The sequence below is a fragment of the Chaetodon trifascialis genome, chromosome 1 (assembly GCF_039877785.1).
Source record: "Chaetodon trifascialis isolate fChaTrf1 chromosome 1, fChaTrf1.hap1, whole genome shotgun sequence".
In the NCBI taxonomy this organism is placed as follows: Eukaryota; Metazoa; Chordata; class Actinopteri; order Chaetodontiformes; family Chaetodontidae; genus Chaetodon; species Chaetodon trifascialis.
Window position 1 is genome coordinate 19238718 of NC_092056.1, and position 72089 is coordinate 19310806.

The 72089-nt window shown below is 42.1% G+C and overlaps 1 protein-coding gene across 1 annotated transcript; it reads right to left on the reverse strand.

Moving 5' to 3' along the window:
* Positions 1-20974: 20974 nt before the first annotated feature.
* spata17 (spermatogenesis associated 17) lies at positions 20975-40803 on the reverse strand. Its single transcript, XM_070962832.1, has 8 exons — positions 40736-40803; positions 40355-40444; positions 39016-39097; positions 37488-37538; positions 34665-34768; positions 28843-28966; positions 23815-24057; positions 20975-21127 (listed from the first exon to the last, which is right to left on the reverse strand). Exons 1-8 carry the CDS (start codon positions 40801-40803, stop codon positions 20975-20977), a joined length of 915 nt encoding a protein of 304 aa, XP_070818933.1.
* Positions 40804-72089: the final 31286 nt, after the last annotated feature.

Genomic DNA, 72089 nt, shown 5'->3' on the forward strand with positions numbered 1-72089 from the left:
GAGAAAAACCACCCAATTACAGTTTTAACATGCTGTCCCTGTGCTTCAGGACAGTTTAATGTACATCTATGAACATTCAGCACCATTTAGTAGCCTTTACCCTCACACCTCCCATCTGCAGCCGTATCCCTGCAGCCATTTCCAGTCCCACATAGGCAGCTTTCACTTTAATTTGGCTATAATATCATGAAAAATTGCCATGGGGGGAGAAGAAGAGTCATAAATATTTTGTTAAAAATAATGGATGCAGTGAATATGTAAATTGTCACCTGTTATTGAGCATTTTGTACAGACTGCAAACTGACACTGCAACAGAGGAAAAACAGAAGCAAGGGGATCAAAGTGACATGAAAACAGAAGGAACAGAAAGGAGAAGTGTGTGTGTGTGTGTGTGTGTGTGTGTGTGTGTGTGTGTGTGTGTGCGTGTGTGTGTGTGTGTATGCAGGCATGTCCAGGGCCTTGCTTTTTGCTCCCATGATTCACAGTGTGCTGCTAGATTTATAAAAAATTAAATCCTCTCTAAATTCCATCACAGTTACTGACAGGATTATAGAGAGTGTGTTTGTGTGTGTGTGTGTGTGTGTGTGTGTGTGTGTGTGTGTGTGTGTGTGTGTGTGTGTGTGTGTGTGTGGTGTGTGTGTGTGTGTGTGTGAGGTGACAGGTGATGAGAGAGTCCTGCACTGTGGTCACTGCTGATACACAATAGGATTATGACCAACACCTACCTGTGTGTGTGTGTGTGTGTGTGTGTGTGTGTGTGTGTGTGTGTGTATAATCAGAGCAGTAACCAACAGAAGAGGCTCCTGAATGATAAACATTGACTACATCTGTCTTTGTTCCCTCTGCCTTTGTCTCTATCTATCACTCCATCTATCTCTGCAACCATCTGCACCCTTCGTCCAGCCGGGGTGGATGGTGGGTGTACAAGGTGCAGGACTTGACACTGCAGAACAGGGTTCACATCCTCAGTTGTGCATGTTATTAGACATAAGCAAACCCCCTCCCCTCCCACCTTGGTTAAGGTTAGGAGAAGATGTTCAGTAAATGTCAGTTAACACTTTATATGTCACGTTTCAAATCACGTGATTTTTTTAGTATTTAGCTAAGGCCACATTCTTTCCCTAATGTTAACCAAGCAATTTGATTGTCTAAATTAAATACAATTTTAATCACACTTTAGTTGCTGTGAGTGTTTTGTGACATGAAAGCAGCAGCAAGAGTGTGCATTAGAAGTTGGACAAAGTGCAACTGTACAATGGTGCACATGTAAAAGTCTTTCCTGACTACTCTCCCCCCTCATTTCCTGACGACTCTATACTGCATACTATGCAACGAAGGAAAAAATACCACTCCCCCGCCCAGTAATGAATGAATAAAGCCATGTATGTGTTACACTATGTTTAGTATGAGCATGCACTCCTTATAAGATAACGTCTACACATGTGTGAAAGTGTAGCAATGTGTGTGCATGTGCGTGGTGGGTGTGTGTCTGTGGCCCCCCAGGCTCACTCCATCAACCTCCCCTCACCACCAGCTGTCTCCCCTCATTTACATACTGTCTCCTCCCACTAATGGAATTAGCCACAAGTTTCCTGAGGTGAGGCAACACACACACACACACACACACACACACACACACACACACACACACACACACACACACACACACGCACACACACACGCACACACACACACACACACACACACACACACACACACACACACACACACAGACCTATAGACACAAGTGTGAGTACTGTATGTGTCTGTACAAGATAGTTGATGGTAGTGATGTGTGTGTGTATGTGTTGGGGATGTGCTGCGAAGGTCAATCAGAAGACATGCAAAGATAGCGGCTCAGTCCAAAACTACGCCGCCCAAACAAAGAGAAACTAAAAAAAAAAAAAAAAAATGTATTGCGAATTTTGTATGTGCACATTTAATATGTACTGTATAGACTCACAAATGACTAGTTTCACTGTCCTGACCCCACTACGGTGGAGAAACCCTGAACTGAAGTCAGGGCAGCAGAAGCCACTGTTCATCTTCGGTGCCATGCTGGCTCTTGTTTCTGCTGCTCAGTGGTATTGATGACTTTATCAGTGCACCGACGAGTTTAAGTGAATATTTAGGATTAGATCTTCTGTGTCTTTCTCCTTTTTTGCTCAGTGAGTTCTCCTGCACTGATATCCAGCTCCAGTGTCTCTGCCACCACACCACCCAGCCTCTTGCTCCCACCTGCCTCAAGCTCTCAACCATCACCTTGCTTCACCTTGCCTCCCCCATCATGTACCTTCAACACAAGTACTCACACCACCTGAGCTCAGTGCGCTCCAGCATATCTCTGAGCCGCTCTCTACCTCAGTGCCTCACCTGCTGTTCTGAGGACTTCCCAGATACGAGTTTCCTTTGTACCTGGAGTCTCCACTCATTGCTCATTCAATAAATTCCTATTTTACCCTGACTCCCTGTTGTAACCTAACCCTGCTGTAACGTAACAATGTGTCTCCTTCTCATGAGAAATGTTCACCTTTCTTTTGTGCTTGTATCTCTATCCAGCCTTGCAAACTGTTGGAGAAGTTAGTGAATGTGTCTCAATATAACCTGATTAAAACTACAAAAACATCAAACTTTCATGTTGTGTTTTCGTTATTTTGACTGAGGGACCCATAGTGGCAGAAATTACATACTGTGTGTTGAGTTGGAGGTTGAATGCACTTTTTGTGTTTACACATACGCAACAGACAGGGGAGAGACAGGTGACAGAGGGAGAGGGAAACACAAAGATACAATAGAAAAAGGAGGGGAAACGTGTAGATCCCTGCATGAACAGAAAGGAGCCATTGTTAATATCATGACGACTGTACTTTTCCTACAATGAGTCAAAATGTCTGCTGTGAAAAAGGCCTGTTGTTAAGTCACTTTGAATGAATGCAGTGTAGTGAAAATAAACCCAACAAGTATTGTGAGTGGTGGAAACATGGTTTCCATGTCTCTGATTCAGTGAAAAAACAAGCATTCAACAGTGAAACTAGTATTCCAGTGGTGTTGGTCTAAATATATGCCATTATGGTAGGTTCACCTAAATCTGATTCAAATGGCATACCCAGTAATTTATTCATCATAGAGCATCATCGTCACAGTCACATTGGTGTCCACAGATTGGGTAAGTGAATTCTTGGAAGATTGTTGGACTTGAACAAAACTTGGACTTCTGAAGAAAATGCGCCCTCTTGATGGAGCTGAATGTGAACGGATACAAACCCAGGTTAGAAACTCTGCTTACCGTGACCTTGGGAAAGTTTCACAGGTCCCAGTCAGCGTCCTCCCCCAGCCTTTTCTTCTCCTTCCCTTTGCTGTCTCCTCTGCCCCTCTCTGCCAAAGGTGCTCTGTTTCCTTTTGTTTTGTCCTCCATTTCTCCGTCAGCAGGTCCCGTCCATCAATACACAACTGTCAGTCATTTGAGTAACAATTGGCAGCTGTCGATACAGCGTAGAAGGCCACCAGTCTGTATATAGGCCTCAGCTCCTAAAATGCTATCAGCTGCCAATACATAAACACACGCACACAAGCACATGCACAGCTTGACATGCACAGGAGCACAAAAACACACACGCACACACTCACCTTACTCTCTTTGCATCCTCATCACACTTGATCATCGCTGACACAGGAAAATTTGGTTTGGTAGCAACGAGATCAGATCAGATGAGGAAACAAAGAACCACCTTCTGACTACTCAGTCTTTGGCAACACACACACACACGCGCGCACGCACGCACGCACGCACGCACGCACACACACACACACACACACACAATCTTACTGATGAAGGTCTTTGACACAGATGAGTCACTGGCACATGGCTCCCCCTACTGGAGACCTATAAGACCTTTGGCAATGACATTAATCCCTGGTTACACTGGAGCACATTAACATTCATTAATTGATTCAATCATCCATCTATTCATTTAATCACTCCTCCCTCTCTCACTTTTCTCCTCACTTTTTCAAACTCATCCTTCCTGAAATCTTCTCCTTTTCCACTGATTTGCTTAACTTGTTGTCTTTGTTTGTCTTTGTTTCCTATATACATATGCGTACAACTTCTAACAGATATTGAATCAGAGAAAAATTCCAAATTAAATGTTAACACATGACGATGCTGGAGGGGAGATGGAGGGCGCTACATTTCTGAAAGCAGGCTGGAAGGATGCAGATCTCAGCTTTGCTGTATGCAGACCAAATGAGTGTTGAACATTTATGGACCACCCTCTGAGAGTGAGGTTGTGGACACACACGATTGGATGATGGAACATGCGACTATAAATGACGTCTGTGTCTGGCTGAACTCCAGAGAGGGCGCCTGTGTTTTCCCTTTGAAACAAGTCTAACCTGAGTGTTTGTTTAAAACCTGTAGGATCCTCAGACTGCCTTTGTTTCTTGCTCTGTCTAATTTCAGTGTTATTGCCAGATTTTCAGATCTCACCAAATAAAGTGGTGAATACAAAGTAAGATGTTCCTTTAAAGAACCAGTGTGTAGGATCTCAGGGCAGCTAGCAGTGAGGTCGCACATTGCAACCAAATGAACGTGGTGAAACCAAACAGCACAGCAAAATTAAGCTAAAACAGAAGTGCCAAAAAGTGCAGTTCCTCGAATGACCACATCAGTCTCCAAAAGCAAATCAGTCCCCACAGACACAAATATTACAATTTTCTCTCTGGCTAACTTCCCCATTCATGGCAACTGTAAGGGGGGTGAAGTTTTATATAACTCACTCATTTAAATTATGTTAAGTTTTAAAGTTATGCATAATTGTGGACATGGCCGCTTTGGGTAACAGCTAGCCGCTAGGTTTCAGCAACCAGGATTCATTTGGCCAGCCTCAGCTCCACCCACACTCCATCTCTTTGCCTATTCTTGGATTAGCTGGGAGTTAGGCAGCAACAGGTACTGCCAAGATGTCGACGTGTGAAGCCACTGTCACTGAGCTTCACAATGGCCCTTCAGAAACCTATGGGTGATGGGGTGCAACATGGCCGACCGCATGGAAGAGGACCCGTTCCCTCTGTAGATACAAACAGATCATTATATGGTCACAAAAACACTTATTTTCAGGCGATTATCCACTAATGAAAACATAATAATCAATATTATATTCCATTTCTGCCATAAAGCCCCCTAAATCCTGCACACTGAAGCTTTAAATTGGATTCAAAGACTGCTGATGACAGTTTATTTACATCTTTTCATACGTCGTCCTGTAAAAAAGATGAAAAGTACTCTGATCCTACCTAAGACCATGAATTACAAGAACTGAGTGCAGCAGAGGCAGATAGACTCAAAAAGCACAGAGCAGACTGAAAGAAGGAACTGGGAGGGGACATGCCTGCCTGTCTGCATTCTGTCTTTTACGCACATGGCGTCCATCCGTATGAGAAATGTGATTACAAATGAGAGTGTGAGTGAGAGTGCGGAGTGCCACAGCTGGCATGGCATCTGGCTTGGCATATCGTTGCCCGGCCTCGCCCGCTGCCTGCGCGCTCTAATGTGGCTGTCGACAAGCCCATTAAGAAGCCATTACTAAATGCTCTGTCTCTGCTCCTCTTCCACGCCTTACAGCACAGGCCCGGGGGAATGCCAGCAACGTGGAGGAGAGGGAGAGGAGAAGGATGAAGAGACAGACAGGAGAGAAAGGAAAAACAGGTGGAGGAAAGAATGGGGAAGTTTGTCTTGGAGAATTAACAAGTACATTTAATGATGAAACTTTTCATCTGTGACTGTTCCACAGACAGAAAGTGATGGAGAGGAGAGACTCTGAACTCACTTTATACTTCACCATCAAAACAGAAGGACGCTCTGCCTCAGGGCCTCGTAGGAGGAGGTGTCAGGTTCAGTCTTCACTTCCAGGCAAAGTTCAGTAGTCTTAATAATTTAGACTCAAAATTTAAATAAGCTACAAAAGTTTTTCAAAAGGTGTCAAAATATAGAAAGATGATACATTTGTGGAAGACATAGTGATGGTATTTACCAGAGCTGAAACAATTAGTTCATTAACTGAAAACTTGTCAACAACAACTTGACCTGATGAACCCGATAAATAACTTTTTTTAGTAAAATTGCAAAAATTCACTGGTGTCAGCTTATTAAATGTCAACATCCAGGGTGCCAGGGTGTGACCTCAAATCCATGTGATATCACAAAACCTGGCATCAGGACCATATCATAAAAACTCCTCATTCAGACAGGATCAGGAGCCAAATCAATGTAAAATTCAAAACTGTTTATGAAAGTTTTTGCTAACTGTGTTGACAAACCACTGATGGTTGTGAAATCGTCAAATGTACATGTTAAGTGCCGGTGCTGCTGCTGCTTTTTCAATGCTCATCTGGCCTTTATTGCTGGAAATGATATTGGACTTGTGCTACTGAAAATGAAATCCAATCCAACTCTCTCCCATCCATTGCAAAGCAGTGTGACACGTTTATGTTAACACACAGCGCAGAGCTGGTGGTGAACGGCATGGGAGAACTGCTGTGTATCTTTTCCATTGCTGACACTATCACTGCCTATAGGCACACACGCAGTCTCTCAGAATGGGTCACCAGATTAGACTTGCTTGTGTTGCACATTCCCACTCTGACTCCGATTCACACAAATTCTGGACAATACAACTGACATATTAAGCAGCAATACACTGTGAAGTGTGTTAGGGTACCTGAGGTGAACTGTAAGTTGAATGGCAATGCTGAACTGAAAGACTCAAAGGAAGGAAAGGTTCAGATGAACACATCAGGTACTGGAATAAATGCACTATAACAAAAATACAATAAGCAGTCTTTCTTTATTTGCTCTTCTCTTCACCAGGAGGTGTGTCACACAATGATGCCTGCCGTGGAGTGCAGATGAGGAAACTTATCAAAGACGTTGCAGGTGGTGAACAAGGTCTTGAACGGCTGGAGGGGAGGAGAGCAGAGGCAGAGAGGGTGGAGGGAATTTTTTGAAAATGAGAGGGAAAAGGAGGGACAAAAATGCAGGGGTATTAAATATGTTTTGCCTTGATTAACCAAAAATATCAGAGGACAAACATGTGGCAAAAAGACTGTTGAAACCAAAAATGGGACCAAGAGTCCTTTTTTGAGATGAATTTAAAAAAATCTCTTGTGCAAACCAATCAGAGAGACAGGACAATGAGGGGATGACTTGTGCAACAGGGAAAGTGGACAGTGTCTTTCATCTACGAGATTTCTTGTGTTCTGTGGCTGCTGGGTTTGCATCTGAAAATGGTGTGATGTAATGGCATTTAATTACTCTCTTCATATACTTTTGAAGAAAAGTATCGTTGTCCCATGAAGATGGCCGAAGAACACAGAGGCTGCCATGCTGGTTTTGATGACTCTCATAAATGAGGATGGAGGTGTACATCCATCCATTATGATTCACAAATACACTCATCAAGATCATGTGGACTTCCTGTGTGTGTGTGTGTGTGTGTGTGTGTGTGTGTGTGTGTGTGTGTGTGTGTGTGTGTGTGTGTGTGTGTGTAGCAGTGAATTGCTCTTTTCATGAGTGACTGTGACAGGTTTCTCATCAAGCCCTGAAGCCTCCTCACAGTTAGAGACCATGTACAGCACAGCCCCTGAACAACAAACACGCTAACACTCACATGAACGCATGCTGAACTGGATGATAGTGTAAAACAGAGAGTTTTCTGTCAAACTACAGAATACCAGGGACGTAGTTGGTACCACACATGTGCGTGTGTGTTCGTGCGTCTGCACCGGCTGCTGGAACTAAGCGGGGCTCTTAATCATGGTTGTAACGGGCAACATTACCGGCAGCGGCAGCAGGCTAATGATGAATGCCCGAGTCTCCGTGCAAACCCTGACCTCCTTTTCTGCTGCGATGCACAAAAAGCTCTCTCACCAAAATATACATAGACGTGCACTCCTGTGCAAACTCACAAACAGGAGTAAGTTTGCATCAACACATACACTAAAATAATATTAATAAAAAAACATTGCTGAGGCAAAAGAATATGGATTAAAATGCTTGCACACACACACACACACACACACACACACACACACACACACACACACACACACACACACACACACACACACACACACACACACACACACACACTTTGCTGTTCCATAGGTGGTCCTGAGCCCATTTTTATAACCACTGTATGTGTAAATGTGTGCATGTGTAGGTCTGAACTGATACAATCAGTTCAATTTACCCTCTTAACCAATCACTTAGATTTCCTAGAAAGCAGTGTGATATCCGAAAAAAACAAAACAAAACCCAAACATATCTTAAGCTTGGAACTGGAAGAAGACAGAGAGAAAAACTGAGACGAGGGCACGAGGAGAGAGAGAGACAAGTGGAGATATACAGTTGTAAGAGTATTAAATGAAATGTAAATGAGAGGGAAAGAGCCAGAGAAGTAGAAATAAAAGAGAGAAGGAGAGATCAGGACATGAGAGGGACAGATGGTTAAAAAAAGAAGTAAACGGGCGAGATTTTGCAACAGAGGGAGTGAGTAGTTATAAACGAGCGCAAAGTTTTGATGAAGGACAAACTAATGTCAGGGACTCGGGCGGTTCGGGCTTCCTGCTCCCCGGCTACCACATGTGATCCCGCCTGTCACTCACACTCCATCGCCATGACAATCATCGTAATGCTGACGCCTGGGGGCGGGGACAAGCCTGTCCTTGTAACAAACAGAAGCCCTCCGCGATCTGACGCCAACAACTGCCGAGAAGATCTCTCTCTCTCTCACACACACACACACACACACACACACACACACACACACACACACACACACACATACACACAGCGACCATTGTACGGTGATGCTACACAAATAGAAACTTTTGCGCACAAAACTTGAAGCAAAATTCCAGAGTGAATTCTGCTGCATTTTTCAGTAACAATGATGTGATGTGATGTGCTGCTGTCACAGTGTGCAGAGCATGCTGCATCTTTTGTCAAACACATTCATTGTGTATAATTTAGCATGTGGTTGTTTGTGCATATGTGTGTGTTTGCGTGTGTATGTGTGTGCATGTTCTTATACATTTATTCATTGTAGGCATTCATACAGTGCATGTGAGCTTGTGATCGGTGAGTTCACATATCATACGCGTGTGTGAGAGAAGAGTGAGAGAGATAAAGAGACGGTGTGTGTGCATGCGCGTGTGTGTGTTTGTTAGCCATGGGGTAGGGAGCAGGGACTTGTCAAGCTGAGGAAGAGATGGCAAACTGGATGGTGATGCCAGCACTGTGTGACAGCTCCTTCACACACATACGCACACACTCACATGCACCCACATACACACATGTTGTAACCCCCCAAACCTACCCTAGCCCACACTCCAGAGCTGTGAAAGCTGGGACGCAGAAAGAAAACGAGACTGGTGGAACCTCCTTTAGACTGGAGGCTGCTTCGTGTGTGTGTGTGTGTGTGTGTGTGTGTGTGTGTGTGTGTGTGTGTGTGTGTGTGTGTGTGTGTGTGGGAGGTGGTGGGCTGGTGGGAAGGGAGGGAGTGAGGGGGTTCAAAGTGTCACATCAATTTGTGGCTGCGCTGTTTCTGAAAGAGGCTAACCCCACTGCCACTTAAGCTTAGCACAACAGTTAACAGCATACTGGCAGACAGGACGCATACATACAGTGTACACATGCACGTGTGCACACATGCACACACACAGCAGCCAAAGTCCAAATCCGTAGTGTTTGTGAACTTTTGTCATTTTAAATTGTTATCAATTATAATCTTATTTCAGATAAAAGGGACGTGTTCATTCAGCACATACGACAGATCACATACTGACAATATTTATGGTCATTTTACATACAGGATGACATCAGTCCAGCAAGGCTTGAAAAAAGCAATACCATGCAAACAATCGCTAAACAGGCCGTGATGCATTTGATGACTTCATCTCCACACACCTGCACACACACACACACACACACACACAAACACACACACACAGTTGAGTTGAATGTCATTTTGTGCAAATCTATCAAAGCCTGAAATTGTATTTTGGTGGGATGCTCCATTGTGCCTCTGAGCCCAGAGCACAAGCAGCCTCCGAAGGTGAGGTTGCTGGTTAAAAACCCCCAGGGGAGACCTGGCCAGGGCCCCAGACCACTTTAACCACTCGTCTCCATTAACAGGCTCCCAGATATCATTATGCTCCCTGGGGACCAGACGTGCTCTAACCAACCATTTACCCTCTCTCCTCTATTTCTCTCTCTCATCCCTCCCTCTCTCTGCCATGATGTTACTCAATGAAAAAAGACAGCAGGGAGAAAAAATATGAGATTGATTTATTTGCTTCAGTGTTCTTTGGGATGGAGTCCTCTCCCTCTCTTTCTTGCCTGTTTCTCTCTCTCTCTTTCTCTGCAAACTGAAACCAATTAGCGAGTAGAGCACTTGTAGCGGGGAATGTAGGGCAAGCGAGGAGTAATAAAAAAGTATTGACTTTTCTGTGACTGTACGCAGCGTGAAAGGGGTGCCGCGGCCTTGTCCGACATGAAAGGAGCTCCATTAATTTCACTTATTTCACCCAGGCCCCTGTCAGGAGGCCCTAATGCGTCCCAGGCGCACTTCTCACATGCAGGCACTCAGACAGCGCTACGCAGCTCCAGCCTGGTTACCAAATGAGTTTACATTATATATCAGGGTGAGGGAGAGAGGGGAGGCAAGAGAAAGGAGTAATTTCTAATTCCCTGGTTGAGACACAAAGCGAGGCCTTTCATACGTAGCTAATTTTGCCCCAGCCTCACCTCCTCATCCTCCTCCCATCTCGCTTTCCCCCTCTCTCCCGTTCTGCATCATGTTAAAGCCACAGTTCCAACAAAATGTGCGACAGTGATCAAAAAAGGACTAGAACATACCAACCTGAGAAAAGATAGTGAGACAATTTCCAAATTTCCACCAAAAAAAGGGAAAGCAAAACTAGATCAAATAAATTTCAGCTGCAAAGATGTAAAAGGCCTGTTGTAACAACACTTCTCCTTTTAAGAAACAAGCTTATTTACAACAATAAATAATACAACAGAATTGTCTTGAGTTTTCAGTTTGAGCTCTAATGCAGAAATCTCAGTTAACAGTTCTCGTCACACTGCTTGGCTTACACGTGGCTGTAATTTGTACCATTCAGAACCCAAATCCACCTCTGATGTACAATATTTGGAGGAAGTGTTCTGTGAATTTGCCATTTTTTTTACCGCTATTATCTGGAAGACTATCTCCTGATTAAATAAAACCAGTTAGCAATGAGAGACTTTTCTCATCTAGGTCTTGGGGTTGGGCTACTGTACCTGGAATTTTAGCAGATTTGTGTGTGTATGAGCCTGTGTTTGCATGTGCATGCATGTGTATGGCAGAGACAGATGCACCCCATGAGTGCTTTTGTGTGTGTGTGTGTGTGTGTGTGTGTGTGTGTGTGTGTGTGTGTGTGTGTATGTGTGTGTGTGTGTGTGTGTGTGTGAGAGAGAGAGAGAGAGAGAAAAAAGTAAAGAGTGAGAGGCTATCTGCAGACAGAAACTAATCAGTGTGTGTGAGATAAGAAAGCAGCCTTTATGGTGTATGGTAATCAGCCCCCCCTCGGCCTGCCACCGCCATGCATAATCACCACGACTTATTCACATGATTGATGAAATATGCGTCTGTGAAATCCGAGCTGCTTTTGTTATCATCCTGTTTTTTCCCCTCTCCCCCCTCTCTTCCCTTTTCTCTCAATCTTTTTTTTTGTCTTGTTCAACCTCTCTGTCTCTCTAAATATCTTTCCCCTGCTCTGCAGTGGCCAAAGATGTTTGGAACAATGTACAAACAAGAAATTACACACACAGCATAGGGTCCCTCTTGAAACTATGTACATGCACACACACACACACACACACACACACACACACACACACACACACACACACACACACATACAACATGCTCACGCTACACAGTTTTCTCTCAAAAGGCAGCAATATGATGCATGAGACAAACATGAGAAACATCGTCTGAAGAGGAATATCAAGAAGAGTGAAAAGAGAGAGATAAGGGTGGGAGAGAGCGGGTAAACGAGGAGACACATTAATTGTTCTGTCCTGCAGAGAGAAGTGTTGGCTGGATTAGAGGGGGATGAGAGGAGAGAGACAGAAAGAGAGATGGATTGATAGATAGAATTAGATGCATAGATGCTTCAGAGAGCTCTTGTCATTGACACTCAATTGCATTAATCAGGGAATGGATGCGGAATTCACAACTAACGCAACATGAAGAAACAAAGACCGACACGAAAAGCAGCAGCGAGTCTGTACGAGGATACAACTACTGAAGGAATGAGTGGCTACAGTTGATAAGCGTCTGTAGATGGTGGTAAAAATGTAACTTCAGTCATAATGAGGAACACAGTCTGAACCTCCACCACTCAGAAATGTAGCCTTCACCAGAACTGATAATCAACTCTAAAATTATAACAAACATTTTTACTGACCTCACTGAGCCTCGAGGTGTTTACAGTGTTCGCTTTTATCTGTCATCCTTCAATATTAGAAATATTAATATATACTGAATAAGTATGATATACGTAGCCTCAGTAATTTTGACAATGCAAGTGCATCAGCAAACAGATTCTGAGCAGATTTAGTCTGTTTTTGTTTGGGGGATGTACTTGTCTGCTACACCGCCATGAATTTTCCCGTCAGGTTCACCTTTTCCTCCTGAAGGGTCTGTCATGCTAAAGTGAAACAGAGCACTAGAACTCATGAAGACAGTGTGGCAAGAAGACTGGTCTGAAGAAAGTTGAGCAAGATTAAACCTGGGTCCCCCCCATCCTGCAGCCCCTTGCGTTGTAACTCTGGGCTGCTTGCTGTCTGAATGCCCACTTGAAAGGGTAAAATGGCTTTGGCCCAGGACTTGCAGGGCTTAGACAACACACGAGGCAGGAAAGTACTGAGAGATGGAGACACACAGCTTGGAAGAGGGCTGGGACTAGGGACAGATTTGGGTTGAGAGTAGATGCTGGGGAAAGGTGGGGGCTGAGACTGAGGGTAAGATTAAGACTGGGGCTGGGGCTGGTGAATTAAGGCCCCCAGCCTCAGGGTGCTATTACACATCTATAATGAGAAACGGAGAAGAGGGGGGCTTGTCTTTGCACCTCGGTACACCTTAGATTAAATATGCACAATTCCCATGCAAAATGGGCCAGGAACAGCCGGGACCAGCGTTGCTGTCTAATCCCCTGTGCTGGAGTTGTTTCAGCCAGGGTTAACAGGCTCATCAGTCAACACAGGCTGCTTAGCACAGGACATCAAGGCCATTTGCAGGTTTAAGTGTTTGTGATTGCTTCCCTTTCCAGATCTCCCCACCACCCCAACCCCCCACACATGCTCCCTGTGCTGGCTAGTGAGCATATGAGCCTGCAATAAGACACACACTGACACACACACATATAAACCACTTTATAGGATAGGTAGAGGTGCGGCTTTCACATAAACATCAGACTGCTTACCGACTGTAAAAAACATGCATTAGAGAAAAATTGTTCATTTACCTGGTCTATCGTCTTTTGTGTCCAACACGTTGAACATCTTGTTAATGTAAAAAATAGCTTTAAAAAAATCCTCGAAACTCAGTTTTGTCCCGTTGTCTTCGACTTTTGATAGGAATTAGCTTGTGCATGCATTTCATGTTGTATACATAACATGTATTTATCGTCTGCTGCAAGAGGGGAGAGATGGCGACTTGATGTCTTCTGTTGAGTTCCATCTAGGTTACAGCCACTGCTCTCTGTAAATGAGTCGATCCATTATGGCTTAGAAAATATATTTAGCTACTCTTTTGACAAGTCCATCATATATCAATTTGTTCACTGAAATGTGAAGAATAACAAAGGATCATTGAACCTTTGCCACGTCAGATGGTATCGATGCATGAAATTTCCAGATCTGGGCCGTGGGCCGAGATGGAGCTCGCGTGTGACAATGTTGTAAAATTAGGTAGCTAGCTAACGTTACCATAACTGCCTGTCAATGCTAGGTTACCATTACTGTATCTAACAGGATGTTTGACAATGTTAGCTAGGTTGCTAACAACTCTGCCAATGCTGCTTTGGCTTTTTCCACACAGCAAGTCACAGACTGATAGACAGACAGCCCTTTGTTGACAGTTGCGTGCACATCCAAATATGGAGCAGATCTGGAGTACGGTAAGATTTTTTTTGCTCTATTGTCTCTCTATGGAAGTCGCCTAGCAGCCCCCCATCCAAACTGTATCCCCAAGAATCATGTAGGTGAGCTAATGGCAAATTCTGGCAAAAGGTGATAGGTTTGCATGCTTTAATATTTTAAAAGGAGTTTAGAGAAGCAGAACATGTAAAATATAAGAAGAAACAGGTAACATAGGAGAATCAAAACATATCTTCTCCTTGCTATTAGAAAATGTATTCTTTCGCTTTTTGACGGCAAAGCACACACGTAAGTCTGTGTATGCTGTCTGCTGCTTCTTCAATGTCCGTCTGCTCCGTAGCTTCATCACAACCCATTTGCATTTCACAGCCAGGGTTGACTTCTATCACCAACACACTGCTGTATGAGAGGGCTGTCATGTTCCTCAAGTATGTGTGCGTGTTAGTGTGTGTGTGTGTGTGTGTGTGTGTGTGTGTGTGTGTGTGTGTGTGTGTGTGTGTGTGTGTGTGTGTGTGTGTGTGTGTGTGTGCGTGTGTTGTGCACTCAGGTATTTGACTGCACATACAGACACACACACACACACAACACATAGTTTGTGAGAAAAGCAGTGGGGGGAGCGGAAAAATAGTTGAAGCTACGCAGCGCAGACGAAGAGGATAGAGAAAAAGAGAACAAGTGTGCAAATAAACAAGACAGCAAGGGAAAGAAAGAGTGACGGCAGGAGATAGAGATAGGCAGTGATTATACCACACAACATACAGTATGGTTCAGTGGAGCATATCTGCACAGGGACAGGTGGTCCATTAAAAGCATAGACATCCTTATCCTGCTTGTCTGTCTGCTTTCTCTTACATCTATGTATACATACATGAAACTCGAAATAAACCTGAAAGCAATCTCCCATCTTGACTTTGCCTCAAAATAACCATGATGACAATGCATTTTATACAGTAGGTTTCTCTTATATCCTTTTATCGGGCATATTGTTTCCTAAAATAATGATTTTCTCTAATGGTCAAATAAACTTTATATATGCTAATTATACAGTTGTTTGGTTCGGAATGTTTGAGAACTCATGTACTACTGGATGCATTCAGACTGACACCAGCACTCTTTATCATGGTACATCTAAATGGCTTTATTTTCTACTGAACTGTCATACTTGAGTCTTGCTAACCTCATTATGCAACATGCAGATTGTAAAATGTCTCTAAATGAGAAATTTTACCTGTCCAGCACTGTCACTTTCCACGCTGTATTCTATTTTTGTTCACAGCAACACTAATGCTGATAAGAGTAAACACTAAAGGGTAACCTGAAAATGACTTAAAATAAATCACCAGACTTTTTAATGGTTTATGTATGCTTTTCTTTTATCTTTTCTTTGCTTTTTTTGGCTTACAGGCTATAAATTCGTTTCAGACTTGGTGCGAAAAGGCCTTGATTTACAGCAGGCCTCAAGGTTACAGTCAGGCCTAAAGAAACAAATCTAAACCCACTACTGATTCTTACTCCAGGCAGAAGTTGTGAACAATTTTAATCATAAATTCCCCACACCATTTAATTTATTAGTTTAAAACAGGAGCTTGACACAAATTCATACAATTAAGTTAAAAAGATTGACCTGAAGTGACCCGAGCTAATCTGGTCAAGTCAGGTCCAACAGATTTGAACATAAATAATAAAGTCTAATGTCATTCATTCTCTTAAGTCACACCAAAATATGATGGCTAATCATTTAAGTGAGACTGTCCATTTAATATCATGTTGTGTGCACTCGGCCCTCATCGTTACTCTGTATGCAGGCCTCGTGGTGCAAAATGCCACCGTAATGGAAGCGAAGTGTTGGGTTAATTGATAAATCTGAGGTCCTGAGTAGGAAGGAGTGTGGCAGAGGGAATGTTTTATGGCTGTGCAAATGAAGGGGCTGCAGAGTTTTACACACGCCGTAAAATGGTTATGGAGAATTAGCGTTCTTTCTTTCTCACCGCAGTAACCTGGACACTAATGCAGCAGTGCTGGAGAGATGGATGGACACAATAACACAGGAAATACATACACAGACAGACACGCATAAAAGGTGGACACATATGAGTTCATGCATTTGCTGCCCCTGCTCCACCTAATTCCACTGTTTCTACTTGTGGCCTATTTCAGTTTAGATATTAATTGCTACTGAATATTGTTCTCATTAAGAAGATCCCTCATACATTGGTTGTGTGCATCATGGTGATTCATTATGGCTAAGGCCTTTAAGAGTGAGCCAGCATGTGTGTGTATGTAGCAGAAACACGTTTCCTGTCCCCATTGCCCAAAGCTTTGCACCCACAATACAAAAACGACAATAATAAAGCTACACCATGGTAGCTGGGAGGAGATCATGGTGTGCGTTTCTGTGGGGGTAAGAAGGGATGTGTGTGTGTGTGTTGTGGTGAGAGGCGGTAACAAAGATGACACTGGGGCAACATTAAAGTGTATGTGTGGTTGGGCATTCAGCAGTGGACTGTGTATATGCATGTATTCATGTGTATACATATGATTGTACATGTCTATGTGCACGTGTTCAGTAAAGCAGGGATGCCTGTGCAAACGTGTGTTCTGGTGTTTATCAGCGTGTTTTCTTTCTGAGATGCTAGCTTTTGAAAGTTGTGACGGATGTCAGTCTAATGCAAGAGGAAAGAAAGGCTTGGAGCGCAGACAGACACAGACGTGACCACTCACTATGTAGTGTACTTGATTAGCACGTAGCCTCCTAATTAGCCATCCTCTATGGTTACAGGCAGTACCGCTGGTGACATGGCTAATAACACAACCACAAAATTAGCATGGACAGAGAGGGCTTTCCCTTTCTGCATTTGAAATTAGCTATTGTTGGTGCATTTAGCTGGTGCAGAAGTATAAAAAAAAAATAATATTTTATCGTACAATGAACATTACAGTGCTGACTGTATTCAACTTCCCAACTTTAAGAGGTTTAGGTACTGTTCACTCAAAAAACCTTGCCTTTTTCAAAAGATGGGGGATGTAAATAATTGGAGGGTAGAGCTGCAAAAGAGGGTCTGAGGTCTATGAAAGTAAGCTTTCGTGGGTAAGCTGGAACATCAAGGCAAGGGCATATAGGAGGTGGAAAAGGGACAAACATTACACAGCCCCCCTTGGCCTAAGCCAGGGCCATTGAGTTCCTAGAGAGGTGGGTACTAGCATCTAAGTGATGATGTGTGAATGTGTGTGTGTATCCTGACAGGCGGGGCTACATTTGCATTGATAGATTTTCTTACTGTGACACAGATGGCTAAGGTAAATAAAGGTCCAGGAGTCAGGCGCTCTTTCTAGGGCTTGGTTTGGATTGGGGATGCTGTATGCTATACTGCCAAGAGCTGTGATGGTCAAGCCAAAGAGCCGCAGTCTGGAACTATGAAAAAACTGGGCTATGTTAATGATGAGACTTCAGGCTGTATAGGGGGTTGAAGCAAGGCTTAGGGTGATGATTACAAGCAGGGCTAGGTAATGTGGCAGAGGCTGGGTGAGAGGGCTGTGGCTGGGGTTGGAAAATAATTAGGAGCATGGCTGGATAACATAGCTAGATAATGTGGCTGGGGGGAGGCTGGCTGGGCACGGTATGAAGATGATGAGTACCAGGGCTGAGCTGTCCACTCCATTGGCCCTCTGAGCTGTGACAAGAAGCTCTGCTGGCTGCTGCTGTAGCTGGGGGGTCATGCCAACGATAGGACTAATGCACTAATTACCACAGAGCGAGAGAAGAGAGAGAGTAAACAGAGGTAGAGAGAGATAAAGAACGATGGAGCCTCAGACAGAGAGATGAAATGGGGAAAAAAATCTGAGGTCTGATAAGCTCTGAGTGACAGCAGTATGACAAGAACGGGCTGAGAGCAGGCGCTGCTATCTTCATCATCTTCATCCTCTTCAACAGCCTACACAGCAGCAGCAGCAATGTTGTCACACAGAACAGGGAGGTCAAGTTTGGCCAAAATGTATGAACGTTGTGTGTGAGTTTGTGTAGTTGTACTTGCTACACACTGAATGAGGACATTTTTGGAAAGTCCTCACAACTTCAAGTTGGGCTGCTTGAATGTGCAGACTTCGTTTGAAGGGTAGGGCAAGAATTAGGTTAACATTAGGGTTAGGCATTTTCTTGTGATGGTTAGGGTTAGGGTAAGGGGCTAGGGAATGCATTATGTCAATGACGGTACAAGTGTGTGTGTGTGTGTGTGTGTGTGTGTGTGTGTGTGTGTGTGTGTGTGTGTGTGTGTGTGTGCGTGTGTGTGTGTGTGTGTGTGTGTGTGTGTGTTAGACATTGCTTAGGCAATTGGCAAATAGAAAGCTGTCATTTTGCAGCATCCATCAGAGAGTTAGATAACAGGGAATAGCAATATGAGTGCAAACACACACATACTAAATCTTACAAAACTTACCAATATTGTTCAGTCTGTGTGTAGGGCTTCTAATTTTAATGGTGAGCCAAATTATTGCTAATGGGATAACACAAACACCCTACAAGCTTTCCATCAATACAGTATTTTACAGATACAGCATAGATGCACTGAGCAAAACTGATCTTACTCCCTCACCCCCTGTTGTCAGCTGCAGGAGACCCCATTCACCCGCCCACTCACTCCCCATACTTATTTATCTCCACTTCCTGGGGCCGTGTTAGTTCATTCCCCTGTCGCTGCTCTCTCCTTCCTCCCTTGCTCCTCTCTCTCTCTCTCTTGTTTCACTCCTCGTTTCCAGGCAATTGGGTCTAGGTGCTGGTAGTGGGGGGTAAGAGGTTGGGGTGGAGCTGCTGGGAACTTTGTGTGTGTTTGTGTGTGTGGGTGTGTGCTGGGAAGTGAGCTAATAAAGGACGGTGATCCATGAAAGGCCTTGAGCAAAGACACAGTCAATTACCTAATGCCTGGACCAGACCGCAGGGCCCACGCACACACATTCTCTCTATAACAGACTCACACAAACACACACCCATGCATGCACCTCATTTACGTATACATGGAGAGGGGGCAGTGGAGGGCATAACTGGGAATTGTGTGCATGTGTGTGGGTGGGTGTGCATATGCGTGTGATGGAGAGTGGCGATTTATTAAATTGCTGTCACTTTTGACAAATTTGTGTAACTGAAGTTGAAAGGGTTAGGCTGCACTGCCTCCGCTTCCCTCATTTCTTTTAGAGGAGAATAATACCTTTCAGACCAAACCCCAGGCAACCCCAGGACAAACCCGTGACTGCCATCATTTTGCAGGGGTTGACAAGTGTTGTCTAACATGGCTTCATGTCCACGTTCCAGACCCGGATTTTACACGGACCTGACACTGATTGACTTGATCTTGATCTGAAAGGGTGAACACGGGTTTCTAAAATAACTGTCTGATAAAACTATTATAGGATTCCCTGTCAACCATTAATTTTGTTCTTCTCAATTTCAGAGACATCTGACTCTTGATTGTAAAGTTTAAGTTGCTGCATTACCATGAGGTGCCACATACAGAAAAAAAAAACAAAACTTCCAACATAATCATGTTCAATGTCCAGCAAAAATAGTGCAGCAACCACTTTAAATGAAATGAAACACAACAGCTGTGTTCAGCAGAAAGATGCAGTTGTACATGGTCTTGTATAACTGTGTGTTTTAGCCATAATGTTTTTGCTTCACCGAAGTTTTTGGTGAACAATCAACAGCAATCAACAACTTAATTTCGGTACATAGTAGGTATACTCAAAAAATAATGTGTAATCACAATAATAATAGTAATAATTTTTGAATGTGTAGTTTTCAACCTACCTCTTGGAGTCATCTACTATCTGAAGCTCTTGCCGTAGGCTCACTGACTAAAAGAACTGCTTCTGTGGCTCAGATGGTGGAGCATACTTCCTGTTCCTCTGGTTGGAAAATGGCAAGAACAAACAACAAAAACTTATATGTCACAAAGTTTGCAGCTGAGTTCAGGTTAATCTTTACTAATATATCAAATCGGTTGGTTGAGCATGAATCCATACTGCAGAATATGTAGCAACCAGAAAACCAACACAAAATACACTGACAAGACACATGGCATGGAGAAAAGTCAGTTACAATATGCAAGTTCCTTTTAAAAAATGTCTTGTGTCATTTCATAGTAGTGAGACAAAAGACTAAAGAAGGTTGGAGTGGAGAGAAAACTGGGTGGTCTTTTCTACGGGAGTCAGGGAAATTATTGTGTGAGACAGATCAAACAGAGGGTTAATAACAGTACTTTACACACACACACACACACACACACACACACACACACACACACACACACACACGACCAAGTAGATTAGCCCGTGAGTGGTAATGAGGTTATAGCCAAGTGTTTTAGCAAAGACACATATACACACACACACACACACACACACACACACACACACACACACACGCACCACTCCTAATTAAAACTAATACAAGCCTTGAAATAAAGCAGGGAGAAACTGTAATAAAGCCCTCTCTGAAGCAGTCTTAAAATAATCTCCTGACATACACCCATTAGTTTTCATAATAAGGATGTGTCCATTTGCTACTTAATGTTGCATGAATTTGCTTGTGACTGTGTTAGGTGTCCGATCATGTATGTGGTCACAAGCATGTATTCCTTAGTGTATATGATGGAAAAAAATGACATAATTAAGGGAAACCTTTAATGAAACACTTTTGGTCTCTGCGTGTGATTGTTTCGTAACCTACTTTTGTCTGTATGTGTGTTTTTGCGTGTCTGTGTCTGTGTCTGGTTCTCACAATGTGCCTCTGTGGAGTCTCATGGATTCTTGTTGTCGTAGCTGGCTCTGAGCCTCCTCCAGGTGTGAGCGAGAGGTCTGCAGATGCACTGTCAGGTCAGGACAATGCACGCGCTGCTCCCACACTTCCCCCGGCTCTCTGAACAGACCCTGAAATAACCAACCACCAACACACACAGAGACACACACACAAGAATCAGATAATGATCGCTGCATCTTTCTGTTTCAGACCCCCATCTCTTTCTTTCTCTGATCCCTCTCCCACAGGTAGTGATGGCTTACTGCTAAAACCAGAGGCCAATCCTCTTCATCTCTCCTCCTGTGACACAGAGACAAAGAGAGAAGCAGGAAGAGAGAGCGAGAAAGAGAATGAAGGAAATTATATCAGGAGAGAGAAAGAGGAGGGAGGAGGAAAGCCAAACATGCATGAGTGAGGGACAGAGAGTGAGCAAGACGGCGAAAAGAGAGGAAAAACATGCACACTCAGCTGCGCATCTACTATTCTTATTAACCTCCGAGACACTTCAAGTTTAAATCAGGTTTTACCATCCCCTACTCCCAATGATTATATCCTTTATTCTCGTTTACCCCCCACATTTAATGTCTTTCACTTATCATTTGTTTGGACCTTGTTTCATGCACCCAGGCAACATCATGCAGTTGCATGGAATATATATCTGACTTCCTCTCTTACTTTATTCAGCTGTTTTTGGGGACCAAATCTCACAAACAAGTCAGTTAAACTTTCAACAGCTGTCCATCAATTTTATTCCTTGTATATCTTCTTGACATTGTGGCTCCTACCCTGCAGTGATGGGGTGCTGATGTCTACTGACATATCAAAGTTGCAAAGACAAAGAAAAGTCGCATTTAGCAACAAGTTTTCATGCTGTTCCCTGTCTAACCTCACTCCCCCCCTTACTCCCCCTTGACACTTCATCATGCCTGTAACTCTCTTGTACAAAAGGCATTGAGTATTTGAAAAGTTTTCAATAGAGTGGTTATTGTCTTAACAAGTACATGCAAAAGTGATCTCATTGAAAAACAAATTTAAACAGTAACAGCTAACAGCTAAACAATTATAGTTTTGATGATCTAGAAGCAAAATTTGGTCAGTGATTCATGTTATTTTACACAATACGCAAAATATGTGTTAGCTTTCTGTTAGTTACAAATGCTAAACAAATTCAAACTTAAATGAGTCTGGTGAGGAAGAATGAAGCGCAGCCTCTAAGCATGCATCACTGTGTATCTCTCTAAGGGTGTATGCTCTTTTCTGAGAGTAGTGTGTAAACTTTGTGAAGTGCAGATTAACTTAAATGTTGTTGCTTTGTTTGGGGTGACCTTCAGTTGTTGTTTCGTGTTAAAAAAGGAGGGAGGATGAGAACGGAGAGATAGAGGGAGGGACGGGGACCCTGTCCTTGCTCCTATCGCCACGGGATCGGTGGCCTGGCCTGACCACTTCCACAGCCAGCACCTCAACCTTATCCATCACCACTAGATAGTTATCACACCAGGGAGGGAGGGGGTATGGGGTGTAGGGGTGAGTGCAAAAGAAAGAAAGGGACTTCCTGCACTAATCAAACACACACACACACACACACACACACACACACACACACACACACACACACACACACACACACACACACACACACTAAAAGGAGAAGCACGGAGAAACACAGGGAGGCAGAGACAGAGAAAGACAGATGTGCATAAATATAGATAAATAATGTATTCTTCTCCATGTCAGCACCAGGAGACTTTTCTGACACCACTAATGAACTCACTATAACTACATCCAGCTGGAGACATGTGCGTGTGTGTGTGTTAAGTGCAGCTAATAAAATGAGACAGAGCCACGCCTCATTTCTGCTCACTTATGTTATACATTACTAGAAACTAATAATAGGGAAAGCACTTTGCAATAAAGAGCTACAGAGCGTAAATAACACAAATGGTGAAATGGCTCCTCATCAGATCATCAGCATACACACACATGCATGCACAAAACAGTCGTGAATGCACAGCTGGACAACGATAAATTGTACTGAGATAAATTCTCAACTGTCAGCAGCTTAAAGGTTCAACTGTTGCATTGCTTCAAAGCTCCTTTCATAGATAGTTTTGATATTAACACTGAATTCACAGGCTTTTTTTCACAGACATTGTGACTGGTTATTGTTAGAACAACACACCTTAAAATATGACATAGTTCCCACTGTTCTTATATCTACCTATCAGATGCATATTACAAATTGGAAATTATATCCCAGTGGTCCAGTACATCTAAAAATAAACTATATCATACATTTAACCTTCAGATAGAAATAAATATTAATGTTCCTGTCACAACACAGATAGTAACGGGTGGAAAAGCCACAATGAATTAATGAGAAACAACAAATGTAAGGGGCACACGGGAAACACGCACTGTGGTACAGAAACATGTGATAGTACCATGTAGCCACACAGTCACACATACAGTACTCACTGAAAGACAGGCACTAAGCTGCTCTGTGCAGTAGCCCCCAGGAGAGCTGTCTGCCATGTTTTAATGATGTCATTCTTCTTTAAAAGGAGTTTTAAAGGATCTCTACTTTCATCAAGAAGCATCTCCAGCGGGACAAGAGGGGGATGTTGGGGGGCTCTAATAATTAGTATGACACTTATAAAACGAATACTCTCACCTTTTGCGCATGCTCTGTTGCTTTGTTTTCTCATTCTTCCCCTCTATAGTCCATGTCTCATATATTCTGCTTCTTATCATTGAAACTCTGTTTTTCTCTGTCTCCATCTGTTAATCCCTGTCATGATCCCAGCATTTACCATCTCACCTGCTGTTTCTTGCTGGCAATGGGGGGCAGTATGAGCCTGGAGGAGCAGCAGATTTTAGAGTTTTTCATCCATGGGGATTCAAGAGTCCCATGGAAACTGGAGGTTGCTGGGCCGGGCATGCCCAAGAGACAAGCTCTGCCCCTGGGGGCCAGCCTGGTGGGGGCCTGGTACTTGACCTGCCTCAGAAGTTGTTCCATCTCATGGGGGGATGGCCTGAATGGAGAGTTGAAGACCCCTGGGCACTGACGAGAGAGAGAGAGGGAGAGAGGGAGGGAGAAAGGTTAATCTGATGTAACAGAGAAAGTTAGATAGAGCAAGACAGTATCAGTATGAGCAGTGTGATATGTTTAGATGCATATTGTGGAGATCTGCAGTCTCCCCTCCTCTTTCCCTTTGTGCTCCTGTTGTCTTCTGTCTGTTTCTCCCCTGTCTGTCTTGTCTGAGTCTGCCTGTTGTCGTCCACACCCTGTCTGTCTGCTCTCACTGGAGAACCTGGACCTGTCTCAACTCAGACTCTTGTATAATCCTTATTAATCATTCAATTGTTAAACTTTTCTTTAAACTTTCTTGTCTTTTCTGTTTGAGCCTGGTATTTTGGGTCCTGTAAACTCTGCATAAACATAAAACCTAACACGTATGTGTCTTTGTGAATGGTTAGGAGATAACTTTTACTCAACACTTGTAGATTTTTTTAAAATAACAGCATAGTGAAACTGAAAATATCAGGGTAATGATAGAGAGGGTAGAGGGGATGCAACAGAGCTCCGCACCCAGGTTCAAACTAAGGACGTTGCAGTTGGATTATTAATTTTTGGATTATACTTCATGGATTTTGAGGAACCAGGATGTCCTCCTGTGTGTTTTACGCCCAAAACACTAAAATGTATTAAAATTCAGTTGGAGTTTGAAAAACCAAAAAGAAGTAAATTTTATCACAAGTGCCATCAAGTAATATAACGGCCATTTCCTGGGACAGCTTAAAGTGAAACTAAGTCATTCAAACTATTGCGGGCAATATTCTGAGGTAATCTGAAACATCAGTATTGTAAATAACTTTTTTCATATAGTATTTCATCAAAGTTTTGCATTATATTGCTCCTATTATCCATACTAGCCTAAACCTTTGGTGTCCAATGAAAACAGTTGTTGATCTTCACAGCCTCAAATACATACACCACGGCTCTTGGCCAACCGAAAGTTTTTGCCAGGTTACATAGTTGCCTGAAGCAGTTCAGTGTGTGCTGTTCACACAGATAACAAAAACAACTACAGGGATCACCCAGCTGCATCTTTCTCAAATGTGACATTATAAAAGACACAAATCTCATTGTTCACTAGAACGATACATTAACAAACACACGCAAACGTTGCTTCCCCTGTTCTGAAGTGGGTAGAGATTTGCCACAGACGGCCTCAGTAATAATTATTCAAATCACAATGATCCTTTTGCCTATGTGTTAATTACCAGACCAAAGCTTTGAGTTGGAGGACTCTGTATCTACTCTATATGCTAATAATACTGCTTGCTATTTAGGCCACTCTAAAAGACTGGGACAACGGAAAGAGAGAGAGGAGAGAGAAAGGGCATAAGTGGGAAATTGCTCCAACTATACTGACCAAAACCTGACTCTTTTTAATATAACATATTAACAACCCAGTTAATTAGTAAACGTTTCATTATTAGAGCATGAGTGCTTGTGATGTAAATGTCAAGTGTTTCACAAGGAGTAGAGGGAAACTTCCCTGACAATGATTTCTGCAACCGTGTGTTGTAGACACACCTGGATAACAGAATTTTAACTGAGGGGTCTGCAGTTTTTTGTGTACACTCAAAGCTGACAGTAGAGCTAATGCATTATTTTCAGTGGGCCAAAACAGGTCGACTACCACATTAATGCTCTGCATGTAATTTCTGCCACAAGGGTCTCTCAATCTAAACAATGAAAACAAAAGACGCAGTCTGATGTCGTTCATTGTAAAACAACTATTATTGCAGTTGAACATCTATCCAATGTGACTCAGGCAGACATGTTCACAGACAAGGTAATGCATCAAACTTGTATTCACGTTATGTTTACTCATAGTCACTGACTCTCTGAAGTAGCCTATCATCTATTGTTGCCCTTGTCACAATTGGATGCAACCAAATGAAACACACGAGTATCCTGAATAAAATGACCTCTGGGTTTAAACATTGTTGGAAACTTCTGTAATAATGTAAGTACACAAATCAACAAAACATATAACATTGTGCATTTAAAACTACAGCAATTTTCATGGTTCTGGTTAGCAGACGCACACATAGTAAATCAAAATACACTGTTAATATGATTAAGCCAGAGTCACAACTTGCGTAGATTAATGGGGGTTTCCTCCCTACAATGCCCAGCTTGTCTTATACAATAACTTCTACCTCAGTTATTTTAGAAGTGTTTATTCAACCATAAATTCAACTTTAAAAATGGGACGTTATATGTCCTTGGAGATTATTTTTGGTGCTGTATATTTGTGCCTTGTCACTCCTTGTGCCTCCAGAGAACCCTGACAGAAGACTGCAGCGACTCCACATGCTGATACTATATGCTGCCTACGAATGTATTACTGTACCACTACAGCAGGACTGCACTTGTCCCTTTGATTTCACAGCTTCTAATAAAAGGCCCTAAACAAGTAAATGTTTCCACACAAGACCATACTTGACTATAATTAAGTATATCAGAGCATGTTGAGTGAATAAAATATCCCTGAAAATTGTTGATGCAAAAGACCACTCAGCAGCATCTGAGTGTTTGGCACGATAAATATGAGAAACACTAACCCAGAATCCTCATTATCAGAGTTTTCTATCTATTTAATGGCATTTTTCAGTATTCAGTATCAGTCTATAAAATGTATTCTGGGTGAGTGTATAGAGCTAACTCAAACAGGAAGGGACAGAAGGCTGGAGACACACAAACACATACACAAATGTAATCCTCACCACCCCTAAAGACACATACACACATAGACACTCAAACACACACAAACACACACATGCGCACATGCTAGCCCAAAAGTACCAACCTAGCTACGGGAAGAGCAATGATGTTGACCCCAGGAACACACCATCTCTGTCTCTGTCATAGGGACTTGGGGCCTTTTGGTAAGCTGTGTGAGTGTGTGAGTGTGTGTGTGTGTGTGTGTGTGTGTGTGTGTGTGTGTGTGTGTGTGTGTGTGTGTGTGTGTGTGTGTGTATGTGCGTGCGTGTGGGCTGGGGTCCGAGAAGTGAGGAAGGATGAACTGTGTGGGAGAGCCATCTATTCACTGCTGACAAGGTCAGAGCTACGAAGGGAAAGAGTCCCCTGCCATATGCAGCGAAAGAGAGAGCGAGAGATATAGAGAGAGAAAGCGATGGACAGAGGGCGGGGAAGAGCACACAAACTTTTCCTGTTTTACTTATTAATAAAATGTGCAATATAGTATATAAAATCCTAAAAAAAATGAATATATGGGTAAACAGCCAGTCCAAAACATTTGGAGAGTAAAATATGATCTGACAAAATGCAAAATCTACGGCACTCCAACTTACGTCACCTTCATAATAAAATGTTTGGAAGTTGTGCGTATGTGAGTGTCTTAGATGAACATGGGATACCTGCAGAAAGTAGGTAGCAAGCCAGATGATGACGATGCTGGTCGCACAGGAAGGAGAGCGAGAGAGAGAGAGAGAGAGAGAGGGAGAGAGAGAGAGGTAGTGGTGCTGAATCAACAGTGACCAGTGTGCTTTGTCTTCATTATGATCCCAGCAGGGAGCCACAGAGTTGCGTAGATGCCACACACACACAGATACGTACACACCTGTGCCAGGGGAAGCACTAAAATACTCCACTCAGCACATCAGAAGAGCCATGAGGACACATACTTAGCCATGTGCATGCGCACACACACACATGCGCATGCCCACACCCACGCAAGCACATGCATGGGCACACGCACGTACACACACACACACACACACACGCACGCACGCACACGCGCACACACGCACACACACACAACACACACACACACACACACACACACACACACACACACACACACACACACACACACACACACACACCAAAAAAAAAAAAAAAAAACCTCAGTTCCACACAGACCACCTGTGTTAACGTTTCTCTCTGTAGCCAGTTTCTGGGGGAACTCCCTCTCTGTAACTCTTATTTCATTGTCTGAGTGGTTCCCTGCTTCTTAAGCTGTGCATGTGCATACGTGTGCATGTGTGCGCAGGTATGCGCTAACTTTTGTAGTAAAAAGTTTCTAGTGAGTCAGTCATGTTAGCTGTATATTTTAAAGCACAGGGAAAAGTGGGGCTGTGGGCAAAAGTTGTCTCACAATGAGGTTGAGGTGTTAATTGAAAGAAATTAGAATTTGAACCTTTTTGTGAGGCAAAATGCTCTTTAAATATGTCTTAAACCTGCAGTGTGGAACATTTATCTTCCACTTCTGGCAGTGAGAGCAATTATACATATACTGTTGACGCTTGAGACACCATACACTGTAGCATTCTCGCTACACTTCACTTGACCAAATCAATGATATTAAAGAACAATTTTTCACAAAATCAAACAAATGCAGACATGATTTAAGCATATGTATATCATTTTGTAGACACGCACGAGCAGAAGCATGACGTCATTTGCTCCACTGAGTTTAAAGGATCATCCACCAAACCCACCCATAACCTACTCCTCCACATAACAGACCACATTCATCCCACTGCTATCTCTACCGGTATGAGCTATATAATATAACTCAGCCCTACATGTAATGATGCAAGCTCCTGTTATATGATGCAGATTTCTGTTGTGGGTTGAGCCTCACTTTTTTACGCATTCAAAATGATAATGTAAAATATTTTTTTTGCAGCTGTGGTTAACTAGGAATTTAATTTAATTTAATATTAGCCAGTCAATTATTGGTCAAATCATAGTCAAATTTATGTCAAATGTGTGGGATTGCGTGTGTTTGTGTTCCTGTAGACCAACCTGCTTCGTACTGAGGAGGTGGTGTAACCTGTGTGCTTTGTAGAACTTCGTTGTCTGCTCTTTCACCATCTCCAGACAGTCTCTCTCTTTCTTCTGAAGTTCCTCAAGTTCATCCAGCTCCCTCCTTCAGGACAAACACACCATATATGAATATTTTTCCAATTCAAATTCCAAACATTTTATTTAAGTCTATTACAATCACATGACACTAAAGTTTTACATTACACATTATCCAGAGATTCAGCTGACCTTAGAACTTAACATTCTTTCAAAGAAACACTCTAAACTTCATGCAAGTGCATCTGTGCAATCTATGTTGGAACACTGTCTTCTGTCGTAAATGCTGATTGTTCCCTGAAGTGTCCTTCAGATGGATAAAAAAAAAAAAACTGTCAAATGATAAAACAGACACAGAAAGACAGAGGAGCTGTGGGAGAAAAATAAGAGAATGAGACTGCTTGGACAGAAAAAAGCAAAGTGGGAGCGCAAGAGGCTATAAGTGGGAGGATGATGGATATATTTCATCACCGCAGCCAGGACAGGTCTGTCTGTGACATCTGTTAAGCGAAGCTGGCTAAATGGGATGCATTAAAAGCCCATACACAGCAATTTCATTCCGCAATCACACAGCCTCATTGTTACAAGGGGGTAATAACTTAAAAGGGGAATTACTAAAACACACATGCTATGGTAATGTGAGAATAAACACACACACACACACACACACACACACACACACACACACACACACACACACACACACACACACACACACACTCACACAGCTAAGAGTAAAGCCATAGCTCATCAACAGTCCTCCGTTTTTCTCTTTTCATATCCCTCCTTTTTTCTCCCCTTCTTCTCGACTGCTTCTTTCTCCACCCAGCTTCTGTTTTCGATTACAAGCCTCCACAGCGGAATCAGAATATTCATAGTGTGTCTGTAATGTGAGGTTAACACATTCTGCAGCTACTGACATTTAAAAAGAAATCACAACACCGTCTCCATTGCCTTTGCATTCTCATTCCTTCCTCAGCACCAGATTAAATTACAAAATAAATGAAATATGCAGAGCACTGTGTGTGTGTGTGTGTGTGTGTGTGTGTGTGTGTGTGTGCATGTGGTGAGAATGAGAGGGAGTCTAAATGTGTCTGTGCGTGTTTATGTAATATTAAGCACAGTAATTTAAGACGGTGTATGTGGATGTGTGGCTGTATGTCTGCATGTGCTTGTGTGTTTCTGTGTGTGAGCGTGTGTGTGTAAATATGTGTAAAAATAGAGGTTGCTTGGCCCCTATTTGTCCACCTGGCTAACAGGGATATTACTTATTAATGTAAAATATAAAGTTTTGGTTTAGTATGGGACAGTCTGGTTCACAAACCAATTGGTGCATGTGTGTGTTGACAGTATATGTGTGTATTTCTGTGCGTTCGTGCATTAATACACCTTTAAAAAACTGACTGCCAATGTTTTCAGGGGTCGGGACCTATGTGTGTGCGTGTGTGTGTAAGCAATGCGTATGTGTGCATCAATGTTCATACTATGTGTTCACACACTTTTGCTTGTATGTGTGTCCATATGTGTGCATGTGTGTGTGTGTGTGTGTGTGTGTGTGTGTGTGTGTGTGTGTGTGTGTGTGTATGTCAGGCTGAATGGGTGACCTTTGCTTCCCTGCCCCCAGCCCCAGTGTTATTAATTGCTGTGTAGTGGACAAAAGCCAAACAGATTTGTAACGGCTGAAGGCACCTCGATCTGTGTCGACCCAACCAGCCGCCACAACATACAACCCTCATTAGCCCTGTTCGGCACACAGCACGTGCCGCGTGTGTATGTGTGTGTGTTTGACAGAGTGAAAGTGAAAGAAAGAAAGCAAGAAACAGTGTTTTAAAACGCCGGCTTATAATTTCGTTATATATATTGTTGTATATCTGGTTAATTAACCTGTGCTGGTTAGTATAGCTTGACCTCTGTATATGAAAATAAAAATATAGGCACAAAAAAAAAACTTTTGTGTATTATCTGTTCAGCAATACATGCTATACATTCATATGTCACTCATACAGTTTCACTGTGCTATGAAATTGCCACTTCACATTTAAAATACAGTTATAGTAATCTGCACATTAAATCATTATTTTTCATTGCATATACTCCATTATAATGATTATTAGATGCTTATAACGTGCTAAGTATACCATATAGTGCAGTGCGAGCACACTGACTTTTGATGGCTTCTTAACTGTTGGACAAACTAATAAAGCATACTTTCAAATAATTGAACTCCAACTGACATTTTCACCCTGGACTGTTAATTTATTTAAATGGATAATATAGTACAGCTAAATTTCTCACTTCTTACTCAATTATTTACTCCCTGGTTCACAATGGGGCATCAAGGGTTGATGGCATATCAGAGAGTGAGGCATTCTGGGACGGCAGGCCACACCTGCGGTCGTCCAGGCCAGCACCAGAGCAGTTAATTGGCCAGGTTCTAAATATTTAATGGAGGCTTGACCTGATTGGCTGTTTTAATTGCTTCAATTAAATGATTCAATAGCTGGCAAGGAGGGGGTAGTCAGCTAGTCAATTCAGACAGTGACCGGCTCAATGTATTGAACGTTCAACACAGTGTTTCCATTTAAGTGACTGACTAATTGATTAACTAATTCACTAAAGTAGTAAAACTGATGCCATGAAAAGGTGTGGAATTAAACAATGATTATAGTGTTGAAATGATCTCAAATCAATGTTTCAATTATTCAAAAGCAGAAAAAACATTTACAACTTCATACATTTTACATACTCCTTCTCTTCTCTTGTTTTACTCTCAAAAGTTCCTGCAGCACCAGATTATACTCCAACACACACACACACACACACACACACACACACACACACACACACACACACACACACACACAGAATAAACAAATCCAATCAGACTGAAGGAGTGAACTTGTCTCCACCCAAACTGGATCAGAAAGAAAGAGCAGCAAAAGAAAGACTGACGCATAGAAGCGGAGAGTGATCGCAGGGCAGGCGTGCAGGCAGGCCTGCGCTCTCTCCACTATAGCAGCTCTTCTTTCATGAATGTCCTTGAGAGGGACACAAGAGAGGGAGGAACGAAGATGGCTGGAGTAAAGAGAGACAGGAAAAAAGTAGAGAGGGAGAGAGACAGCATAACACCAGAGGAGAAGAAAAAAAAAAACCCAGCGCTGCTCAGCCTTGCAACACCAAGTCCATAAATTCTTCCTTGTTCTTGTTCAATAAGTTAAAAGATTTTGCCACGTCGTTGCAACATCACAGTAAGAATTATTTATCTGATTATGGCAGTAATAATTACCCAGCTGTTTATTGCAGATAGAGGAATAATTCATGCAGTCAACAGGCCGTGTTGGTGGCGGCGGCGATGACACCAGCACATTTAGTAAATATGCAAAGCGGGCTTGCTCTGCTTTCCTAATTGCCCCCATCGTCCCACTGCATGCCCTTATTAAAGCCCAGGAACTTTAAGTGTCTCCCTGACAAAGTGATAAATTGTTGGGGTATCGAGGAAAACTGTGGCAGAGTGGGGACTGCGCTGGGGTCCTGACTTCATTAGGCTATGCAGAAGGAGAGGAAGGATGAATGAGGATGGACACTGAAGCACAGTGAACCGGCGGCAGAGAGAGAGAGACAGAGAAAGATACAGAGCAAAATAGATTGAGAAAGAGAAGGAGAAAGAGAGGAGATTGAGGGAGGGAGGCACAGTGAGGGCAGAGGATAGAAGAGGGTAGTGTAAGTAGCGTGTATTAGCTGGATGCTGTACCTAATGAAATGACACAGATGGTTTCGTGCGGGGGAGATCTGTCATGAGCGAGAAAGAGAGACTGAAACAGAGAGTCAGAGAGAGAGGTTCGGCAGTCTATGTATTACTCCTATATCATTACCATGCACAGCCTCGGCCTACACTAAATGGGGCTATTAGTCCAACTTTGAATAATTTATGCAGCGGGTTGGACAGACAGACAGACATACAAGAGGGAGGGAGCAGGTGGATTAAAAAGCGGACCTTTGCGGGGTGAGTGATCAGGCAGTGTGTGCTCCGAGGGTTCAGCGGCTAACACAGAAAGGATATTTTAAATAAATGCCGGCACGGCGTTAATTGATCGTGACCCCGGCAGCACTAAATAAACATGTGATTAACTGGAGAGAAAGTGACCTCAACACCCCAAACAACTGTGGAGGAGGGGCTGTGTGTGTGTGTGTGTGTGTGTGTGTGTGTGTGTGTGTGTGTGTGTGTGTGTGTGTGTGTGTGTGTGTGTGTGTGTGTGTGTGTATGAGGAGACTGGGGATGTCACACAGTTGATAATGAAACAGTATGACCAAACAGCTAAAATTCTTTTCTTCCACATTTCTCTGATCTAGTGCAGTCTGGTCAATATGCAAACTGACCTGATCCAATCTGAGATAGTTAGTGGTTCTCTCTCTATTACAAGTTATCACAAGCTCTGTAGCCTTTGGTCTCATTACACATTACAAATATATTTTCTCTATGACTTCTATGAATGCCCATTCTAAGTATTTTTTGGTCACATTTGACAAATAACAGCAGTATATGCTATCTATTTATATAGAGGCAAAGACTTCCTGTTCAAGACAAGCCATATTGAAAAAGACAAAGCACAATTTTACCAGTCTCAACGCATATCTTTCATCACTGTCAGTGTCAGAACGCTTGACAAAGTTTTACGTGTTTATGTGTGTCTGGCTTTGTGTGTTACTGAAGAGGCAACATTTCCTTAATGGACTTTAACAGCCTAGTTCCCCCTACCTCTAAAAGGGGCAAGAAGTGTGGAGGAAAGGTGGAACGCTGGTGGGGAAGTGAGGGGGGAAGTCAGTGATCCAAGGAGCACTTTAACAAATTTACATTTAATTTTAGCAGAAGCCTAAAGATATTTTCCGGTAAAATATATTAGCAACATTAAAAATGTGACTATTAGCTAAACGTGATGGTTTTTTTTGTCAAAAATAAAAGATGGCGTATCTCTAGCAGTAAGCCCTGGAGCACAGGATGTTTTATTAATGCACGAGCTGCAGTTCAAATCAGAGGCTAATTTTTAATTTCTTCACATCGTTCACTTCTCTCTCTTTTAGCCTTCAGCGTTTTAGAGGACTTCTCTCTCTCCCTCTCTCTCTCTCTCTCCCCCCTGTCTTTCCTCTGTCTCTTTCATTCCTTCACTTTTCCTATCCTCTTTCCCTGTCACTGTTCTCTTCATCTGAGGTAACAACTATGCAAGCACACATCTTACAAACGCCTCTGTTTCTCTGTTTCTCTCTCAGTTATCAGTACACAAGTACACAATTTAACCAACTGCCTTTATAGTAATCAAATCAATTCATCTTGACTGACTTGTGCCACCAGCTGATCGCCTTCACGATCCTGTAGTGGTCCCTGGACAAAAATGTGTTTCACCACAACTCATCACGGTTCAGGTAAAAAAGCACAACAAGACAGAGGAGAGAGATGGGAAAAGACAGGAGAAGTACTGACGTTCACTATTCCACAAATTCTTTTCAAAATTGTGCGACACCTCTACAAATGGTGCTTACTTCTTGTTGCTGAAGCAGCCGTTATATAGTGCTGTATGTCGGTTATAATATCTGTATCAACTGTACTGTACTAATGAAAAATATAATAACAACCACAGGACTTACACAGGAAGGTCAGTATGCAGCATCATACGAACTACCACCACAAACAAGCTAAAGTAAAGGAGGAGGAGGCGACTGTCAGCTCTCTTGAGCCTCATATACATCACCATATTTTGTTTTGATTTTACCTGACAAGTTCATTTTTTCTTGAAAGTCCATCCAGATAATTCTTGCGTGCATAGAAATTATGAATGTACTTCCTCACAAAGAATCCTCTCCATCTCCGCTGGATCTGGGAGGGACAAAAGCATGACAGAGGAGTTCTTCAGAAGTTTTCCAACAACATGAGCAAACGTGGGAAACAGGAAAACTGGTACTAAACATTATGCCATGTCATGGCGATGTTACAGTTTTAAAAGTTCTTAGTTTTTCAGATTTTTTTTGGCCCTTCAAACATGGAATATTAAAAAAAATTCCCAGCATAACACTCTGTTATGTACTGTCATGTGTCTTGTCATTGTATTTGCTGTCTATCAACTTGCCAATACTTTTTCTGATGACTTTTTTTGCATGACTTAAACTTGTGGAGGACACATTAAATATAAAAAATAATAGGGACGATAGTATCAACATATATGAGACAACATTTTTAAACCATGTATGACCATGCATGCACTTTTTCCCCCCTGTGGTGATGGAGGGACAATCCAAGGGGGTACAGATGGCTGTCACAGCTCCGTACGTTTAACTGTATCAGTCCACATTGATTGTGGAGGCTGCAGATTAGCTAGCAGACACACACCCACACACACCAGTGGACCATTTTAAAGCAAGGGGGCGGATGTCCTTCAGACTAATTAGGAGATTAAAACAATGGCAGGTAAAAGAATAATCACACTATGAGAAGAGGGGAGAGGAGAGGAGAAGTGGAGGATGGGGAAAAACAACAAAGAGCAAAATGAGAATTAGCATTGATCTGCCAGTCAATAGATAATTTTAAATAAAGTAATTGCCGCCTCCCAAGTTCTTGCTGACCTTTGTTGACTAGTGAAATCGATGCTGTTGAATCTAATACAAATCCGAGGTGCGGCATGTAAACACTGGTTTCTATTATGGCCCTAATACATTATCCTCTGTTAGCTACCACGCCGTGATAAAGACAACACGAGGGGAAAGAAAAAAGAAAAGATTTACAATTGATTCAAAGTAAGTGTCACAAGGGGCTTCTGAGATGATTGTTTCTCCCTTTATATCTCTCTTTCTCGCTATTTACCCACTGAATATTTCTTCAGTAAAAGATGGTCTGTGAGCACAGATGTCCTTCACTCATTTGAGCACAGGGTCTCTCTATCTCAGTTTCATACACAGGAACAAACACTGTTTCTTTATTCTGTCCTAAAGGCCAATGCATCTGCAAGATATGATAAATCTAATAAATCCTAACATATTGTATCTTTAGGTCTGGCATCCATAGTAAATTAAAATACTCTACAGGTGCAGGGTCCAGGTCCAGGTGCTAGATATATTTTCACAATACTTTTATATCATCTATAACCATTTTTAAACATCTGAAATATTAAGTTACCCAGACTCAATACGCTTGGAGAAATTTGTCTGTATTAGCCCCATGATATCTCTTTAGGAGCAGTGGGCAGTGCACGGTGCAGCACTGAAGGACCAACACCACCTCTGAGGCCAAATCCTTGGTCAGGGCAAGGGCCAGGTGTTTTCTCATACCTTTCTCTTTTCTCATACATGTATGTCTGTTGTTTCGGGAAAGCATTGGTGCATTCAGACAAAACCCAGACAAACACACAGAATAAAATGCACTCTGCACAGAAAAGCCTCATTTGGCCCTTGTGGGATTCAAACCCAATACCTTCTTGAGCTGCTAAAAGCTGAGCAACTTTACTGCCCTATTCACATGTTTCACTTTTTATTAAAATTCCCATTGCTTCCTTTCGGAAAGCATGGTCATTTTATCTGGTTGATAAAGGCCTCTTTTCTCTAACTTCAGAAGCTTCTGCTCTGCTCTAACCTTTCACCTCGTGACCTAAAACAGCTGGGTCAAATATTATTCCTGGATCTATGTCTCTCCTAGTGACATTTATTGAAACAACAGGGTGGTCAGTTTTATTTGTTTGGGTTTCTATTGAGTGTAAAACTTGAAGCTTTCAATTCCCAGGCTTTTGCACCAATATGAAAATATTGCATCCCTCTCTGCCCAGCTGGACGGCGGCACACCCTCGTCAATAAACACTAGTGGATTTTTTGTTGGCCTATTAAACCCTTTAATGGTTTAGGCAGAATGAAATTGTTAGCCAAAAGAGTAGGCTACATGGAATTGTAAAAATATAAGGTTTCCGCGCAATATCCTTGTGTAAAAGTGCCAAAGCATCAGTCACAGCCACGGTGTTATGATTTATGGGCTGAACAGTAGTAGCTGCTGAGGGGACAAATGGGACATTTGATGGGCATGACCACTGAGTAAAAACAACCAAAAAAATAAATGTTGCTAAAACTGAGATATAAGACAGATATTGAGATAAAGGATAAAACATTCAGAATACATTTTTATTCCGAGGGCCTCTTACCAAGCACTGTGCATAAACAGAATAAGGCTTAAGGTTATTTATGAAAAGTGCACAATGTTCAGTTAGATGGACCAACCATTAATGTGCCGAGACATTATCATGATAGGTCATTTTGAAATAACAAAGTCAGAATTATTTTTGTTGTGTATTACACCTAATTCTAAAAGGCCTAAATGATGTGTAAAATTGAACTGTAGAGGAATGCTGTCATGACATGATGTCACATGATAACAAGTACGAACACAGACTGCATTTAAGATTAGAAAAGTTGCTATGATGGACAATTCTTGCAATGAAGTGGTTACAGGCTGCTTATTCAAGGGACTTCCCGTTCACGGCACACACAGAGAAACAGAGTGTCCCCCGCACCACCACGACACTCCATTTGCTAAAACAAGACACTGTGGTGATATTTACCCTGACCGCCATCTCCTCGTAGAAATTCATCTTCATGATAAAATATGCCGCCTGTGAACACAAAGGAAAAGATGGCGTTACATCTTGTCTCCCAGCCCTCTGATCTGTCCACAGCAGGCGTCAAAGATAAAGAGCTCTTTATACATAATACATTGCACAGAGGCAGCGCAGATAGGGCCACTGTAGAGAGGAGGGAGGAGGGAAGGGGGCAGAAAGGGAGAGAGGGTAAGCAAGAGAGACAAGAGGAACAAGAGAAAAAGTCGGGGAATGGAGAGAGGTAGAAAGAGAGACAGAGAGACAGAGAGAGACAGAGAGAGAGAGAGAGTAGTTAGCGGGACTTTGTATCAAGGGGAGGACGGTACTCTCTCAATACACCAACGCAGACAAGGGCCAAGAAAATCTATGGTAGTCAAGCAGCACACTAATGGAGATGTATGACGGCCAAACGCTCTCCTCTGGATTTCATAATCAATGACAGCACTGCCAGAAGTGACAAACAAAAGGCCAGAGAATATTCAGTGGCGCACTCGATGAGGTGTCACACACCGCATGTGCCGGCCGACCACTGGGGGCACATTTCAGGAGCAAACTGGAGAGTCGGCCATAAAAGGGATTCATATCTCAACACGTCTTTTTTAATAACGACAGGGAAGAGAGGGAGGAGAGGAAGGGGAAGGAAGACAAAGACTTGAAAGGAGGTTGTAAATTCAGCTTGATGTTTTGAGATGAGGCTTTGTGCACGTCACATTACACATGATAAGGGCCGCAAGAGTGAGAGAGAAAAAGACAGACGGAGGGAGCGAGAGAGGAGGGGAAGAAGACAATCTCTCAGGGCTAATTCAAAATAGAGCACTGTGGCAATTTTGAGTGATTCAAATTAGCGCTTGTCTGTTTCCAAATGAGACCAAACAGCCTCTTTTTAGCCCATATGTGTGTTGTGACACATCCTTCATCGTTTATTTCAACACCCCTCAACCCCACCCCCACTATACACCCCACCCCACCCCCCACTCCCTCCTTTCCATTTCTTGAACGCCTCCCAAACGGCGGCTGGCAGTTATGCTTTAGCAAACAGTCAATTTACAGGCATGATAAATAGCTTGTTGTGATACGTTTACAAAACTCAATCCAGGGGAAAATTATACGTGAGAGCGCTGGGTATTGGATCCGGTATCAACAATCTGTTCAATTAAGAAGCAGTTGGAGGCAATATGCTGAAAATGGGGCCTTGTTTTACCAAAGCACACACATACACAAACACACACGATACACCCCGACTCCTCTACTCTTTCCTTTTCTCTATTCCTCTTCATACTCTTTCCATATGCATCCCAGGAGTTGCAAAATAAATGGAATTCTTTATCATATTACATCATATTTCCTAAGTGCTAATTCCCCAATGTGTAATGAGTGAATTATATCTCTTAAGGGGTCAGACACAGGGACTAAGGAATATTGCAATTGAATTCTAATGCATGCTATCATTACATAATCAATATATCTATAGCTGTTCCAGGCACTGACTTACCTTCACCATTTGTCTGAAACGTGCCCTTGCTGTGAAGCCCCGCCATATCTTCTGGATAATGATTGCTTTCTTGTGCAGATGGCTGTAAAACAGTCATTTTGAGAGAGGACTGGATGTGCATTTTTCAGTCGTTGAAATGAAGGAAAACAATGAAAAGAAGTTATTGAGATCCACATGGAGGGATGGAAATTAAATTGTAGATTGCTTTGTTCAATCTTTAGTCTGTTTAAGCACAGAAATGATTTGAGTACAAAAAACAAAATCTATGAGGAAACAACAAATACAAAATATTCCTTTATGTAATGCAATTTAATTGATTAAAACATGAAATTCACTAAAATCCATCCATCCATTTTCTATGTGGCTTATCTCTTTCGGGGTCACGGGGGGGCCGGAGCCTATCTCGGCTTTCAACGGGCGAGAGGCGGGGTACACCCTGGACCGGTCGCCAGCCGATCGCAGGGCATTTACTAAAATCACGACTGCTATAATGAACTGTGATCTCTTTAAAAAAAACAAAAACAAAGAAAAGCCTGGTTTTGTTTTCTGCATACTAATGTTAGGTTGTAAAGGACTTCAATTAAAAGGTCAGGGAAACATTACACTTACAAACACACACTCTCACAAAGACATACACATACAGAACAAACCTGCTCCTGCAGGCTTTTCGATCATGTCTGATGAGCCTTTCACCCCCTTTAGTCAGCGGCACACATTTGTATTCATCTTCAAACATACTCTAAATGCAAGTCCACTGCGATTCTCTGCCTCCAATGAGGCCATCAATTTCCAAAAGGCCATTCATATGCCCAGAAAATCAATGCTTATGGTAGGGATAGCACAACCCCGGAGTTGCACTTAGGCAGCTAAAATTGTTGCTAATTATCCACTTAACGCATTGATCAATTAACTAAAGTAATCTGAATTAACCTACTGTCTGGAAGTTTGTCTGCTGACCCTGCAGAATGGTGCTGGGGTCACAGTACAGGAACAAGCACAGAGATAGAGACATTCATTTCTCTGTGTGTGAAAGGAGCACAGAGTGCAAGCGACATTTATTCCTCTAGGCCATTTGCAAAGCTCTAGAAGTGGGATAATTATGAGAGTGAGCTGGTACCAGGGTTTCCCTTGAAATTAACTCTTAAGGGTCCTGCCTGAATGCTTTTCAACGCCTGAAGGGAAAAGCAAACCTAAAATTGGACTATAAAATATTAATTTTTTAAATTTTATTATTATTACTCGTTTTTTCTCTATGGCATATGGAGTACCAAAAGTCTATTTTTCAGGTTTACAGATATAAATTGGACAAACACACACTCACTACGCATATACATTATACCTGAGGTAAGCCCGCACCTTGCAGGCTCTGAACCAGCTCTGAATGCGGGTGGCGGCCTGGCTTTCCGTCTGTCTGTTCTCCTCTGCTTGGCTACAACACACACAGAGACACATAAAACAACAGTGTACTGTAGGTACATTACCTCAGTGTGATGCTGTATATTAACGTCTATTCCTCTGCAGGTACTTCAAAATTTAATCACCTTCGTTATGGCACCACTGCCGATGCATGCTACAGTACAAACATGCTAGCGTTTGTTGACGGCTAAGGTTAGCAAGCTAACTGGTGTAACGGTTTGGCTTTTGCTGCTAAACCACTTCACGACCGCCACAATGGTTTTCATATCTGAATAATACATCTGCTCATATATAGGATAAATACCTGTTTCTGTAGACGTATTCTTTAAGGAACTCTTCAACTTCACTTTGTATTTTCAGCAGCTCCGCCATGTCTACTCAGGAAAAAAAGTTTACCTGTTGTCTTGACAACAAGGTGGTAGAGATGCGTTCAAAGTATCTAGAAAGTAGGAATTTTCGCCCTAGGCAATGATAAATGCTTGCTTCCCTCCCATTGCTGCTGTAACGCTTTGTTGCTGTCCATTCAGTCCACACTAGTAGCAGCTGCAGCTTTCACCCCATGTGACTGAGGTGCGGATTTTCTTTTTGAAAGCCGGCGGGCAAAGTTTGCACAGAAATGTAAGATTTTTCCCATCCTCACCGACCTTGTCATAAAACTCGTTTAAATGATCATACGACGCCTTCTTGCTGCTTTGTCGCCTACATGCTGCTTTTTGTTTTGATGACGCATGCGGCGATGTGACACTGGTGGCTGGTGTTGCCAGATTGGGTTTTTTCCGCTACGTATTAATGTCTGTTTACGGTGTGTTTCAGCCGGGTTTTCGCCTGGAAACCCTGAGAGAGCGTGCCGGTCACAGACACCAGAATGAATGAGTTCACAGTAACGTTCATCAGGCAGTAATACAGTAAGTTCCGTTCACGTTCGCCCAAAATGTGAACGAGTGCATGAACTATCGTTCAATGGACGCGTTCAGGCACAGTACTGCCCTTTTCCCCTTTAGACTTCAGTTTCTGTCGAAATGGATAACAAGATGGCATGGCATTCCATCCTTAGAGGTTTATTTACAGACTAAGAAACAAAGACTAATACTTAAAAATATTGTAATTAATTTTGATTCAATTAAAAGTTTATATAAACATATATTCTTAAGCACTGGGTCAGCACACTGCATTTTGAAACATTTTTATGGAATCATAGAATTAGTAGAAAAAGCCTTGTTTATGATTTGCTATTCTCCAGTCTCCGTAATAAATAATAAACACAAAAACTAAAGAAAGACCTTGGTGTCCTTAGTCGTTCAAACGGAAATTAAACCACATGCCATCTTGTTTATTTCTTCCTCTGCTTCTTCCTCACTCTTATCTACTGAAGCCTACAGAAGCAAAAATGCAGTGTAAATAATATAAGGGGATGGGAGATGAAAGGGGGAGAAAGTCCCAGAAAAGGCATTTTAAAATGCCTGCTCTGGATGCAGATTGTGGATCTGAGTATTGATCTGCCAGCTGCCTCATTTTTTCCATCCATCCCTCCATCCATTTCCCCTCCTTTCCTGACATTATCACCCTTCATCATACAGTTATCAGTTTAATTCTCCCCACACTTCCTTCCTTCCTTATTTCCCCTTCTCGCCACTCCTTTACAGCCATATTCACCTGTCAAAATGATCACCTCAGCACGGTGTGTGTGTGTGTGTGTGTGTGTGTGTGTGTGTGTGTGTGTGTGTGTGTGTGTGTACTTGTGCATTTGTGCATGGAAAGATGTCTGTCTGGCCAATGGTGAGAGGAAAAGACTGTCTGTATTATAAATGACTCCTTAGAGACAGGCAAACGACAAAGAGTGAAAGTGAGTGAGTGTGTGTATCTGCATGCTCTCTCATGTCTGTGCACCGGCATTCCTGCTTTTCTGAGCCACGCGACGTGCTTGTTTAAGTGTCTTTTTCCATCTCTCCGTCTTTCTCTCAGGCCAATTTGCTGTCTGAGGGCCACCACAGTAGTGAAGAGCATTCGGCAGACGTCCTAGGTAGAGTTATGGCTGGAGGGGCAAACCCATGGTGGCTCAGCCCATCCATCGAGGGGCAGCGGGAGGGCGGCCACCCTGGTAATTACCGGAGAAATGTTGTTGTGACAAGACATATGAACAGTATATGTGAGTGAGAGAGATTTTTAGGGAAGTGTTGTTTTTGACAAGACTGTAAGGACAGCTGGAAGCCATTCGTCCTGCCACAACGCTGATTAGGTGTCACCAGGAGTGTATTGTATGTGTGAGAGAATGACACAAACAGGAGAGCTGGAGCACTTCATAAAAAGACATGCTGTTTACACACTGTCTAATGACCCACTTCTAGACCCAGCCAGACCATCATCTTCTCCCCACCCCTCTCTTCTTGTAATGCACTCTTCTATCAACTTCCTCCCCTTTCATCTCTTTAAGATATCTTCTCCTTTCGTCTCTCTTGCTCTGCGCTTTTGTCTGCTCTCTCCACTTTTCTGCTTTCCTTTTTCTTTCCCCCCATCCTCTGTCCTTTCTCAGTCAAAACATTTTTGTTGCTCAGTGAGGCAGTAATTCCTTATCCAGGATTACCCACATATACCCTCTCTCTCCCTCTCCGTCTCTCTCTGTCTCTCCTTCCATCTCTCCATACGGGGCATGTCATTTAACATGCCTCCAGTCACCTCTCACAGTCAGGAAGCTCATCCAACCAGTCATTCTCCATGCCCATTGTTCCTAAATGAGGGCCATATGCGCTGTGGCCAGCACTGGTCATAAAGACACACACACACACACACACACACACACACACACACACACACACACACACACACACACACACACACACACACACGCCAGTGGTGATACCAGTGTCCATGGGTGAATGTGTGTGCGTGTGTGTGAGACTGTCACACATTGCTCTGCACAGTGCATGTGTATGAATCATTATTGTGCGTGTCAGTGTATGACTGATTATATGTGAGTGTCTGTGTGTGTTTCTGTGTGTGTCTGTCTGTCTGTGCGTGCGTGTGTGTGTTCCTACAGCCACAGTAGGGTGCGGTGGATGGAATGCGTGTTTCTCGGCAGGACCAGTTCGGCCATTATTATTAAACATCTGTCCACAGCACATTAATTCCAGCACTCTGACGCATCCCTCTCTGCCCAGGGATCACTTAATTGAAATCCATAATGACTCTTTCTTCTCTTCTCTCCTACACTGAGCAAAGTGAAGCTGCAAAATATATTTTACACAAAAGGAAAGGTTTCTATCAGCCATTATGAAATCATTCTATCACCTCTTGTCATATATCTTTTCACAGCCTGACTCCGAAGGTACTACACAACATCTTGAAATTACATAAAAAAAATTAAATTATGATGACAGTATTTCCTGATACATTTCACTATTTGGCCAAGTTAATGTGTTGAATTGTGTAATTTTGTCTGTGTATTAGTCTCTATAGTTTCAAAAAGATAAGGGAAATTAATTAGAAAATAACAAACCTAAACAAAGAATTGTGATTAAGTACATAGTTGACAAAAGATTAATGATTACATTGTCTTTGAGAATCAGTTAGATTGAAGCCTTTGGCAAAAAAATAATATGTTCAGCTCAGATTTTTGATTGTACTGTTATTTTGGTCCCAGGCAGCTCAGAGGATCAGCAAACAAAGAAAACGTCAGGGCCTCGTGGTTTCCTTTGCACAAAGCTTATCTTTAATTTTTGGGTAGCTTACTTAATGATGACACCTGATGCAAACACCAGCTCTGCATTTACATTGTCCAGCTCCACATGTTTGCAAAGAATCTGTCTCAAATAAATAACTAAATGTATACATTTTAATGAGCCGTGGCTAATTCTGTTATGTTAATTACAATACACAAAGAATATGATTTGTTCAGTATCGTCTCTTGATTCACACATACTCAATGGGACAGTTTTTGAAGGGAAGATCCGTGAATCATCAGATAACCACAAATATGTTCAGAATAACTTTATGCTCATGTTAAAATTTAAGACAAGGGCGAACATAAAAGGGGGTAATTTGTTTCTCCAAAATGAGTTTAGTGGATAATAAACTACTGACACTGTTTTCATCAAAGTTTTATTCAATCTTCTTTATAAGATAATTGAGAGTATTTTCACCCGAGGCCTTATGGTCCCAGTTTTTGCCATGCAGACAATTAAAATTCCCCATCCCACGGACAAGACTAACTCCAAAAGGTGATTAAAGCACCTCCAGTTTGAGCTGATGCCATCTGTGTGACACTAAAATGTTGGTGAGAGTATCAAACTCAAACCAAAAGCTCACCTAGAGCCTGAAAAGGCCCGAGGCTGGCCCCGGTCTTCTATGCAAATTGCTCCCTCATATTTCCTACCCGGGGCAGCTGTTACTTTTTACAGTGGTAATGCTTTTAAACCAATTTGAAGCCATCTCTTTTTCCCTCTCCGTCCCACCCCCTCCCTCCCACCTTTCCTCATTCCCCATCCTAATATCCTACTAATGGATAAAAACTATGATTGTGCCGGTAGAGGAGAAATATCATACCTTTATTAGCTCACCTATACCCGCAGAGAGAGGCAGAGAGAGAGAGAGAGAGAGAGAGAGAGAGAGAGAGAGGCAGAGAGAGAGAGAGAGAGAGAGAGAGAGAGAGAGAGAGAGAGAGAGAGAGAGAGAGCGAAGTAATGAATTGAGCATTGTGTAAAATAGTTTAATGCAGGGGTGGTTCATCATTATTTGTGGCGGATTGCGTGCAGACAGGGGTGATCCATTAGTGTGGTCGTTTCCATCTGTGTATGCGTGTCTCAGTGTGTGTGTGTGAGTGTGAGTATGTGTGTCACACCCAGAAGGACATTCGCTGCTGCCGGCCCCACTGTCACAATGAGAGATTCATCACCCCCCCCACCACCACCACACACACACACACACAAACACACACATGCACAGAGGCTACAGTACACATGTGGCATTATTGTTCCATCATTACTCCTCTCATTCTTCTTTTCAACAATTTGTCAGTTTGCTGTCTTTGTTGACACACACACACACACACACGCACACAGATTGATATGGCAGTTTTCTGTGTAGACAGTCACGGTTAGAATTACAAACATTAAATTAGATTTACAAAAATGAAATCTAAAGAAGCTAGAACAGGGCATCAGTAAATGAAATCTTAACATTCCAAAACTTTACTATGTTTGGTTGCAACTAGTCTCTGAGTGGGACAATAATCAAACGTCTGTTATTCCCCTGATACAATTCTTATGGTAGCATTGTATTTACTGCAAAGCTGAGTTGTGACTTATTGAATCAATGTTTAAGAAAACTGCACTAATAAGAGTTACACTGACTTAAACATTTTAAAGAAAAGAATACAACTACTGTCATAGAGGAGCAGCTCAAAATCAAGTTCAATTCAAAAACATGTGCATATTGTGCATCAGAACAAAGGCTTTAGTGAACATGGCTGCAAGAGTTTCTCACAAGTTTCTCTTATAGCACTTAATTTTTTTTTTGTTGTATTTGTGTTTTCATTAAACTTTTTATAAAGAGGAGCGAAAAAGGAGAACAGCAATCAAAGAGGGGGAGAGGAGAGTAAAGATAAGGAGAGACATTTCTGGTTGCATGATTGCCACATCTGATGGCCAGTCCTTTACCACCACACATCCACACTCCCAATCACATTCTCCTTTCAAAATAAAACCCTCAGTAGTTTAATGGAATGTAGATTTTTTTTTTTTTTCCCAGGGACTCGATATTGGAGAGGGAAAATAAATCATCCAGTGGATACTCTGATCATGGCAGGGTGTAGGCATGCATCTGAGGATTCTCCATCTTCTCCCCCTCTGTAGCACTTCACCACTTACACTTCACTTGTTCTTTTCATCTGCCGCTACCCATCCACTATCTTTTGCTTGCTCTGTTCCGTTTGCATTACATACTAGCTTTATTGTTGTCTGTCTGGGCTTTTTTAATTTCTCGCACATGACTGTCTCCCTTTCTCTCTCTCTTCTTCCTCCTGTTTCTCTGACAATATCCCCCCATCTTTCCACCCCTGCATCTCATTCTTAATCTCTTTCTTTAAATAGACATACTGTACCCATCTGTCACAAATGACACATGATATATCATGTTAACAGCATTGTCAACAAACTGTAACTTGGCTTGCAGGAATCTCAAACATAGATTTAAAGTTCATGTTTTTTAACAATCCCTTGATCTCTCACACACCCGAGAAATTCCATTTTGGGAACTGTGGGATCACTCAGCTCTCCGGATAACCTAACGATGAAAAATACAAGCCACTGAAATCAACCAAATCTCTTGTTGTTCTGCTATTCCTGGGGCACAACTTTGCACGTGCAATTATGACATCCTGAACACCCTGCTGCTTTTGTGTGAAGTATAACAAACCTTGAGCATGCTTGCATGCATGTGTATATGTGCTGTCACCACATGAGCTGGTCTATTTCTCTTTGCTCCCAGCTAATTGGTTGGACCGTGAGAGAGACAGGCTGGAGAGGTGGCTAGACCTGACAGTGAGTGTGTGAGTGTGTGTGTCAGATGTCCTCTGGCATGCCTCAGAGAGCTAATCATAACCACACTGCAGAGATTAATGAAGTCAAGAGCAATCAGCCCTGACACACAAACAGGGACACACACACACACACACATACTCGCATGCATGCACACACACAGGAATGTATAGTGGTTCTGGCTCAGATACATTGGACCTTGTTCAGTTGAGGCAGTGGCATGTGGAGTGACTTTATGATTAATTGAATCTCTTCTTGTGTGAACATCTGTACGTACATATGTTGCTATTGTCAAAGTTCCTTTTTGCATGCTTGCTTAACTTGTGCTCAGCCCCCTGGAGATTTTTTTTTTTTTTAAATTCCTGTGGCATTAATGCATATTATACTGTATGAGGAAATGCAGAGGACTACAGCTACAGTTAATTGTGGATGATGGACAGATACAGGGTTGAAGCACTTCTGATGCTATATAAAAGCAGGACAGATTACAGATTAACATCTTTGCTTGCTATCATTTTACCTACAGTACAGTCTAATACATGTAAAGCCTTCCCTGATATATGATAGATGGAGGATGAAGTACCTCTTCAAATAAACTGGAGCAAGATATTGAGTGGCTGATTTACCACTAATTTGTGGAGCTACAACTTCAGTGCAGACATAAATGCTGATTATCAATTCACCGTATTTGCGACCTCTGCCTCCTGTCCAGACTAATACCAAGCACACACTCATCAGCCATCCTCCCAGTGAATGGCTTGGTTTGTTTGTTTTTTGGGAGATGGGACAAAAAAGCAGCCACCTCTCTGTCTGTCACGCCCTCACTGACGAAACAGAAGAGATAAGTTAGCAGTGGTTCACCAGCGGGACAATTAAAGCTTCTCGAATGCCTGCTGGCACTGCTCTGTCAACTGGGCTGGATCTCCCTTCCAAGCGAGATCAGTCAGGGGACTGCGGTCAACCCCAAAAAGTTGAGAATGAAGCACCAACAACCAGAAGCTGTGCCAGCTATGTTAACCACCTCACATCGTTCTTAAGACTGAGCCTCAGGCAGGTGGTAATGGCAATGGACTTATCTAGCTGGGGGCACACCTGCCTTTGGGCCAGCAGGTTCCCCAGACACCAAATCTCCCCCCACCCAATTATACAGTTTTTAGGGGCTGGCCATGAGTCCTGCCTTGGGGAGTCCAGGACCACATGCAGATGGACTGCCACCATCTGCAGACCCTGCCCCTTGTTGTCAGCCACAGTGATGTCATCATCTGCCTGGGCTGCAGAAAACACATCGTGGTGAAGTTATTTTTCCAGAGACTGCCACTTTGTTCCACAGAGGACCATGCAGACATCCCCTTCAGTCCTTCACCATTCTGTGTCCCCCCCAACTGTCAACCACTAAAACTCTGTCCACTTTCTTTTAGGGGTTACAGGAGCACAGAGGAAGTTATCACAGGAGTAGGAGTTCTTATTAAACAGTTACTTGTGTCTGGGTCCAGGAGGTGTAGTGACAACAGCGGTCACAGAAAAACAGATTTCCAGTCTCTCTGCGTGACAGATGAATAGATGTGAGCACGGATTACCAATGAACAACAGCTGTAACTCTAAGGCCACGCAAGCTACTGCATCAAATCCCAGCTCGTTACCAAAACCACACCCCGCAGCCACAACAACCATCATCCCTGTGGATGGATCGAGCTTTTCTCTTTGTGAATTATCTTGGAATTGCTCGGCCTTTATCTGAACAGAGAGGGAGAGAAATAAAAGAGAGAAGGAGGGGGCACAAAGTACATCGAAGTCCTCTGTGTCAGAGCACAGGGCTTTCAGCTCCACATAAAGACCTTGACCTTTGGCCCCAGTGGGCCCCTGTGCATGATTCACGGGCTACAGAGGCCCCTGATCCCATTTATCTGTTTGTGGTGTCTGTGGATGTGGTTGTGGTGTGTGCTCACATGGGACTGTACATTATAGTATGTTTGCCCTTAAGTGTGTGTCTAATGTTAGGATGTGTGTCTGTGTGCATGCTCAGGTAGCCAGTTTCACTCGTGTGGCTATAGTGCTCCTCATGGGCTTGACCACCAGTGTCCGGCATATAAAGTGTGCGATATGTCCTGTGAATGATGTGTGAGTGTGCCTGGTAATTGCTCAATCATAACACAAAGTAACCCTGTATGACAGCCTAATTTTGGACTCTTTTCAGTGTGTTTATCACTCTGAGATAGGGCGAAGTGGCTGCCTCATGACACAGTCTGTACTTGACTCTGGCCGTGCCTTTGAATGTGAAGTACTTACCGGTTGCCAGTGACCACACTATAACACGCATCAACACACTTGCATTTGTGGTTCACTGTGTGTGTCCAAAGAACTTTGACTAGGTTTGGACTTTGGCCATTATCCCCACTGATGGATTTGTTTTTTCACTCCCATTTACTGCTAACTGTTTGGACCTTTATTTTCAAATGCTTTTAGAACGTATGTTGTATACATGTTAAGGTAGTCTACTCAATTACACCAAAATAAGATATCAAAATCATCACTTAATACACCTTTTTCAATTTGTTAAAGAAAAATAACTCCCTCCACAGTACTTTTAAATTGCATTCCTGATCTTTTAACTACAGAAAACTCTAAAAGTGAGCATAATGTAATCAGATTACAGTTATATAGTCCATTATACTCGCACTCTGCCCACCAATTCTTCACACAACCAATCTAACTTTCAAATCAACAGAAATCAGCCCTGGCCACAGGTGACTGGCCTGGCCAAATAGCCTTTTATTCTGTGTGTGTGTGTGTGTGTGTGTGTGTGGGCCTGTGTCTTTTGTTTTGGATTTGAAGATTTAGATAGAGGGCATGGGTGTCTGAATACTGAAGGTCCCATGATTGCACTTAGCAAAGTAGCCTTCATTTCTTTTTTTCTGTTCACATATTATTTCCCAAACAAATAGATGTCTTAACACACTTGTGAAACATGTTACAACCCCATTTCCTAGAAAGTTGGGACACTGTGTAAAATGTAAATAGACAGAATGACAGACAGAATGTGATGATTTGCAAAATGTTGAAACCCTTTATTTAATGGAAAATAGCACAAAAACAAGATATCAAATGATGTGATATGTTTCTTAAAAATGATGTCCTCATTTAGAATTTGATGTAAGCAAAATCTTTCAAAGAAGTGGGTTCAGTGGCAACAAAAGACTGGAAAAATTGTGAAATACTAAAAGAAAACACCGGGTGGAACATCTTACAGTTAACTAGGTTAAATGGCAACAGGTGAGTAACATGACTGGGTATAAAAAGAGCCTCCCAGAGAGGCTGAGTCTTTCTGAAGTTAAGATGGGGAGGGCTTCACCACTCAGGCTGTGCTGGAAGACAGTACAGCTTAACAATAATGTTTCTCAGCGTAAAATTGCAAGGAATTTGAGGATTTCATTGTCTACAGTACATAATGTCAATAAAAGATTCAGAGAATCTGAAGAAATCTCTGCAGGGACAAGGGCGAAAATCGACACTGGATAGCTGTGATCTTCAAGCCCCACCCTGTGTGGGCTCAGGAACCCTTTCAGAAACCATCGTTTGTCAAAACAGTTCATCTCTGCATCCAGAAATGCAAGCTAGAACTCTATCATGCATAGAGGAAACCGTATATAAACCAGATCCAGAAACACGGCGCTTTGTCTGGTCCCAAGTCTTCTCGCTGGTGGTCTAGTTTGCTTGTAGGTCATATAGGGGAGTCAGTAAGAGACTGTGTCACAACCAGTTAAAGCTTCCTTGCCGAGTGTTTAAGTAAATGACAAAAGGTTGAATTAATGGTTAAATATGTGATTACAAGAGAAAATATAACATACAACAGTGGTAGAAAATGAAAGCACATAGACACATATGTAAACAAGATGAAGAAAGGGATGCAAAACGAACCCACACAAATAGAGCTAGCTAACTTTAAATAGACGAGGGCAGTAAACGAGACAAAAACAGCAAAAACTAAAACATCTCATGAGACCGAGACAAAGCAGCTAAACACGAGCTAGACAGAGCAGAAACCAAGCTGTTGGTACTAAGGCAAACAGTACATCATTTACAGGCATTACCATACCAACTGATAGCAGAGTGAATGTGTAAACCTGATGATGATGTGCTTGTCTCTTCACATGTCAGAGGCAGCAGCAAAGGTCACTGAGCACCGAGGAAGTATGAGGCTTTTAGGGAGGAGGAAAACACTAAATACACCTAATCCCCCGTTTATTTGCCGCATGGATGGTTAAAAGCTACTCTCTGCCTCATAAAATTAAAACCAAGCGTGCACCGAACTGTGGAGAAGAGGCATGGATATAGAAGGAGAGCAAGAAATGAAGGGAAGTGAAAAAGACTTTGATGATGAGGCGAGAAAGATAGTGAAATAGAGAGGGAAAGAGAGAGGGAGGTGGAGAAAGTGTGGAGAAGAAAGGGGAATTGAGAAGCGGTGATGTGCAGCTCCAAAACATTCTTTAGCAGAATGAGCTGTCACCTGTACCTCCTTTTCCTGGCGATCTATGGTTCACACCGGCTGCCTTTGATTAATACATCCTACCTAAATCATCGAAAGTTCCCCTTTCCCTCTTACCCATAAAATGCAATACACAACACAAATCAGCCCCTTAAACAGTGAAGCCGGATAACAATCGGAAAATAATGCATCTTACCTGGGCCATCCCGATAAATTGTTCCTTATAACACCCTCCCTTAAACCAAAATCAATTCATCCGCCTCCAATTTTTATTAAAATCCCCAGTAATAAATCTTCCCACAATGTTTGTTCATCTGTTTTTTGATACATTTATATCACTTTCAGTTATGCTCCAGTGTTTCCCCTGCCTCTACAGCGTAAAATGGGAAAATCTATTTGGGGCCAATAGAATAGTTAAAGGGGTGTTATGGGTGCCTGTTCTTGTGGTGAAAATGGGTGTCAATTTATGTGTGACTGTGTGTGTGTGTGTGTGTGTGTGTGTGTGTGTGTGTGTGTGTGTGTGTGTGTGTGTGTGTGTAAATGGAATCAATAAATGTGGCAGTGTGGTGAGTAGAAAGCACCCTTCCCCTTGCCTGTCTGATTAACCCACACCGCTGAAAACCTGACAGCTATATAACAATATTAGAGGTGTGTGTCTATGTGTGTGAAGGTGTTTTTAGATGTGTGTGTGTGTGCGTGCATGTGTGCCAAGTCCATTTGAGACTGCCTTTGTCTTTTCATAAAACCTTCAGGGTACATACGCAGCCATGTTCACAGGTATGAGTGCTGTTGTGGTCTGTGTGTGTGTGTGAGTGCAGCGCCGAGCTTATCTACTCGTGTTGGCGTGAGTGTGTCGGCAGGCTGCTCGTCATTTTAAGTAGCAGCACCCATCTTTTTCCTGCTGCATTAACTGTGCCTCGATACTGACATAAAAAAAGAAGAGGAATTACAAGTTTCCAAACATTTCAATCAGATAATGTTGAAAACAAGAGAACTGGGATTCTGCAGTGCTAAAAGAAAAACGGAAAGAAAAAAGACACTGGCATATTTCAAGGGTCAGGGGTTTGTCGACCAAGATAGAAATTCCTCACAAAAACCAACGCCTTGCCTTTTATTTGACCTGTTAGTCACCCAAAAAACATAAATCTATTTGATCTGTCATTAAAGTACACCTTCAGACAACATTCTTTTCTCTATATTAGCATTGTGCTTGTGCAATATCTTTATTTCAGAGTGGCAATACTGCTGAGTTACAGTAATTATGGTCTGTCCATAAAGTGGAAAATGTACACTGTGCACATTTTAGGGGCTTTTCATATTCACTTGTTTCCTTTGCTCATGTCATTGTTTACCCTTGTTTCCATTAAAGGCCAATGATCGAAAGCTAAGTGTTATTTTACCTAACAAGACAACCCCCCCCCCCCCCAAAAAAACCCACTTTGCTGCAGTAAATTATGCTGAACTTCAGTGTGATTTCAACGTGACAAAAAGCTTCCCTGCCCTTACTGTTGCTGCCTGATGACACCTGCCCGCGGCTCTGTGGTCATTGCTTGTCAACTAGTGACGCCTGCCCCTCATTCCCTCATTAAGCCCAGAGTTCAAGGCAGTAGCAACAGCAGAAACAACTATAAAATAAGGCAAACAACAGTGATTCTTGTATTTATTATTATTTGGTTTATGAGTAGTGCTTCAGCCCAAAAGGCCAAGGTGCGGCATTTTGAGCCATTAAACTCTGCTTGGCCTGGACTCAGAGCAGTGTGACAGAGTGGCGATGCAGTAGGCTTCATTAACCAGTATGTTGTCTAATCTGAATGATCTATTATGAAGTCAATTAACAAGAGCAGACAAAAAGTAATGGCTAACTTCATCTCACTTTTAGGATGACATTATTGTATCACTTTGCCGAGCCTTGACTTAGTAGCTGTCAGATCAGTGGATTTGAAAAGAGGGACACGAGACTTAGTGCAGGAAGACATACACAGATCTTCTACTTCACTGGAAGCACCAGTACATTAATGCAAAAACTACTTCATTCAAAATCCTGAGTAAAAGTTTAAATATCAAATAAGTACGAGAGTAAGAGTACTGCAGAAAACTGACAGATATTATATGGGACATTAATTTGTAACTATTTTGAGTATGGTGGGTTTGTTAGTTTATTTTTTATTTATGATGACATCATGAATCATTTATCTTTTATGGTTTTCAACAGCCATCTACATGAAACCATCTGAGAAGTGGGAGAAATGTCTCTTTGGTGGAACTGCAGACAGCAACCTGAAAAGAACAGTAACAATATGTGAGATAAATATAATGAGGTCAAAATCACTATTGTGCCATCTGACATGTAATGGAGTAGAAGTATAAAGTATATGAAACTAAAATACTCAAGTACAAGTAACTCAAACTTGTACTTCAGTACAGTCTTGGAGTAAATGTATGTAGCTACTTTCCACCACTGTCTGCTCGGCTGTTTTAGACAAATCTAAAATTGGTGAAGCTGCTATTACTTTTTACATCCTGGCTGCTGGAATAGTTGACATGATTTCAAAGCAGACAGAGGAAAGTACTTTTTTCCTCAATGTTTGATTTGCCATTTTCTTATTTATTTCTGTTGATTGTTCTCGTGTCTGCATGTCTTAAATATTCTTTGCTTTTCTCTGAAATGTCTTTGATGTGAAAAATGCTGAGTAAATAAAGTTTTTCCTCCATGCTCACTGTCTGGCTATTTATAAATTTTGTCTATATTTATTTTACCAAGTTCTAATCACAATCTATCTGTTTTTTGGCATGGTGATGATGGACGATGCAAGAATTCAGATAGTCAAATACAATAGGAATACAATACAATGAGCCTCATCGCCCTGCATTGTCTCATTTGTTGGGTGATCAATGAATACTTTGCACAGTGCTGGATCAGTCAGTGCTGAGAAATGGAGAGATGTGCCGTGATTTATTCTCAGTGTTAAAAAATAATTTGTTTGGATTGATTAACGTTAATTAATTATGCTAATTGAGCAGGATGAAAACAGATGTCGAGAGTGCCCTCCTACTCGGTAAAACTGGTCCTTTAATTACAGATGCTATTGGTTTATCTAAAAATAACTCATAATACATGCAAGTGTTTGCACACAGTACACACACGGACACCCTCACCAGCACACACACTTCTATTGGGTTCACAGTGACAGAAACGGAGTAGAGGATGCAGGAAAAGTTCAGATGTTTTGAAATATTTGCTAAAATCATACTCTTATTTTGAAATGAACACGCACATATATTGAACGTTGAACTTCAATCTGTTTTTTTCATTTTTACCTAATGTCTGTTTCCACCCAAAGTAGCCCTGTCAAGACATTTGTAAGTGTAGAACTTAACTTAAATTCAACAAAATCATTGTTTTTGATTGTTTCCTGCTTTGTTTTCATGATGTTTCTGAAAACTTTTTACTTTATACTTCTTGCTTTGGCAACAGCTTTATGCACGCATCCAACTATCTGTGTGTGCAAAACCGCTGTGAAAAGGAACGCTCACAGTGTAGGCATGAATATTTTTGCCTGATTTGTGTGCAACCTTTGAGGATTTTCCATTTAGACAGTATTTAGAAAATTTAAGATGGTGAAAGTTTAGCTCAAATTAACCTCAGATACGCTGCTGTGAGTGTTGAGTTGAGGAGAACCGAATATAATCCAATGAGAAGTTCTCACTGTCTTGTTAAGTGTGTGTGTGTCCAGGTGTGGGTGTCGGTGTGTGCGTCTGTGCTGTGATCAAACAGATTTAGTTCCTATCTTTCTCAACCAAACCCTTTGTGTGTGTGTGTGTGTGTGTGTGTGTGTGTGTGTGTGTGTGTGTGTGTGTGTGTGTGTGTGTGTGTGTGTGTTTGAGAGAGAGCATGCACATGTATGTGTGAGAGTATGTGCAAGTATCTGTGAGCTCAGATGGGGCAAGAAGTTGCGCTGAGCCGCATGGATTTGCTGCTAAAGTTTGAACAGTTTTAAATTAAAATGTATTGCCCATTCTCAATGTATTGATCTCAGGCCCAGCTGTGTCAATACGCCGCCCCGGCTATTTTTCCAATAACTTATAAAGATCTGCCAGCCAGGCATAAATTCATTACATAGCTCTGAGTTTATATTCTCTCTCTCTCTCTCTCTCTCTTTTCTCCCTTTATCTCCCATCTTTTTCCCTCCCTTGCTCTCTTTTCACCATCTCTCTCTTCCTTCTTTTACATTTTCTTCAGTCTTCCTCTTTCTCATCGTCACAGCTCTCATTCCTCTATTTCAGTGTGAACCGAGGAGGCTGTTTCTGCTGCTGTTTCAGGAGGTTATTGACCACCAGCACTCCCTGTTGGGATTATGTTGTTGCAAAAAAAGCAGCCCAAAGAAGGGACTCAACTCCACCCACCACTGAAACCCAAGGTGACAACAAGCAGTGATCATGGCTGTCTGAGCTCATTTTAACCCATCGTTCTTCAGTCAGAATCACCTCGATTCACTGCTTAGCTTTACTGAAGTGGTTTAGTTTTAAATAACTTTTTAAAAATTCTATTAAGTTTTCCATTGTTATCTCTGCAGCATGTAAAGAAATGATTAAGTGAAAAGAGAATTTTGGTAAAGTAAGACGTCCACCAGGAGTTTTCTTCACTTTATGACTGTACAAACATCAAACAATTTGATTCTCTGCAGCCTTACATCATTTTACACAATAATCACTCCCTTAACTTTCCCAAACTCTTCTTTTCTCTTGCCCACAGTCAAGATTACATTTCCTCTGTCCTCTGTTCTCCTTTTTCTTTTCTTCTTTCCTTTCTTGCCATTCTTGTGCTCCACTCTTCTGTCCTTTCTCATTCCTTCTTTCTGCTCCACTCATCTCTTCCCACCTTCTCGCCTTTTCTTCTCTCCTCCCTCCTCCTTCCTCAACTCGTTCCATCTCTCTCCCTAATCTCCCTCCACCTCCTCTCATTGTCAATACCTATCTAATTCCACTTTAGCACCAGTAATTGGCTGATGGATAGAAGCTATGGATTGGCCTCTTCCTGATGACTGCATGACATTTTTCCCCCTCCCCTACAGCTGGTAATACTAATAGAATTCCAAATCCGCGGCACTGGGATCCTGTCATGAGTAGGTCAACCGCTGTGTCAAGGTCCTATTGGAAAGCCGGCATCTAACATCTTAATTTAGACTTAGCCTTTTTTCTCTCTATCTCTCTCTGCCTTGCTGGCTGATCACTGCGTCTCTGTTTCTGTAGTTGTCGCCTGCTGTGCACTTCTGTTATGTTGTCCAGTTGTTTACTGTTGGATGTCTCATTAACTGGTCATAAATATTTTTGCAAATTTGCTTCCTTTTTGGATGGTTAGGAAACCTGTCAACTTGCCTCAGCTCGCTGATGAAGATTTTACTTGTCTTTAATGTTTTTATGTCAGAACTTTTAAGTTTGTATAAAGTTTGCTTGACAGTATTTGGAAATGTGGAAATGTAGCATCTGTCATTCAGTAGGAGTTTAAACATACTGACAAACACAAATGTGAGTGTTCCTGCATGCAGTATGAGCTGTTCCTGAAGCACAAAAAAACAGGAAACTACATTGTCACTTGCTTACTTGCATTTTTCTTGGATTTAAATCACAATTTGGAAAAGCCAAAATTCAACAAAGTCAAAAAAGAAAAAGTCAAGAATAGTGCACTTACCGTCCTGGAGATATTGATAACTCAACCTCTAGCACAGTCGACCTGTGCGTGGTGTGTGTTTGGCATTGGAATTATTTGACTGATGTTTTCTTATTTGATGTTTTGCTGTTTGGTATCCTGCTGGTCTCTTTGTTCAAACGCACACAGGCATACCTTTGTGTGTGCGTATGGGCTTCCCTGTGTTTGTGTGCACATGCACGTGTGCACAGGTATGTATACTGTACATCGAGGCATGCACACTTCTGGCAGCACAGCTCATTTATATCTGTCTATAGACTTTGAATTGAATTTCTGATCAATGAAGAGGACACATCGTTCCCTCTGTGGACTATGAACTTCAGCAGCTGCCAACAAACAGAAAATTTATTGGATTAAATACCTCTGGGCATGAAGTACCTTTGTGCTGTTCTATCTATCTATCTATCTATCTATCTATCTATCTATCTATCTATCTATCTATCTATCTATCTATCTATCTATCTATCTATCTATCTATCTATCTATCTATCTATCTATCTACAGAGATGTTTCGATTCTAGATCCAATCACAATTACATCTGTGCACTATAGCAGCCTATGTGTGTGTGTGTGTGCACGCGTGTGTGTGTGCATGTGTTATAGTGATGAATTGGGGAAAAGCGGCTGGCTAAATCAGGTTGTCATGCTAATTCAGTCAGCTGACTGCATAATGCAATGCATCAGGGAGACGGACTGAACTTGACCTGTTAAACCTGACCTTGGCCTCCCTCTTTCTCTTTCCCCTCTCGCTCACATATGTGGGTGCAGGGGTCGCCAAATTAAGCCAATAAATCTGTTTCGTGTGTTCGGAGCTTCTGGGGTAAGGCAGTGTGTTTCACGGTATAGAAACGGTGTAAAATGTCTTTCACACTTGCAAAAATATTTTGATAAGACTGAATATTTAATGCACAGTGCACTGTTGCTTTAGTATTATAGTATGAACTGTTTCTTTTTAATCTCCTTCTGGTTTTTGGTGAGCTGCACCTCAACATTTTAAAACAGTGTAAACAGCTTTTAATTACCTTGTTTCTGAAGCACTACTTGGTTGAACAGCATTTTCCATATACAGCGAGTAAGTAGGCTCAGTTTGATGCTTGGTTGATTTTGTTGACCTGGCATTTTGTTTTGCATGTCTTTAGCTGCTCCTTTGGCTGACATGTGAAATGAAGCATGTCAATGGACTGCCATTTAGTCATCAGTAATGTCAGTATTCGCTGTGTAGGAATTGATTCTGTGAACTCACTGAAAAAAGAAAACAATTTGGTGTTCGCTCTCTTTCAAAGCTTGCAGGTTCAAAGGTGCCAGAAGGTTCTGTGCATGCATTTTATGTTATTGCTTCACATGTAAGCTCAATTCCACATAATGTAAAGACGGGAGATCACTGTTCAGTGTTTGTTTTGGTACATTTTTTTTTTTGTTGATCCAGAAAAGGTGATAAAAGCCCATCCAGTTCATTACAGTCATTAGACTACACACGTCTTATGAGCACATGAGATTGTGCTAAGACTCACACACCTCTCTGCCTTTGACCTTCAGGTCCACAAAAAGACTGTGATGAGACAAACAAATTATACTGTTGACTATCTTATCCCTTAGATAAAAACTCCCTCATGTATGAAAAAACAAATGAAATGATAAATAACTTAAAAAATAATAAAACTTGAAAAATACACAATCAACAAATGGTTTGAATCAGTCATTCACCTGAAGTCAAGAGTAACATTTGTTTATTTTAGGCTGGTGTTAGAAGGTGGGGTTACAAGCCTGTGTGGAATGTCCCTTTAAATTATTCAAAGCCCAATCAGGTGTCTTTTTCTCCTCTGATCTAAAGATGGGTATCAGAGGTCATTCATTCTTCCTCACAGGGTCACCTTTCCCACTTTTCCTTTTAACACTGACACTGTCCCGCACTTCCACTCCCTATCTCTTTCACTAATGTTATATAGGACGCTGTCATGGTCACATGCTGGCACATATGTGCACGCACGCAGACATTAAGACACAAAGCAGCCACGCGCATATACACACATGCATAAACACTCTCACCTAGTGATGCACATATGGCATGCACATACCTACACACACACAGGCACACGCACACACACGCATTGAACAGGCCATCGTGGCTCCCCTGCAGTGAGCTCTATTGTGTGTGTCAGGACATTGTTCATTCTCCTTCTGTGTTTCCATGTATCTGAATACCTCCTGACCTTCTCATGGACTGCAAGGATGTGAGGCATTATTGCTCCTCATGCACCTTGCTTTTGTGCGGTCCCAACAATAGGTGACAAAGGTGGATGGCAGACTGTGGAGACAGGGAGACAGGGAGGAGGTAAGGATACTGTTAAGATTTAGCTTGGTCTTTTGACTTTGCGTCTTTCTCCCTTTGCATAATAATGTGAAATAAAATCTGTAAAAATGCATCATGTAGTATGCTGTGTTGTGTCCTGTGTAGTCCATATAAAAAGTAAGCATTTCATAGATTATAATACAAATTTATTTATAGTAAAACACTAGATAAGATAAGGGTACTTACTGTAAATTAAACTTGTGAATGAGAAGCAGTGCACACAGTGCATGGAGTTTTCTTCCACAAATGAAGCAGAGCAATAACTTAGTTAATGTTTGCATTGTTGCTTGTGCACACACCTTCTCGTCCATGTGCATAAGTATGTGCGGTTTCTTGCTACTGTGCGTGCATACTTTTGCATAACACAAACATTTGCTGGCTTGTGTGTGAGAGCCTACGTACAGTCTGTGTGTCTGTGTATGCGTTCTCACCGCTGGGGGCTTGTTGTCAGAGCTTCTCTCGACTGGCCAATTAATTATGATGGCCTACTTATGATGTGTAATGGGATGATTTATTAGTAAACACACAAACAGAGCAGGGACACAGACAGTCAGGTAGCAGCGCTGCATTCTGTGGTGTGAGATCATATACTGGGGCAAGATCACAAGCCACCTCTGGCTGTGTCCTGCTGGATCAGAGTGAGGATACACTGGAGGAGCCGTGCAGCTTCAACAAGTCCAGTTTGGAGGCGCTGGCTGATCTAAATTAAATGACTGCTCGGTGGAGACTATTTCTTTTTAGCTTCTCAATCTGGGAAAGTCAAGTGAGCATGTTGCTCTTGTTAAGTGATGCCCTGCTTCACACACAGCACGCTCACATGCACACAGGAAACCAGGTTATTCAGAGGAATCAGGTTATGCAGGTAACTGGAGAGCACATTTAGTGTTTATTAGTGTGTGTTTATTAGTGTGTTTTAGCGATGCAAGAAGACTGATTCGTGTCTATGAAGAGGAGGCGCACATCTTCACAGCCTCACGTTGTGAATGAAATGGAATCTTATGAATAGTCACGTTCAGGAAATCAAGTTATTTAGATTTTAAAAGGCTACTTTTTGTTGTGTTTCAGTTTTAGATCAACTTCGAATTGAATTATTTTGAGCTCAAGGATTTTTTGTGGAATGTGTAAAAATCATCCTGATACTCAATTTCACATCAACACTGGCACACACAGTAAGAAAATGAGAAACTCATAGCAACACATGAATTGTAGCTGATTCCTCCAATATTCTATCCTGACGGGGGAAACCAGGTTTCTGTTTCATAAGAGATTTCAATAATCTGATTACTGCAGAGAGCCAATTGTAACTAGGTTATTCAAGTGCATGAGAACTGATTCACAGAGTTACTTGCATTCACCACTTGGAGATATTCTATTCAACCAGTCATCCTCTGCCAGCCCCTGGTTATATTCACTGCCTTGCTGAGAGGCACTTTGGCTATTGTTGCTGAACATCATCTCCACACACACTGATTCAAACAGTTATATGTCTGCTTCCTTAACTTTCAGACCCAGACCTCACGTCACTCTCTCTGCATCTTTCTTACCGTCTTCTACCTTCCTCTACTTCAAACTTTCTTTTCTCTCCCATCTTCTTTCGCTGTTAACTTAAAATATTAATAACCACGTTTGTGAGTATTTATACCAAGAACGACTCTTCTACCTCTGTCAGGCTCTGCTCTTCTGTTGTTTGAAATCTGGAATTTTCACCCTGAGGTGTGTGTTTGCTGGTGTGAGAGGGTGCACCCAGCGCATACACACATGCATGTTTCAGTGTGTGTGTGTGTGTGTGTGTGTGTGTGTGTGTGTGTGTGTGTGTGTGTGTTGACAGCATTAGGAGTGGCTGGTATAGGTGCAGCAGGTCTGTCCTGGTAGCGAGAAGAGCTATTCTTTTTCTTTGGCTAGCTGTCTGACTAGCTGGGTGGGTGTCCTATTTCTGGATGACACACACAAACACACACACACAGACACACGCACACACACATACACCATCCCCGTGCCCCCTCTACCATACGTTGTGGGACATAATTTATGATGGCTCTGTAACATATGGACTTTTCATCACTCAATGGCAACAAAGTCTCTCCTCTCAGTGTTACAGCATATTGTCTCTCTGCCTCCTCTTTCTCATTTGTTTTCCTTCTTCTCTGTCTGTCTTTTCTATTTGAGTTTTTCTCTCCTCTGTTTTTATTTCTTTATCTTCCTTCTTCTGTGTCATAGGTCTCGGTCTCATTTCGCAACTTTCTTTTCCTCATTTCAGCCTCTCGTTGCACCTGGAATTCAAATAAAAATGGAGACAGAGCTTCTCGCTTCATTAAGGTTATGTAATAATTCAACTGCTGTCATTTTCAACATGTTAAGTGATAACTGATATAACCACAATAGAAAGACATATGAGGAAGAAGAAAAAAATAAAATAAAATTAGTTATTAGAAAAACTTTTCCATCCCTTCCCACTTTAATTTGCTCTACTTCCTCCCTGTCTCACGCTCTCTTTATTTCTCTATTCATCTTTTAAGACTGCTCTTCTGCTCTTTCTACTTCAGACCATTTTATTTATTTACAGCAACCCTGACCTTTTGGGCTCTTTTTTGGTTACCTTTTATTTTGAGAAGACATTTTCTGCCTCTGATGTTTGTTTGTGTTTGAGAGAGAGAGAAACATTTCTGCTGTAAATATAACAGCGGTGATGGAGACGATGTATGTTTCTGATACAGTCTGCAATGGCTGCCTAATAATTTGATGCGGTCTGGTGTGTGTTTGTGTGCATGTGTGCTGGCATGGTGACCTCATCATCATGCAACGACCATGTCGCCATGGTGATTATAATAAAACACTTGCTAAGTGCATAAAGGCAGCGATCGTTACAGTTTTATTGGCAAACACACACACACACACACACACACACACACATGCACACAAGCACATCATGGAATGTGTGTTGTACAGTATATATCAACCTACCATACACACACACACACACACACACACACACACACACACTGCAAATGCCTCCATTTTAGATTTATCATGCAGTCCTCTAGAAATTCTATAAAGATCAAAGGTGGTGATTACAATGTTGACTAATGTTGATTTTTCCAGAATAAGTCTATTTATCATTGAGCCAGCTGTGCGGTTGGTATGTGACTAAGAGTGTGGGTGGTGTGTGTGTTCATCAATGTGTATATGTGTGCGCGCTGTGAAGCTGTGGGGTGGAAGGGATGCAACAACAGTGAAGGCTTACTTTCATATGAGTGCAACAAATTTGAAGAGAAAATGTGACTGTCTACAGGCACAACATCCAGCACTGTAATATTTGTTTACTATATTACAGATGATATGTTGAGTCTCAGCATTACCGACTGCTTGCATAAAAAATATAATAAACTGTGCCTCAATTTGTCAGAGATTTGTTGATTATTTGTTCTCATTATTATTGTTGATTGGCTATTTTTAGGCTTTAGTTTGTGTTGTTGAAGCATATTACGTGATTCTAAATATTTGAAATATATTTCTTTCAGTGTAGTGCAATGGAATAAATCAACATCACAAAACACAGCCTCAAATGCGATAATTCATAATTATAACCATTATACACTTGTTTAACAGTTTGTTTTATCTGTACTGTAGGCTTCATGCAGTGTTGTGAAGGTTTCGAGTGGAAAAACCATAATCACATGTAAAAAGTTCTAAAAGAAACACGGCTAAAATAAAGTTGTCACATGACATAATGGGATATTTAATTTGCAGCTTTTGTATGTTGATGTATCTACTTTCCCATCCTCTAGGCTTTCTTCTATTCTATTCTACTCAACTCTGTTCTTACCCACCACGCTGGCACTCTGTAACTATTGATGCTACTTTGTCCTAGTGATGAAGCAAGCGGCCGTTGTTGGGTCGATGTGTGTCATTGTTATATTGATGTGAGGACAGACCCCTGGGGCCTGCAGCCTTCTACTCCCCTGAAAGCAATAAATCTATGGCCTGCTGTTCCCTGCACTGTACCCGGCATAGCTTCTCTCTCAACACACACACACACACACACACACACACACACACACACACACACACACACACACACACACACACACACACACACACACACATCGAGTACACTATATATACACATAAGGAGACAGGAGACAGACAAAAAAGGTAACTTTGCGGCCTGTTCGACACTGAAAGCAGCGTAATCTCATACACAAGAGGGTATTTGTGTTTTTGAATGTCTGTCTTGTCCATGGATTACACTTTTCTTGTCTTGTGTGCATGCGTGTGTGTGGTGAAGCAGGCCTGTGTTCAGTTACTATGAATCATTTTTAATTCCCTTCAGTCAGCCAGTAGAGGCCACTCACAGCATTCAGTACAGACAGACAGCACACACACGCAGAGAGAGAGACGACAGCTGTCCATTACAAAGCAAGGAGAGGTTGGATGAGTGAGAGCGCAGGAGGTGGCAGTGGAAAAGAGCGAGGGATGTAGGGGGCGGGAGAAAAATTAAAGCTAAAATCGAGTAAAAGCAGAGAGGAGGGTCAGTGGGAAAGAGGGGGAATGATAGACATGTAGAAAGAAAGGTGGAGACAGAGCTGATGATGTGTCTTATTTTGTTTGTTCCTGTTTATTCCATCAACTCAGTGTTACTCACAATCACAGCTTTTGACTGAAGCAGAGAGAGAAATTGGTGAGAAATTGGAATTGACACTCATCCAGTTTATCCCGGCGAGGAGTGAACAGGGGAGTTTAGTTTCCCGCCGTCACTGTAATAATACACAGCACTGCTGTTATTGTTCATTCACACTACTGTAACATATCAATATATATTTTTCTCCATTTCCTTATGGCTGTTTTTATATCGAATACTAGCTGCAGGTGAAGGAAAGAGATTAATAAACAACTCAGACAGGCAAAGTGGGGTAAAGGAGGAAGGAGAAAAAATGCAAAATAAAAAGGGAAAAAGAAAAAGTCCATGAACTGAGAAATTAAATCATCCCTCTGAACAAAGTGCTTCATCTGATCGTATTGATCTAAAGCTGGGAAATGCTGTGTGTGTGCATGTGTGTTTGTGCGTGTGTGTGATGAGCACATGCAAACTCTCAAAATACATTCAGGTTCTCACAGGTTCACCTCTGTCCTTTAATTTTTTAATAATCAAAGTTCATAAACATGGTTTTAAAAGGGCCCATATTTATTTGTTTACTCCACCTTTCAGCACAGTTTCATTTATAAATATGCAAATTTTCCCATCATTCTGTGTTACATTGAAAAAAATCTATTACAGGTTAAACATGTTGTCAACAGTAATGAATATGGTAAGAGACAATAAGATAATACTGAACACTGGATATGACGTAAAATACAGCATCATCGTTTAAACATGCCAAAGAATAAAAATGAAGCAAATTAAAAATGAACGTACGCTTTCATTAATCCCTCTGTTCAAAGATAAATAAATCATTTAATGTCTCACATCCTGACATACGTTTGCCTTAATGTGCTGCAGTCAGCGCACACGACTGATGAAGAAGTGTGTGTGTGTGTGTGTGTGTGTGTGTGCGTGTGTGTGTGTGTGTGTGTGTGTGTGTGTGTGTGTGTGTGTGTGTGTGTGTGTGTGTGTGTGTGTGTGTGTGTGTGTGAAAGAGAGAGAGTGTGTGTATGTAATCTGGGGGTTTAAGGGTGAAGTCGCAGAGGATAGTTAATGAAATCATCTTAATCCTAGCTGCTCGCTTCTCTCCCAGCAGAGAAATCTTCATTTCTGTGGCCTCCTTTCCCCTTTTCTTTCTTTCTTTCTTTCTTTCTTTCTTTCTTTCTTTCTTTCTTTCTTTCTTTTTCTGTTCCTGCTCTCCACATCATCATCTCCCCCTCTTTCTCTTCTCCACAGCCACTAATTATTTCATCTTGAGCATGGAAAGAAGACGCCAAATCAATAAGTCTCCTCTGTGGAAGCTGAGGGGAGGAAGGATGGGGGAGGAGGAGAAGGAGACGGGGAGGGGTTGCCAAAAGAGACAGACTAAATGCTAGAATTTATTTTGTCACATCTTTGTTGTCTTGATATTTACAATTAGGAAAAAGCCGTCTGGTATTTAATTCAATTTATAGCTTTACAGACTTGATCAATAATAATCATTTAATTGATTTCAATGTGAATAAGCATGACTTGCAAACTAGAACAGTTTACACTTTCTGCACTTTAATAGTGTTTCTTTGCTTTTTCCTTTTTGTGGCTCCACAACAGCGGAAACATGACTCTGACCAAGCTTAATATAAGCTTACTTATTCTGTAGGATCTTTCAGATTTCTCTATGTTCCTACACATTTCACCTGTGGTCACATGAGAGGAGGAATGGTTTTATGTATGATGCAGTCACAGCCAGTGACGAGCTGATACAATGGGAAGGAGTGAAAAATGCACAGGAATGTCTTATAGAAAACTGCAAGTTGACCTTCATGAGGCAGAAAGGACGCAGAAGTTTGGAGGATTACTGATTCAATATTCTGTTGGTTATATTTCTTTCTGGGTGGGGAGTGAGTGAAGATTCCTTGCTGTGACTAATGTGATGTTTGTCGAATCCTAACTTTCTCCTGCTGCCCCCCACCTGCTCGCAGCCCTCACATGGACAAGTTCTTTCTCTCTTTTCAGATGCTGTTTTTCTTGATTCACTCTCTTTTGTTATTGTTTGTTTTGTTTCGGCTGTTTTCTCCTGACTGCCCACCTGCAGGTAAACAGGCAATTCTATTCTTGTGACCAGCATCTGTGTGTGTGTGTGTGTGTGTGTGTGTGTGTGTGTGTGTGTGTGTGTGTGTGTGTGTGTGTGTTTGTGTGTGTGTGTGTGTGTGCGTGTGTTTGCATGTCTCCAGTTCATTGCTCCTCCCGGTCCAAATGTGGTTTGTGATATTATATTTGTGTGTGTGTGAGTGTGTGTGTGTCTGTGTGTCTGTATGTGTACCTGTGGAGGTGCTATCTGTGCTCAGATAAGACTGTAAACCAGATTAATCTGGCGTGGAAGAGCTTGTCAGCAGGACCACTGTGCATGGTGTGTGTGTGTGTGTGTGTGTGTGTGTGTGTGTGTGTGTGCTTGTGGGTGCTGCTCTCTTCTCTGCATCTCAGCCAGCCCATCAGGTGAGCCATTGGTTCCTATATTGTGTGAGCGTGTGTCTGTGTGTGAATATGTGTGTGTGTGTGTGTGTGTGTGTGTGTGTGTGTGTGTGTGTGTATGTGTGTGTGTGAAGGAAATCAACAGAGAATTCAGTATAAGTGAATGAGTGTGTAGGGTCCAGCGCTAGATAATGTGATCACGGCTCCATGTAACACAGCATGACAACCACTTGTGTGTTTGAGTGTGCATTTGTGTTTGTGTGTGTGTGAAACATGCCATGAAAGCAGTGTCTCTCCATACCACTGTGGAGAGAATGGATTACTCTGCTCGAAACGCCAACCCACACACACACGTACGCGCGCACACACGCACACACACACACACACACACACACACACACACACACACACACACACACACACACACACACACACACACACACACACACACACTCAGAGAAACACTCAATACTCATCTCACTACCAACTTCTGATATACACACCTACATCTGCCTGTGCACAGACTGAGGGCATTCATACAGCTCATGAATGTATTCTAAAACCTGTTTTAAAAATGCGACTCACTGAAGGTTTAATAAATGATCATTAAGATATATGACTCAGGATGCACAGCAGACACCTACAATCATACTCACTCGTCCTCTCCGTATGTGGTCTTCTGTGTGGGTTTGTAACGGTTAAGAGAAAACTGTGATCTAAAGCATTCTTTAAATAAAAACCTAAGTTGGCATGCTGTAACACTCATTTTACAGCATAAAAATATCAGTGTTATCCCAAAGAGTAACTGCTTAAGTGCTGCAAAGAGTCTGTGATGTGAAAAGATATACTGTGAGATAAAATGCTTTTTGAAAAGTGAAAAGTGATTTCTGATATCACCGTGTTCTCCACCCACACATTAAGCACAGCACGTAGCTGCATCCACCTCAGGTTGGTTGTCTTTTTTTTGACCTCACCATTACAACAATTGAAGAAAGTTTGTGGGTCAAGATGTCATCCATTGTTTCTGTGTCGTTCAGTATGAAATATTTATTTCTGTTACAAAGCCTGAAGTTACAAAAGATGATCTGGACTGAGCTGTTTCAGCAAAGTCCCAAAAAGATGTTTTTACAAAGGCAATGACCACTATTGACTGTAGGGGGTGAAGAAGGAAGTTGAGTGACCGTACTATTCGTGGTGCATTCCAGTAGAACAGGGAAGTCGGGAAAATTCAACTGGAAAGCAGTAAAGTTGGAAGAAGCTCAGGAACGTGACAGCTGCAGTGACATACTGTTTATTAGCACGCCTATCTTATTTATTGTCTTATTAAATTTGTCGTACACACAGTACTGCCTATTTGCATCTGTGCACGTGTTGCTCTGGGGTTTTTATGCGTGAAATGCTGCGTCGTTATCCTCGTTTTCTTGGAGGTGTCCATCTTGGTTTTCTAACTTCTTGTACTGGAATGCAATCAACTCAGGTGTGACATCATTCCCAACTCCCAAATTCTGGAGTAAATGGAAAGCGCCAAGAGCCGCAAAGTCTGCAGAGGGGTGAGGTTGGCGCAGATGAACTGGTCCTCAAAGTGTCAGACTTTAAAACAGTGGAGCTCGTTCCAACAGTCAGTGTTGGTTTCTTTTAACCTGAGCCATGATCTGTCCCTTGTCCTAGCCAAGTTGTTTTGGTTGCTAAACCTAACCCAACTTTCACCATAGTGGTGTCAGGCTGGAGAACGGTTGAGGAAGATGTTGACAAAGGATATCATCCTGCCAAGAGGAGCATCAGATTAGATTATAGTTCTGGAGGGCAAATACAGACAATGTATTTTGTCCTGCATTTTGGAGGACTTGAATGTAAAATGCAGTAATGTGGACCTGAACAATGTGGGACACTCGACGTGCCTTTGTAATGCTGACTTTCCTCTCAAGCAAGTGCCGTTTAAGAAATTAACATGTATTTTAATTTAGTGCAAACCAGGTAACTGAAATAGGTCTTCCATCCTCTATACATTTGCATTTCATCAGAGATGCTAGAGGCCACCTGCAGTGCATCGTGGGACTCTGTGTCTTATTCAAGGGCATTGCTGGTGAGAACTTTAGAAGTAATACCAGCATCCTCCAGCTGCCAGCTCACAGCCAGAAAACACCCCTGTCTGTGGCGGGGATCAACCCAACAACCTTTAGGTTATTAGTCAGCCGCTACATCCAGGCCAACCTAGGGAGACGTGGTGGGTGGGTGGGTGGGTGGGTGGGTGTGGGACAGAAGCCAAGTGTGTGTGTGTGTGTGTGTGTGTGTGTGTGTGTGTGTGTCTGTGCATGCGTGTGGTTGAGTGGGTGGTGGGGGTGTTGCTTCCCCGGTGTAAGGAGCACACTGCATCTTCCCCGACCACTCTCTGACAGGCCTACATACATCACCACCCCCAACACCTCTGTTTCTCTCCCCTCTCCCTCTTCATCATCCCTATTCCCTCTCTCCCTCCCAGCATCCATCCACCTCTCCTCCCACCCTCCCTCTCACCTGCTCCCATCTCTCATGAGTGCTGGTGTCTCTCTCAGCTGCCCACATCTCTCCCTTTTTCTCTCTTTCACCTGCTCGCAGCCCCCCCACACCTCTCGCCAGGCCTCCCTGAGTATCATTTACATCGATGATGCCTCATCATTACCCCTGCCCTACTTTATCTATCACCCAGCAGCTCTGCTATAGGGCCTATTCCTGTGCCTTAGGCCTTATTCCCATAGTCTAACCACTGAAGCAAGGCGTGAAAACAACTGACTGTTGTTTTCACAGTGTGAGAGTCAGTTTGAAGTTTGAGTCTCCAAGAATGGGAAACTTAGGAAACATCATTTTTAAGAAGAGCTTGCCTTTGTTTTCTGCAAATGTAATTTGTTCATCGAAACATTAATAGGACACCTCAAAGAAAAATAATTCCAGTATATTTCTATGGACATTCACTGAAACTCAAATGGTTCAACCAGTTTTAATTTTTATAAAACACAGTGTCACATACTGCACACACTGTTTACTATACTACATCCTGTTTTGATACTATCCTCTACACAAAAGGAAGATAATTGCAGCAAAGTGTCTGCTTAGAATTTCTGAAAAGGCTTGAAAATGACATATGTTTAAAAGCTCTTTAAATATGTTTTCATGTTCTATTACTCCTCTCTGGAGTTGACATTTTTGCAGCAATGATTAAAGGAAAACTGTACTGTTACAAAGGGTTAAAGCATCGTCTCAGTCTTCAACCACAGATTGAGCATGTGGCAGACTGAGCCTGTCAGACTCCTGGGCCTGAACCGTGGAGGCTCCACTGCACATCGGCCTTATGTACCAACGGATTTTAAGAGGCCGGCAGGAGCAGAGCAGAGTTGAGGTCATTTGAAGTTGGCAACATTTCCTCAGTGATGTGTAAATCCTCTGGATTAATTTATAATGAATGAGCATAAGACTCTGATGATGACAGAGTAATACTGCCTTGCCAATGTATACTTGGACCTAATCCTTTAAGTATATATTCCATACAGTGACAGGTTTACAGTATGTTGTGCATTTAATGAGGATAATTATGAAATGTTGGCAACACATGGAAATACACATTTCATCACGCACCAACAGTATACATACAAAGTATATATACAAAGTGTACAATATCTGCAATATCTGCAATATTTCGTGGTAAATACACTTTTATGTGTAATGTGTATGTGCATGCAGTCTGTAAGTACAAGTTTTAAGGTATTAATGTATATATACAGTATGTGCATTAAAAAAAACATAGATCAAAGTAGTATGAGTGTACTTTTAATATAATTTAAAATGTATAACAATAGTAGACTTCAGACAGCAGGAGAGCATTTTCTCCTCTTACAGTATTACTGCACCACTCTTGTATGGTGCATCACACAAATGCTTTATGTCACAGGTCTGTAAATTCCTATTTCCTGGAAGTTTCCTGGAAAGAACCATGTAATTTGCCACATTGTCCTAGTTGTACCTACGTAAGGCTTTAATGAATAACACATCATCAGTCAGGGAAGAGTCCCCATACCTCAGACGACTTAGATAGCTGCAAGAGCTCACTGACGTATATTGACATACAAATTTCTCCTGGTGAGATTAGTAACATTACCTTGACCTTGGTACATTGATTTTTGCATCTTCTGCTTTTATTGAAAGAGGAATGGGATGTCCAGCTAGTATCACTCAACAGCAAAGTGTACTGAGGGAAAGTTGCGGTGGCTCAGCAGGCAAAGGACCTCACCACTAAAGCTGTTATGTGTCTGGATTATGACCTCTGCAAGATGCCATTCATCCACATTTCCGTTAAGTTCAACTCTCTATCATTGCAGCAATGACCTGCATAAAAGGAAAATATGCATTGAATAAGCATCCTTGTGGTGCAAGCTGCTGTACATGCTGTACTCACAGGTACAGCGATGGATTCAGTTTCAGCCTATGAACTTTGCATCAGGTCGTATTTTTGTACATTTCTCATATTTCCTGGTCTTCTCCCCTGTATGAACACACAGTCAAAACACACAATTTAAAAGCCTGGCATTATTTTAATATTCAAACAAAACAAAAATCATGTGAAAATGATTTAAAACTTTAACAAGCTAAAGTGACAAAAGTCAAAAGACAAGACGATATGAACAGAAAGCAAAATTGAATGAAACGACATGCATAACAGAAAAGTGTGAGTAAAGTGTGATGTGTTTTAATTAAAAGTGTTGGAAAAGTTTCGAACAAACTCACTCTACCTCCAGAAAGGCTTCTCTTCTTCTCTTCTCTTCTCTTCTCTTCTCTTCTCTTCTCTTCTCTTCTCTTCTCTTCTCTTCTCTTCTCTTCTCTGACTCACTCTGCTCCTACCTTTGCCCTCATATCTACTTAAGCCATGAGAGATATCAGATCAGCCTGTGTGTGGATGGAGTGTGCAGGGGCTCTCTGGGTTAAGTCCCTCACTGTTGCTTTGCAGCGCTAAACCAAAGGAATCACGCATGCAAGTGCAGTAGAGGAGGACTTAATAATATGAAAGAAAATTGATTTTCTGGAACGAGATTTCTCCTTTGATAAGGTATTAGCTGGGAGGGGAAAATGTTGTGAATCTTCATTAAGAGCCTCTGATATGCACTGGGATAATCGCAGGGAGAGGAGTACGAATGAAAAATGAACACAAAGGGAAAAAGAAGAGAGTCATACATTAGGGACAGATAGAGAGAAGGAAAGATACGAAGAGTGAGAGAAAGAGCAGAGAGAGAGTGGAGAGAGTAACCCCCACCCACACGTATGCACATACTCGAATCAGAGACTTAAGCAGGAGTAGGCCTCCCTTAATAAGAGTGAAAATTGATTTCTTTCCACTTCCATAAGATGAGATCTAAAGATGATGAAGGTGAGGATTGGGTTGCAGTTCATTATGGAAAATTAGACTACATTCAAGCTAGCCATATATCCCTAATATATCTGGCCCGGCTTTATCCAACACTTCTTCACACACG

Bases quoted from the DNA above. Each gene is read 5' to 3' on its own strand.
- spata17 (XM_070962832.1), bottom strand. From the start codon at position 40,803: ATGGCGGAGCTGCTGAAAATACAAAGTGAAGTTGAAGAGTTCCTTAAA. The intron at 28,967-34,664 runs GTAAAATCAAAA...TTTGTCCTGAAG, and splicing joins AGAAAAAATGAACTTGTCAG to GAGGGAGCTGGATGAACTTG. The intron at 24,058-28,842 runs GTTGGTCTACAG...CTCTCTCGTCAG, and splicing joins ACCTCCTCAGTACGAAGCAG to TGCCCAGGGGTCTTCAACTC.